Source organism: Trachypithecus francoisi, unplaced genomic scaffold (assembly GCF_009764315.1).
Source record: "Trachypithecus francoisi isolate TF-2019V2 unplaced genomic scaffold, Tfra_2.0 Lachesis_group15, whole genome shotgun sequence".
Taxonomy (NCBI): Eukaryota; Metazoa; Chordata; class Mammalia; order Primates; family Cercopithecidae; genus Trachypithecus; species Trachypithecus francoisi.
Window position 1 is genome coordinate 82,793,264 of NW_022681460.1, and position 71,929 is coordinate 82,865,192.

Here is a 71,929-nt window from a genome sequence, read left to right on the forward strand (position 1 = left end):
CCAATTTACTCTTCTGTCCAGACCAATGTATCATTTTCCATAATCATATGGAAAGTTCCCTGGACACCATTTTCCAGGTCAATCCTGAGAACCAAAAATAAAGTTGTCACATACATACGATTCCTAACCTATCATATTGCATTCTAGCTGGTGGTTTTTTTTGTTTTTGTTTTTGTTTTTAATCATTGATTGGATTATAATAAATCAGACATTGACAATATTGCCAAGATGGAGATGGGTACGTTTTCAGCCTGAGAAAGATCTGTTGGTCTCTTGCTATCTAGATTCTCATTCCTCAGGTGAGACGCAGTGGCTCACACTTAAAATCCTAGCACTTTGGGAAGCTGAGGCAGGAGGATAGTTTGAGCCCAGGAGTCTGAGACCAGCCTGGGCAACACAGTGACACCACGTGTCTACAAAAGATAAAAACATTAACCAGGCATAATGGCATGTGCCTGTAGTCCCAGCTACTCAGGAATCCGAGGTGGGAGGATCACTTGAGCCCAGAGGGTTGAGGCTGCAGTGAGCTGTGACTGTACCACTGTACTCTAGCCTGGACAACAGAGTGAAACTCTATCTCAAAAAAAAAAAAAAAAAGTTTTTCATTCCTCCCATGTCAAGGATTCCCACTGGCTTCTTCTCTTTATCCCCTGAATGACATAAAAAATTTACTACCAAATCATGTTCCTACCCTCCCTCAATTTTCCTATGGGCTTACTTTTTAGAAGGAATGGGTGTAGAATATTATCTCCTCTGTCTTGGAAAAAATATAAGCCCTGCATAAATGAAATAATTAGTTTTGTGGGTTTAAGAACTTTTAACATTATGATTATAGATAGTGTTCTCTTAGTTATCTGCTGTATCACATTCTTATCTTTATGCTTGACAATTATGAATATGGAAGGTAATAATTACTATACAACCTGTGTCTATAAATAGACATTTAAATAACCACCATTGCTAGTGACTTGTCTATAATAGCTATAATGAATAAACTCATTTGTCATCATCATTTTCTGTTGGATGAATATTGTAAAAAAAAAAAAAGACATGGCTTTGCTGACAACCTTCAACAAAAACTGATCCATTCAGTTTCTCTCTAGAGTAATAATTATGTTTTCTGTAATTATAATAATTATGTTTTCTGGTATTTCTATGTGCTGTTTTGAGGGTGTTCCAGGGAAAGGTTTCTATGTGCATCAAACAATGAATCAAAAAGTATGGGAACTTAAGCTCTGCATAGGATTGTTCTAAAATTGATGGTACTTTGAACAATATGAAACAATTATATTGCCTTGTTATCAATGGAAGATAACATGCATGGGGAATTATGAACATTACAGCTGATACATTTAAGAAATGTCTTAAGAGTGAATATGGTTAAGTCCTTATAAAAATATTTTTCAAAATATTTTCTCTAATATGTTGAGAAATATCAGTAGTTTATAAGCCTTTTAAAATTAAATGGAAAAAGTCGTATCTTTGTGAAGCTCTCAGTTTTTAGCATTGATAGTCCATCAGACTATAGGGGAATAAAATCGAAGAGTGAAAAAAAATTTTCTGAAGCATTAAAATGCACATGCACTGGGAAACATTTAGTTTCAGTGCAAGCTTTTTTATCGTGGTCAATCATTCCCACTTGAGGGTTTTGACTGCAGTTTTCCCAGCACCGAGACATAAATGTGAGACCATTCGTTTGGAGGAGTGGGGAGGTAATTAGCCTATCTCATATCAAGCCGTCTATATTTTCCATGACTGCACGAGGCATTGTAGAGAAATTCTCTGGACCAATAGAATCTCAGGAGACAAGTGGGGGAAGTCGCGTATACAGAGCAAGTTCTCTCAGAGAACTCGATCGCCCTCTAGGTTGCATTTACAAACAGTTCGCGAGGCTACTCTGAGCACTTCGCCACCAGGGAGTAAGAGGAAAGGGGCCGGATTCCTCCCAGTAGGAGGACTATCTGGACCAAAGAAAGAGGCTGGCGACAGGAAGGAAGGACAGATCAAGCGTTTGAATAGCAGCTACAGGGCAACCTAAAGTCTGTGCAGTGTTAACAGGCGCGCGTCACAAACAGTTCCCCCGTCTCCCCCTCCCCCCAAGCACCCCTCCGCCGTGTGTCACCTTCCTGTTCGGAAGTCTTATTAGGTTGCTGGGACAGAACAGGGGGCGCCTGCTCCACCCATCAGGTATCCGGTTGGAAGAAAAGCCAGTCTCAACAACTTGATTCTCTCTGTTAAATGATAAGTTTAGCCGACCATCCGTCTCCAAGTGCTGAACATTAGGGTAGGGGAGGAAGGAGCACATCAGACGTTCCCTTTCTTTTCCAACCACAAATCATAGGGTTGCATCTATTCTCTATTCCGCGTAGAGCCTTCCGACTTGAATTCCACGTTCCTCCCGGAATGCATGCCACAGAGCCTCTTTGAGAAAATGAACCCTGTGCATGTGTTTTGAATTTTTTCTGGACTGATTTGTGAGGATAATCAGTTAAGTTATATTTCTTGTGTGTCGTGCTGGGGGTGTAATAAAGCTAGGACGCTGATGACTGTAATTTTCTGAGTGATGTTGCAATGGGGAGAATAAATGGCCCAGGGTTGAACTTTGCAGCTTGCTCCCTTCCTGTATTTAAATTGCCTTGATATAAAGTGGGGTTCATAACAGAACAGGGATAGCCGCCTCTGGCTCGTGCTCTCATGTCATCCCAGAGCTTCCAGCTTATCAGAGGCATGTAGCAGGGAGGCCTACTTCAGCCATAACTGAGCTCTACCTCCAGCCTCCAGAAGTAATCCCCAACCTGCATATCCTTGGGCAACCCGAAGAATGAAAGAAGCAGCTATAAAATCCCCTTTGAAAGGTTCGTACTTACAGTACTATATTTTGCAGATGCTTCAGAGGATTTGGGGTTACTTGACATGGGGAAGGCACATAAGGTGGGGTGTAGGAGAGGGTCTCTGGTTGTAGGTTTCTTAATTTAATGTTTGAAAAAAAACATGCAAAAGTCTGTGTGCAGGTTGATGTTTCTGGACAGCCTGAGCACAATTTGCCCCCTCAACAGGGGAAGGAACCAGGTGGGAGCAGGGCTAGGGTGGGCTAGGCTAGTTGAATGGTGGGACATGACGTATGGGTAGTATTGGCAATAACAAAGTCATATTCTATGACGATTCCGTGCAAAAGGAAGCAGACATAGGCCAGTTACTGTGATTTGAAATTGCCTAAACATTGCTTTAGGTTGGCATGTCAATTTCAGGTACTAGCAAGTGCTTTATTTTATTTTATTTTTATTTTTATTTTTTGAGACGAGTCTGGCACTGTTGCCAGGCTGGAGTGCAGTGGCACGATCTCGGCTCACGGCAACCTCCTCCTCCCGGGTTCAAGCGATTCTCCTGCCTCAGCATCCCGAGTAGCTGGGACTATAGGCGCACACCACCACGCCTGGCTAATTTTTCTATTTTTAGTAGACAAGGAGTTTCTCCGTGTTAGCCAGGATGGTCTCAATCTCTTGGCCTCGTGATCACCCGCCTCGGCCTCCCAAAGTGCTGGGATTACAGGTGTGAGCTGAGCCACTGAGCCCGTCCCCAGTAAGTGCTTTTTTTTTAAGTGTGGGCACTAAGAAAACGTTCCCAGCCAGACTCCAGAAAAAGAGAATGTGTGTTTCTCTTCTCTCGGTTTGGGACTGTTGCAACAAAGCAAACCAAAAAGCAGTTGAGACTAGAGATCACTTTAGGGCAAGTGGGGGTGGTTTTGCCTGCAAAACAAACCCCTGCCCAAGACCAAGGAAAAGGCGTTTCACACGCTATTCCTGGTTTGACAGCTGGTATTTCGGGACTGTGCCAGATCCAGTAGGCAACTTTAAAATGGCAGAGCCCTTGGCAGCAAGAGGTCATGGCAGGGCAGCCACCGCAGACAGCAACAGCGAGCGCCAGGTACCTGGCCCTGCGAATAGTGGTAACTTGTAACAGCCTGCTCTGTGCCCAATCGCTGTGCTCGTGGCTTCCCGGCCAGCACTGGCTCACGTCCCCGCCGCGCCGGCGGTCAGCCTGCGGCTCCCAGACATCCCCCAGTCGCGGGGTTACTGGAAGGCACCGGCATCGCTGCTCTGCAGAGCCCGGGCCGCCGCCTCCAGCTTCCCTCCCTTCCCTGCCCTGCCTTCTGCAGCAGGGTCACCCGGCTAATCTTTCAGGATAAAGTCACAGTTTCTGTGGGACTCGAGAGAAAGAGCGAAGTGGCAAAATTAAGACAAGCCCTGGGGCAGCCTTGAGTTAAACCCAGGGAGCAGTAGGGATGATTTTAAGACCACGTATCGTGACCTGCAGGGTTTTCAGGTGGGAGAGCGGGAGAGAAGCAGGCCCCATAGAGGAATCGAGGATGCCCAGGTCACGCCAGGTCGGTCCCCGGGCAAAGCTACCTCCTCCCTTCGCTTGTTACCTCCTCACGTGTTCTTGGCATGACAGAGATTAAAAATGCAAGGAAAAAAATTACATGCGGAACGGACAAAATGTTCTCAGAGATTACTTTAGAAAAAAAAAAGTGAAATGCAGATTGTACTTTTTCCTTTAGAGCAGAGACGACTTTTATTTCCGCCCCCTCCCCTGCACATTCCTGACCTCTCCCTCCCCCCCTTCCCTCTTTCTTTCCTTCCTTCCTCCTCTTCCAAGTTCTGGGATTTTTCAGCCTTGCTTGGTTTTGGCCAAAAGCACAAAAAAGGCGTTTTCGGAAGCGACCCGACCGTGCACAAGGGCCATTTGTTTGTTTTGGGACTCGGGGCAGGAAATCTTGCCCGGCCTGAGTCACGGCGGCTCCTTCAAGGAAACGTCAGTGCTCGCCGGTCGCTCTCGCCTGCCGTGCGCCCCGCCGCCCGCTGCCCATGGGGGAGATGCAGGGCGCGCTGGCTAGGGCCCGGCTCGAGTCCCTGCTGCGGCCCCGCCACAAAAAGAGGGCCGATGCGCAGAAAAGGAGCGAGTCCTTCCTGCTGAGCGGACTGGGTAAGCGCGGTCGCCTGCCCCGCTGGGGACTTGGCTCACTTCCCCAGAGCGGCTCGGCTCCTGCCCGGCTCGCAGGCTCGTCGGCAGGGGCAGGCTTTCGTCGGAGTTCTGGGAGCCGGGGTCCCGGCGGCGGGAACGGGAGGACCTGGCAGGCAAGGTCGCGCGCTTCGCCCTGCGCCCCAGAGATAAACCCCAGAGGGTGGCGCGCACCGTCAGCTTGGGCTGGGCGGGAGGTGGGGGTCCGGCCGCAGGACGGCGCCAGGCCAGGGAAAGGGAATCTGCAGGGAGGGAGTGAGCGAAGCCACCGTGGCCGCCGCGCACCCGCCGGGAAGCGCCTCGGCGCTGCGACCCCGGCTTTCTCGGGCGGCGGAATAAATGAGAGGTGGAAAACTACCCCGGGCTCTCCGGCCCTCCCCGCGCCCTCCGTCAGCGCTTTCCCTCTCTCCTGCCCCGGGGGCCGATGGAGGCTGATAACGGCCCCGCGCCAGGCCCTCCCCGGACGGTCGTCGCGCCCCTGCCCGGGGCTCACCCTCTCAATGGGTTCAGAACCGCCCGCCGCAGGCAGCGCGGCTGCCAGCAAACCGCGAGGCGGTCGGGGCGGAGGGAGGGGCGAGGCGAAGGGCGGGGCCGCTTCTCATTGTCGCGCAGGCCCCGCCCCCGCGGCGGTGCCTCGCCTATAAGCTCGAGCGCGCGGCCCGGCGCAGCATACACCGAGCCGGTCTCCGAGCGCTAACGTCTTCCTGTCTCCCTGCGGTGGTGATGACGGTGAAAACCGAGGCAGCTAAGGGCACCCTCACTTACTCCAGGATGAGGGGCATGGTGGCCATTCTCATCGGTGAGTGCAGGAATCTGGCAGGACTTCTGCTCCAGGAGACTCAGAGTGGAAATTTTTTGAAAAGTCCGGGATCAGATTAGTGTATGTGGCTCCGGACGTTATGAAGCCGTCTAAACGTTTCTTTCTCCTCGTTAATCCACAGCTTTCATGAAGCAAAGGAGGATGGGCCTGAACGACTTTATTCAGAAGATTGCCAATAACTCCTATGCATGCAAACAGTAAGTTTGATGGGATTTGAGGAAATAAGAATAACTAGTCTGGTTTGAATTTGCCAGCAGTAAACATTCTCATCACGGCGTTTATCGGGAAGGCGAAGACTTCTTCTGGGGTGGGAATCTGTTTTCTCCTTAAATTTTAATATATTAGACACATTTTAAGCATTAAAGTTAATTTGCTGATTTGGCTTGAACTGGAGTTGTAAGATAAATGGTTCGTGTCGGCCGAATTCACGCCCTTTCTCCATGAACAACAATCCTTATTTCTGTATTTAACGGGGTTTATTATTTTCTTTAACTGAGTAATATATGGGGTATTTTCAGTTTAAACACCGAATTATCCGGGCAGAAGACGGTAGAGCCAGAAACTGACTTTTGATGTTGGTGTGCCCCCTAGTGGCGAGCTGGATTCTAAATCGTGCCCTTTATTCCTGGCAGCCCTGAAGTTCAGTCCATCTTGAAAATCTCCCAACCTCAGGAGCCTGAGCTTATGAATGCCAACCCTTCTCCTCCAGTAAGTATTTTCCATGTGCAGTGCCCCTGTGGAGAACTGTAAGGGAGTCAGTTAGTATTCCTGCATTAATGGTTTAAAACAGCATTTCTAGAATTTAGTATCAAAGCAGGAATGCTTCATTACTTTATGGCATAACAAGTGATAACAAATATTTAAGTATTCAGTCAGTATTATTTTATTTTTTCGTGGGCGTATTTTACCTCCAAAGTGGATTATTTTAAAAGGCATATTTCATAAAAAGGTTTTATCTGTCAAAAACAACATGATTGTGTGCAGTTTCCATACTCATTTGAAATGACTTGTGATGAAATGTAGTTTTGAATGTTTATAGATAGATGTATGGTCATGTGCCTCAGTCATTTGTAGATGTAACATCTTCTACATCGTTTATATTATAGATGTCTTCCTTTGAAGCAATGATATTAAAAGAAATCCTTTTCTTTTTTTCCTAGCCAAGTCCTTCTCAGCAAATCAACCTTGGCCCATCGTCCAATCCTCATGCTAAACCATCTGACTTTCACTTCTTGAAAGTGATTGGGAAGGGCAGTTTTGGAAAGGTAATTTCAAATCTGAAGATCTTTTGGTACACTTTCTTTTTTTTTTTTTTTTTTTTTGAGACGGAGTCTCGCTCTGTCACCCAGGCTGGAGTGCTGTGGCCGGATCTCAGCTCACTGCAAGCTCTGCCTCCTGGGTTCCCGCCATTCTCCTGCCTCAGCCTCCCGAGTAGCTGGGACTACAGGCGCCGCCACGTCGCCCGGCTAGTTTTTTGTAGTTTTTAGTAGAGACGGGGTTTCACCGTGTTAGCCAGGATGGTCTCGATCTCCTGACCTCGTGATCCGCCCGTCTCGGCCTCCCAAAGTGCTGGGATTACAGGCTTGAGCCACCGCGCCCGGCCCGTGGTACACTTTCTTCGTGTCCTCATTTTACATTCTCCCTGGATGAGGACAGAAAAATGATTTTTTTTAAATTGAAATTTCAGGTACTTCTAGCAAGACACAAGGCAGAAGAAGTGTTCTATGCAGTCAAAGTTTTACAGAAGAAAGCAATCCTGAAAAAGAAAGAGGTATGAGATGTGCTTGATGAGGTTGGTGTTGGAGGTAGACACTCCTTGAATAATCTTGATCTTGGAATTTTGGTGCCAAGTTGAAATATGCCACTAAATCTGAATTGTCATTTTCCTAGGAGAAGCATATTATGTCGGAGCGGAATGTTCTGCTGAAGAATGTGAAGCACCCTTTCCTGGTGGGCCTTCACTTCTCTTTCCAGACTGCTGACAAATTGTACTTTGTCCTAGACTACATTAATGGTGGAGAGGTGAGCAGAGGGAATAGAAGTCAACTCTTAGTGTCTCTGCACAGCCTGCTTTGTTTTAGTTTGAGAAGGAAGTTTTCAGAGATACTTGGTGGGGAGAATGTTACCAGAATTAGCATTTTCTTCAACCTATCAGGTTTATAGTTAATAGATTACTTGGGGCTGCTTCCTGCAGTTGTGCTTTTGCTGTATATGTCAAAACTAATTAAGTTCATTTGCAACCCAGTCTGACTTTGTTCTGTCTCTCGCAGTTGTTCTACCATCTCCAGAGGGAACGCTGCTTCCTGGAACCACGGGCTCGTTTCTATGCTGCTGAAATAGCCAGTGCCTTGGGCTACCTGCACTCACTGAACATCGTTTATAGGTAAGCCTGAGAGCTCTTTTTTTTTTTTTTTTTTTGAGACGGAGTCTTGCTCTGTCCCCCAGGCTGGAGTGCAGTGGCCAGATCTCAGCTCACTGCAAGCTCTGCCTCCCAGACCTACGCCATTCTCCTGCCTCAGCCTCCCCAGTAGCTGGGACTACAGGCGCCCGCCAGCTCACCCGGCTAGTTTTTTGTATTTTTTGAGTAGAGACGGGGTGTCACCGGGTTAGCCAGGATGGTCTCGATCTCCTGACCTCGTGATCCGCCCGTCTCGGCCTCCCAAAGTGCTGGGATTACAGGCTTGAGCCACCGCGCCCGGCCAGCCTAAGAGCTCTTAAGGCTACCTGTTTGGGTATAAAGGAGACGTAGCACTGGCTCTTTCATAGGGCCTTAAAATAATTTGTGTTTATGTGCAACTTGGTTGCCTAAAACCAGATCCCCTAGCACGTGAGCTGGCTTGACTTTGTGCCAAGGGGGAACCAGCCAAGTAGGATTGTGCCTAATCCAGAATAGATGAGAACAAGGCTCCCTTTTTTCTTCACTATACAACTACAGTGAACCTAAAATGCCTCTAATACGTTTAGCAATTATCTTTAAGAGGATATCTTAGGAAGTGAAATTAACTTGTGCAACTACTTTTCTATTCACTTTTTTACAGAGACTTAAAACCAGAGAATATTTTGCTAGATTCACAGGGACACATTGTCCTTACTGACTTCGGACTCTGCAAGGAGAACATTGAACACAACAGCACAACATCCACCTTCTGTGGCACGCCGGAGGTAGGCGCCCTCTTGGTTTGGTGCCTGGTTTAGCCCCGCCTTCCAGGAGAGAGATGTACAATCATGCCTTGAAGTACCAAGAAGAGTAAACTCCTTTCAGAAATTACTTAGTACAATTCAGTGCAAATAAAATACATTTGCTGTTTGATGTAGCAAGAGAAATCCCAAGGCTTTCTGTTGTTTACTGAAAAGTAGCTGTTTGTAAGATCTGCATCATAAAAATTTTCTAAATCTCCAAGTAAGAGATACCAAGTGCCCAGCAATTTCCTAAATGTTAGTACACATAGGTAGCCAGTCACCCTCAAGAAGTCCAGCAGTTTTATCAGGAAGGAATCTAAAGATATGTATCTTCCAAGCTGGCTCTGGATCTCTTAGCTTTTTCAAACTAAATGTGTGGTTGTGGGATTGCCTGCTTTCACACGTTCTGATCTCTTGTTTCCCTGGTCTGTCTTTCAGTATCTCGCACCTGAGGTGCTTCATAAGCAGCCTTATGACAGGACCGTGGACTGGTGGTGCCTGGGAGCCGTCTTGTATGAGATGCTGTATGGCTTGGTGAGTGGCACTTTGGAGAGCATGGAACACTGCCTGCTCCCTACAGTATTGTCTTCACACAGCCCATGCTTGGCCATTGTGTCTTGCCCTTATCAGTAGGCTTATCAATGCAGCTAAGAGGCATATTGGTCATTTTATATGTCATAAGAATAATCGCTTACCTAGTTATTTTGTGCATTTCACATTTTACTAGATAGGACCACACTTAACCTGTGTGGTGGTGAGAAGCTACCGCTTATTAACATTGCAAAGTAGACACTTAAATAGCAAGGGAAAAGAAGGCATCGAGGTCGGCAGAGTTTCTCAAATCGAGCCTAGTATTTATTGCAGTTTACATCTTTTTCTCTGCTGGTAATATATGCCATACAAAACTTCCAATTAAGTCTAAAGTAATTTTCCCCTTCTTTCAGCCTCCTTTTTATAGCCGAAACACAGCTGAAATGTATGACAACATTCTGAACAAGCCCCTCCAGTTGAAACCAAATATTACAAATTCCGCAAGACACCTCCTGGAGGGCCTCCTGCAGAAGGATAGGACAAAGCGGCTGGGAGCCAAAGATGACTTTGTGAGTGATGTTTTCCTGTTCTCCTGGGCCAGCGGGGACATGCACTAGACCTCCCTGCCCTTATTGAATGCACCTGTCTAAATTAATCTTGGGTTTCTTATCAACAGATGGAGATTAAGAGTCATGTCTTCTTCTCACTAATTAACTGGGATGATCTCATTAATAAGAAGATTACTCCCCCTTTTAACCCAAATGTGGTGAGTATCTGTCTCTTCTAAGTACAGTGAAGCCCAAAGGGCATTTCTTTTAATTCAGGATTGTCTGGGGGAGGGTTGGAAGGAATACATTGGCAGATATTTTCTCCATAAACCCATTATTTTTCCTACATAAAAAGTACATGTTTGTGTCCCAACAAGGCTCCCATAATTTTTAAGCACATTTATCAATAAAAGCATCAAAAGGCAAAAAATGAATGTTATTCTTATGTTTAAACTGTGTGTAGCCTTTTGAGATTTTGTGCTTGAAATGGGTGATTATGGAAGTTGATGTAAGACTTAAACTTGGTAGGTAAAGCCTGCTCAGGATTTCCCTGTCCTGTGTACAGTGTGAGTTCTTGACAAGCGTGTTTTTCCCTTCCCGTCACAGAGTGGGCCTAATGACCTGCGGCACTTTGACCCTGAGTTTACTGAAGAGCCTGTCCCCAATTCCATTGGCAAGTCCCCCGACAGCATCCTCGTCACAGCCAGCGTCAAGGAAGCTGCCGAGGCTTTCCTAGGCTTTTCCTACGCACCTCCCACGGACTCTTTCCTCTGAACGCTGTTAGGGCTTGGTTTTAAAGGGTTTTATGTGTGTTTCTGAATGTTTTAGTTAGCCTTTTGGTGGAGCCGCCAGCTGACAGGACATGTTACAAGAGAATTTGCACATGTCTGGAAGCTTAGCAATCTTACTGCACACTGTTCGCTGGAAGCTTTTTGAAGAGCACATCCTCCTCAGTGAGCTCATGAGGTTTGCATTTTTATTCTTCCTTCCAACGTGGTGCTATCTCTGAAACGAGCATTAGAGTGCCGCCTTAGACAGAGGCAGGAGTTGCGTTAGAAGGCGGACGCTGTTCTAAGAAAGGTCTCCTGCAGGTCTCTCTAGGCTGTGATGATGAATATTATGAAATGTGCCTTTTTTGAAGAGATTGTGTTAGCTCCAAAGCTTTTCCTATCGCAGAGTGTTGCAGTTCTTTATTTTCCCTTGTGGATATGCTGTGTGAACAGTTGTGTGAGTGTGGTATGCCTGATCACAGATGGATTTTGTTATAAGCATCAATGTGACACTTGCAGGACACTACAACGTGGGACATTGTTTGTTTCTTCCATATTTGGAAGATAAATTTATGTGTAGACTTTTTTGTAAGATATGGTTAATAATTAAAATTTATTGAAATGGTCTTGCAATGACTCATTCAGATGCTTAAAGAAAGCATTGCTGCTACAAATATTTCTATTTTTAGAAAGGGTTTTTATGGACCAATGCCCCAGTTGTCAGTCAGAGCCGCTGGTGTTTTTCATTGTTTAAAATGTCACCTGTAAAATGGGCATTATTTATGGTTGGTTTTTTTTTTTGCATTCCTGATAATTGTATGTATTGTACAAAGAAAGTCTGTACATTGGGTTATAACACTAGTATATTTAAACTGACAGGCTTATTTGTAATGTAAACCACCATTTTAATGTACTGTAATTAACATGGTTATAATATGTACAATCCTTCCCTCCTCCCATCACACAACTTTTTTTGTGTGTGATAAACTGATTTTGGTTTGCAATAAAACCTTGAAAAATATTTACATATATTGTGTCATGTATTATTTTGTATATTTTGGTTAAGGGGGCAATGATGGGTTAGTTTAAAATTGAAAACCATGAAAATCCTGCTGTAATTTCCAGCTTAGTGGTTTGTTCCCAACAGCAGTGGTTTCTGACTCCAGGGGAGTGTAGGATGGTCTTAGAGCCAACCTAGATTCCAGGCCTTTTTAGCAGCATTTTATGGTATCTGTCATTCATAAATCCATCCAAAGAAATCCTTTGCAATTTACTCATCTTGCAAGGATGGCTATGAAGTAATGCTTCCTGTATTTATTGCCTGTCCTGTGAAGTTGGACTATTTGTCCTGACATTTGGCTTGTCTTCAGTAACAGGTAATTCTTTCCAGAATATTTGAAAGCCTGCTCTGGGCTGAGCTCTATTCTGAGTGCTCAGGATATTGTAGTGGACAAAGCAGACAACTCTTTGCCCTTCCAGAGCCTGATGAAGGCTGACTTAAAGCAGTTTGTTGAAATGGAAATTGAGAAATAGTCTCTGAAGTTTAGGAGAATGCCACTCAAGAGCGTGAGATTTTTTTTTTTCCTTTTTTGAGACAAGGTCTTCCTGTCTCCCAGGCTGGAGTGCAGTGGTGTGATCTTGGTTCACTGCAGCTTCCGCCTCCCGGGTTCAAGTGATTCCCCCACCTCAGGCTCCTGAGTATCTGGGACTATAGTCATGCACCACCATGCCTGGCTGATTTTTGTATTTTAGTAGAGCTGGGGTTTTACCATGTGGGCCAGGTTGGTCTCAAACCCCTGGCCTCAAGTGATCTGCTGCCTCGCCTCCCCAAAGTGCTGGGGAGAATGTTTTAAGTAAGTGGATATGTTCCCAAAAAGCTGACTGGCTGGATATCTGGTTTCTGAGAGTACCGGGAGTTGACCCAAGTCCACAGTGGGCTCAGTAAAGTGACCCTGAAGGAGCTCATCCCTGGCTTGGACTGAAGTCTCTTGAGCCAGTGTCTACTTAGCACCCTAAGGGCCCAGCAGGCTCTGGCTCTGGGGCTGCGTGGCAGAGCCCACTCCTAGAGCTCACCCCACTGTGATGTGCTCTGCGGGAGAAAGCAAGGTGGCACCATCCTAGGAGATCTTGAGTCCAAAGTATTTGGACTTTTTCACTCTTGTAGGCCTTCCACACAAATATCTAACAAATAATCAGGGAATCCCCAAACAGTTGATGTTGCTGCTGCCTAAATTGCACAAACCCCCTCCAGGCCTGCTGCGCCCCCGCTACCCTGACCTTCCAGTTTGCGCAGGGATTTCCCCAAGGGAAAGCTGTGAGCTTTTTTCCTCTTATCCTTGCTTCTGAGTCTCACCTCACTTTATCTTAGTCCCCCTCACCTACCCCACAGGGTTTCCAAGGGCCAAACAGGTGTTCAGAGATAACTGAGTTCTTCTCCCTCATACTCTGATGAAGGAAGAAGATGAAAGGGAGTCAATAGCTTTTTGCCACAGGTCATGCTCTGCAGTTGACTTACTGCTCTACAGGCACTAGCTACGTGTTCAATTCCCTACCCGGGCCAGTTGACAAATAAGAGTCCAAAGCATGTATTTTCCTAGTAAAGATTGATGCCGGCATATTAGACTCATTGCATGTTCCCCCTCATAGAGACTCATTGCATATTCCCCCTCATTCTTATTCTCAATAAGTTATGAATTCCTCCTTGAACAAAAAGTGCTTAAATCTCATTTTCATCTGAACACAGTTCAACTGGGCTTAGGAATCTGCAGTCTAATTACAGATAACTCAGATGGGCCAGTTACGAGTTACAAAGCTTTTTTTTTTTTATCTTTTGAAGGTAGAAGTCTGGTTTATTGGATTATAGTCCATCATTTCACATAGAAGATCTGAATTGTGTTTCTCCAGAATCGAAAGGTGCCACAGGAGACCCAAACATTGTCACCCAGATGGGAGATAAGATCAAGCACAAGTGGGTGGGAAGAGAACAGGGCAAGAACAGGGAAGTCAAGAAAGAACAAGAGATCAATAAACAAATGACAAATATTTACTAAGCACTGTGCTGTCAAATAATGTGTGTACAGAGGTATCTTTTACCTAAGGGGGTGGGGCATATCCCTGCCAGCACATTCCCTGAGCCCCAGCCAGCCTGCCTTTGAGCAAGACAATTGATTGGAAAAGGGATACTTGTCTTCTCCAAAGCTCTCCAGCTGTAGACTACTCAAATATGGGTTTGGGGGAATCAAATCAGCTAAGATTCTCATAAGCTAAAATGTGACTCTAAAACCACCGCTACCAAAAAGAATAAGTCAGTCACTCCCTTACAGAATTTGCCATCCATCTGGGGAGACAGGGCACCTACCCTTAATATGTGACAGGCAGTGAACGAGGGTAAAGGGAACTTCGGAAGTCCCGAGGCTCTCTGTGGGGTTGGGTGCCTAGAGCAGGCTTCACAGACGGGAAGCTCTAAGATTCTTCCTAACCAATTCTAGGAACTCTAATAGGATACAGGCCCTGAGAACCAGATTATAACTGTAATACATAATTCTACTGAGCTCTTATTATATGTCAGACATTGTTCTAAGTTTTTTTTTTTTTTTTTGCTTGTTTGTTTTTGAGACATGATCTCTATCGTCTGGGCTGGAGAACAGTGGTATAATCATGGTTCACTGAAGCCTCAACCTCCTGGACTCAGGTGATCCTCCCACCTCAGCCTCCCAAGTAGCTGGGACTACAGGCACGTGCCACCATACCTGACTAATTTATTTTCCTTTTTAATTCTTTTTTTTTTTTTTTTTTTTTTTGAGGCAGAGTCTCGCTCTGTCGCCCGGACTGGAGTGCAGTGGCCGGATCTCAGCTCACTGCAAGCTCCACCTCCCGGGTTCACGCCATTCTCCTGCCTCAGCCTCCGAGCAGCTGGGACTACAGGCGCCGCCACCTCGCCCGGCTAGTTTTTGTATTTTTAGTAGAGATGGGGCTTCACCATGTTAGCCAGGATGGTCTCGATCTCCTGACCTCGTGATCCGCCCGTCTCGGCCTCCCAAAGTGCTGGGATTACAGGCTTGAGCCACCGCGCCCGGCCTTTTCCTTTTTAATTCTTTGCAAAGACGTGGTCTCACCATGTTGCCCAGGCTGGTCTCGAACTTCCTAAGTGCCAGGACACCAGGCGTAAGCCACCATGCCTGGCTGTTCTAAGTAGTCTGTACTCAAGGTGTTTACTCTTCATAACAACGCTGTGATGTCAAAAGTAAAGAAACTAGTACACAACGGTCATTAGCTGGTCAGTAATCTGGCCCCAAAGCCTATGCTTGTAGCCATTACTTTATCCTGCCTCAGAGGTGACAAAAGAGTATAGAAGCAAACAGCGGTGAGCTTGTTAGTGATCCATTTATTAATTCACCGGACTTACAAAGATACTTTCTAGATGTCATGCTAGGCAAAAAGAGGGGGATGGAGAAGGAGAGGGAGAGAGAGGGAAAATTTGTAATTACAGACACTATCAGTGATTGATGAAGATGAGAAACAGCTACAAAAATATACATTGCAGTGGGAGTATAACTTAGTGCACCATTTTGGAAAACTCCTTGGCAGTATCTGCTAAAGATGAAGATATGTATAACTTGTTGCCCAATAGTTCTCTTCCATGGTATAGACCCCAAAGAGTGCACATATATGCAATAAGAAATTTGCAATAGTGTTCAAAGTAATACTATTTATGACAGCCCCAAAATGGGAACCATTCAAAATGCCTACTTATAGGAAAATGAATAAAGAAATTAGAGTGGTTTCACATACTGAAATACTACACAATGAAAATGAGTGAATAATTGCTGAATACAACAAGGAATAAATCTCACAAACACAACCCAGACTGTATAATTTGATTTGTATAAAATGTAAAAGCAGGCAAACAGCATGAATTGATTTGGAAGTTAAGATGTGATTACCTTTGGGGAGGAAGGCAGAGCTCATAGTTGAGAGAGTGCAAAAGGGAGACATCCTACCAGGTGCTGTTAATTTCTTGATTTGGTCTTGAGCTTGATCTTGATTTCATCGAGCTATACACTTATGATACATGCATTTTTCTCTGTGTGTCTTATATAACAAAAATGTGCATTACAAATACATGGTATGATTAACACGGGGTGTTTGTGTACATAGGAGTGACACCTTACCCAACTTGGGGCCAGGAAATGGGAGTACATTTTTAGGTAGTTTAGGAAACAGATGCTTAGGGAGATTTGGAGAACCCAGGTAGGCTGTCTGGGAGAACTGGATCCTGAAAATGAGGCAGAAAGGCCATTGCACATTCAGGCTTGTAGTAGGGGCCGGATGGGAGGACTTGACCTAGGGCTGAATCTCAGCTCTATTGACCAGCTTGCTTGCTTGCTTGCTTTCCTTCTGTCTTTCTTTTCTTTTCTTTTCTTTTTCTTTTACTTTTTTTTTTTTTTTTTGAGATGGGATTTTTAGAAGAGGCAGGGTTTCACCATATTGGCCAGGCTGGTCTCAAACTCCTGATCTTAGGTGATCCACATACCTCGGCCTCCCAAAGTGCTGAGATTACAGGCATGAGCCACCGCGCCCAGCTGAAAATAATTTTAAGTAGGGAGATGGACCATGTCTTTCACGTTCTTGATAATCCCATAGGTGAGACGTTTAGGCTTCATCAGATACCAAAGAGAAGCATTTGAAGGTTTTCCATGTGGAAAGTGAAGTGATTCAAAGAGTGTTTTAATGGCTATCACTAAGAGAGCAAAGAAAGCTTTGAAATTAATACAAAAGAAGCCCCTTGGGAGACTTCTGACAGTCGTTCCAGTGGTGGTGGTGAGTAAGGACAGAGAAGACATGTTTCCACACTCCCACATCAATGAGACTTAGTGAGTTACTGAGAATGGCGGAAGACAGATGAATCCAAAGCACAGCACATTCCATGAATTTACTTCTTTAATGTACTTGACAACTTATTGAAGCAGTTGTCACAGCTGCAATAATAGTTTCTAGGACAAAGGCCGCCCACCAGTTTCTTCAACATCCCCAGGATATAATCAATCAGCCAGTCAATAATCAATCAATTTAATTGGCAAGGCAAGACATTATGCCCTGTAGTCAGTCTCTAACCCATCCTGCTAAGTAATTTCTCTCCTCATCCATCAGCAAGCCCCTAAAATCCAGCCTGGACAACAAGAGCAAAACTCCATCTCAAAAACAAAAAACAAAGAAAGAAAGAAAAAAAGCCTCTAAAATCCTATGTAACTTGAGCCTTGTACTAGGGGCATAGCAATGTTAACACTTTCCCTGGTGTTAATTAGAACAATATATCTATTAACAAAAACAACAAACCTGCGCGTATATTCCCTGAATCTAAACAAAAAATTGAAAAAATAAATACTACAAAAAACAAAATAGAAAATAAAAATGCAATCATCCAAATAAATTAAGCCAAATTTGAGAGAAAGTATTTAAATGTTTTTCTCATATTGCATGAAAAGTGTTAATTATTCAAACCAAAAATTAATTTATTGCTTACACCTCACTGTGGCTTACAAGTGATCTTTTCTAGTCTTTTTTTTTTCTTCTTCTTTATATTTTTGGTACTGCTGCTCCTTGTAAAGCAGGGTTAATTCATAGGCAGTGTGCCTGCAATCAGCCCTTTCCTAGTCTAACTTGGCCACTGCAAACAAATGTACATGAGAACACACTTAGTTTACATATGTTTTCTCTGCTTTCCACATGTTTTCTGTGAAATACTTTATCAGCAAGACCATGAGCAATCATTAAAAGTTTTGATTTGTTTTGAGACAGGGTCACCCAGGCTGGAGTGCAGTGGTGCAACCACAGCTACCTGCATCCTCTGCCTCCCTGGTTTAAAAAATCCTCCCACCTCAGCCTCTGGAGTAGCTAGAACTACAGGCATCCACCACCATGCCCTGCTAATTGTTTTTTATTATTTGTAGACATGGGGTCTTGCTATGTTGCCCAGGCTAATCTCAAACTCCTGGGCTCAAGTAATCCACCCACCTTGGGCTCCCAAAGTCCTGGGATTACAGGCGTGAGCCACCTCAGCTGGCCACTCCTTAAAGTTTACTCAGTGTGTGCCTATAACATTGTGTTCAGACAGATATCTTTGTGTATTTGGATGCTGTGGAAACTGTGAACTCTGATGGGCAGGGTTCTGTGTTTCTTCTTTTCTGTGCTCCTCTGTCCTCTGTCCTGTGCTCCACCTAGTAGTGTATCACAGGCGGCATGATGGCAGTGTTATAATGGCAACATGCCAAGTACAGACTGTTCCCAAGGAAATACACAAGCAGACAAGCACTTCGTGGGAAGAGTAGACCAAGGGCCATCAGCATAAGGATGCAAGTCACTTAACATATACATACATAAAATAGATGAGTGGCTGCCCATTTGTTATGACACCTAGATGATTCTAACACCATGCTGCTTACTCTTCTTGCTACTTTTGATAGACTCTTTTATTTTATTTTTTTTAGATGGAGTCTCGCTCTGGCCCATGCTTGAGTGCAATCTCAGCTCACTGCAACCTCCACCCCCCAGGTTCAAGCAATTCTCCTGCCTTAGCCTCCCGAGTAGCTGGGATTACAGCCACCCACCACCACACCGGGCTAATTTTTGTATTTTTAGTAGAGACGGGATTTCACCAGGTTGACCAGGCTGGTCTTCAACTCCTGACCTCAGGTGATCGACCCATCTCGGCCTCCCAAAGCGGTAGGATTATAGACAGGAGCCGCTGCGCCCTGGCCTGATAGTCATAGACTCTAAATGTAGCATTCCACAGGCCAAAGTCATTGCCCTCCCTAACCCTAATGAACTCATTTGATCCCAAGTGTGTTACAGTGTTGCCAGCAAAGCTCAGCACATATCTATCTGTTTCAGCAATAATTAAATCAGTTTATTTAATTAAATCAATTATTATTCCGCTCAAAATGATCTGGGGTCCAAACTGAAAACTGTGATTATATTTTCCTCTGAAAGATAATTTAAAAAGAGACATACAGAAAAGATCTGATATATGAATTAAGTCACATGCTACCTAACAATGAACACTTTGGGTTAAATTTAGAGAAAATACAATATTTCAAATCAAACATATATGACAGTTATTTTAAAATAAGGTAAATAAAACAATAATGAAATAAGGAAAAATAAAGAATGTGAATGAAATAATGTTTCCTTAAATTTTCCTTTTATTTATGTATGGATAACATGCTCACGTTTAAAATAAATAAAACAAAATATAACAGGTCAAAAGTGGGTAATAATTTTACAATCGCCCCTTTCAGCCATTCCCATCTCAATTTCTTCTGGCTGGAGATAACCAATATTGAGCTATTCTGGTATAAACTTTCAGAAATTTAGTATGCAAGTACCAGCGTGAAGGCTTCCAGTAACGTAGATGCTTCTAAATTAGAATTTAAGGGAATCACTTCTCAGGCTTTTGGCTGAGATTAAGGTAAAAATTTTAAAGGAGGGAGAAGAGGAGGGGTCTGGCTGATTTTTTTTTAAAAGTCATCCCCATTGTTCATATTTTATAGAAGTCCAAAAGCTCACTTGTGTGATTCCAGTGCTTAAAGATTTTTGGAGCAAAATTACCCTTATAATGCATGTGAGTTTTTCATTTGCTGCTGAATGCAGACCTAGGGATTTGCTTTCCTGCTTCAGGAAAACAACAACAACAACAAACAAACAAACAAAAACAAAGCAAACAACAGCAAAAAAATAAAATTCGTAGATGCGTCGAGACACGGCATTGACTTTCAAGGTTGCCCTTTGCAGCTATGTACAATTTTTGCCTTGCCCACACAGTCTTTAGAATTTAACATCTCACCTTTCAAAATGCAACTTCACCCTAGCTACAATCTTCATAAAACAGTGGAAACCATCTTGATTTTCCTGTTACTAAATAGTTCTATGCCTAAGGCATACCTGAATGTTTTCCCAAAACCTTCCTGATCGGGGTTACTTTCCTTTCCAGCCATTCCTGTGAGTCACTCTCACTATGAACTATCCTGTCCTTCCAATTTCATAGAGCCATAAAAATGCCAGAATAGGAAAGATCTCTAAGTCCATGGGTCATAAATTTAATGGCTTCAGGAGCCAGTCTTATAAATCACATCAGAATAAGATAATCAGAGCCATGGGCAATGCATTTTCTCTTAAATGCACTGATATTAAAATAATAATGAAAACCAAAAACAAAAACCACTGTCTGGCCAAGCAAAATGAGGCTGTAGCCAGAAACATCTGCAAAATTTCTAGTCTCATCTCATATGCAATTATGTAAAATTCAGTGAGCTCCCCTCCCCCGCCACCCCAGGTTTTGCATTCTTATTCTTTCCTTATCTATCAGCAACACAACAGAAAACAAAATCCCTAACATCAGGTATTGAGAACTCTTCTCCCTCCAGCTCTGCACCCATGAGGAAGGAATGGGCTTAGAAGACAGGCAGTAATTTTGCATTGGATGTCGCAAAGTCCATCCCTCCAAGATGATGGTCAGTAAAGACTGTCCCAGCTTCTAACCATATCCACACACCTGGTGGGCCCAACTTCCATCAGAATCCCCACTACCGCTTTTGGAAAGAAAGCAGACAGGCTCTTAGTCATTAACAAGGAGCATTTGATAGGCCCCTTTTAAACAGACCATTCACTCACTCACAAGGGAAAATGGATCACACATTGTTTATAATAATCTGAAGAATTTTCTGTCTTTCTGTAAAAGGACAAGACATCAGCTTGGCTAATTATCCAGAGTTACAATCAACAGGACACCAAGGAAAGGTATGGTGAGGGAGGCAGCATGGTGAATTAGGAGAACCTCTGACTTTTGAAAACTGGCTCCACTTCTTAGTCTCTTGTTTCCCAAATTGGGACTAAAAGCACTTGTTTTGTACTCTTGAGGATCTGAGGTAATTTACATGCCAGGGACTCAGAAACAATGTTTTGTAACTTAATAAGTAAGAAAGTAACAATGCTTTTAGCACTTGAACCCAGAGCTGGAGTCTGGGACTATTTGGCCCTTCTTTGTGCTTCATAACTTAAAATATTGCTTCCTGTGAATTCCTCCTGTTGGGCATCTTTAAAAGCACTGAGAATAGCCATGTGCCCTCAGACCCTGGACAGGCATACCTTTCCAGCTTCCACAGGCATATCAAGAAGGTTAAGATATTTAAGTACATAATCCCATGTCCCAGTTTTACGGCGCTTAAGACTTGAAGCCCATAGGAATCTTTTAAAACTTTTTCTAACTATCCTTTTGAGAGTTTTGTTATTTGGTAGAAATGTGTTTTTATACATATCTCAAGGTGCTCAACTGTCCCTTGGTGCCCGCAGGCAGGATTGGTTCCAGGGTCCCCGCAGATAACAAACTCCGTGAATGCTCAAGTCCCTTAGATAAAATGGCTTAGTAGGCCAGGAGCGGTGGCTCACGCCCGTAATCCCAGCACTTTGGGAGGTCAAGGCGGGTGGATCACGAGGTCAGGAGTTGGAGATCAGACTGACCAACATGGTGAAACTCTGTCTCTACTAAAAATACAAAAATTAGCTGGGTGTGGTGGCGTGTGCCTATAATCCCAGTTACTCGGGAGGCTGAGGCAAGAGAATTGCCTGAACCTGGGGGGGTGGAGATTGCAGTGAGCCGAGATTGAGCCACCATGCTCCAGTCTGGGTGACACAAGGAGACTCCGTCTCAAAAAAAAAAAAAAAAAAAGGCTTAGTATTTGTGTATAACCTATGCACACCCTCTCGTATACTTTAAGTCATCTCTAGATTATTTGCAATACATAATACAATGTAAATGCTATGTAAATAGTTGTTCTATTTTATTTTAAAGTTTGTATTATTTTTTACTGTTTTCTTTTCTTTTCTTTTTTTTTTTTTTTTTTTTGAGACAGAATCTCACTCTGTCACCCAGGCTGGAGTGCAGTGGCACAATCTTGGCTCACTGCAAGCTCTGCCTCCTGGGTTCACACCATTCTCCTGTCTCAGCCTCCCAAGTAGCTGGGACTACAGGCACCTGCCACCACGCCCAGCTAATTTTTTGTATTTTTAGTAGAGATGGGGTTTCACCGTGTTAGCCAGGATGGTCTTGAGCTCCTGACCTCATGATCTGCCCGCCTCAGCCTCCCAAAGTGCTGGGATTACAGGTGTGAGCCACTGCGCCTGGCCTTTGGGTTTTCAAAAAACATTTTCTTTCTTTCTTTCTTTCCTTTCTTTCTGTTCTTTCCTTTCTTTCTTTCTGTCTTTCTGTCTTTCTTAGATGGAGTCTTGCTCTGTCGCCCAGGCTGGAGTCCAATGGTGTAATCTTGTTTCACTGCAACCTCCACCTCCCAGGTTCAAGCAATTCTCCTGCTTCAGCCTACTGAGTAGCTGGGATTACAGGCACCTGACACCATGCCCAGCTAATTTTTGTATTTTTAGTAGAGATGGGGTTTCTATTAAAATAAAAAATAGCCTAAAAGCACATTTGATTTTTGTGGCAGGCAGGTCTCAAAACCCTGACCTCAGGTGATCTGCCTGCCTCCTCCCAAAGTGCTGGGATTACAAGCACCTTAAGATGTAAGCCAACATGTCCGGCCTCAAAAAATATTTTCAATTCACGGTTGGTTGAATTCATGGATGTGGACCCTGTGGATACAAAGGGATAACTGTATCCATTTATTTAAATTGACTTTGAAAATGTTTCACATTGGCTGGTCTTGGTGGCTCCCACCTGGAATCCCAGCACTTTGGGAGGCCAAGATGGGAGGATAGCTTGAGCTTGGGAGATTGAGACCAGCCTGGGCAACATGGTGAAATCCCATCTCTACCGAAAATGCAAAAATTAGCCAGGTTGGCAATGTGCCCCTGTGTTCCCAGCTACTCAGGAGGCTGAGGTAAGAGGATCTCTTGAGCCTCTCATGTTGAGGCTGCAGTGACCCTATCTGAATAAATAAATAAGTACATAAATAAATAACCTGCATTCACAGAACACTTCTCTCATGTTGACTCAGTTTATCTTCTTATCAGACTAGTAAAGCAAAGAGGGTAAAATATTTCTATTCAATACTTTAATACCGAGGCTCTGAAAAGGTCAAATGACTGGACACCTATGAAGACAGTGGAAGGGCCAGAGTCGGAATCCAATGTTTCTGACACCAAAGCCTTCTCTTCTTCCCAGGCCTCCTTTGAACATTGTGGCATATTTACTGAGCGTGAGCAAAACAGCCGCTGCCAGGAATATATAGGCCAGCTATTTTAGTCTCCCTTCCACAGGGATTGCTTTTTTGTTTTGTTTTGAGACAGAGTCTCACTCTGTCACCCAGGCTGGAGTGCAGTGGCCGGATCTCAGCTCACTGCAAGCTCCGCCTCCCGGGTTTATGCCATTCTCCTGTCTCAGCCTCCGGAGTAGCTGGGACTACAGGCGCCCGCCACCTCGCCCGGCTAGTTTTTTGTATTTTTAGTAGAGACGGGGTTTCACCGTGTTAGCCAGGATGGTCTCGATCTCCTGACCTCGTGATCCGCCCGTCTCGGCCTCCCAAAGTGCTGGGATTACAGGCTTGAGCCACCGCGCCCGGCCTGAATGGGCTGTTTTAAAGTAAATATTCTATTAAAATTTATTACAAATATCCTCAGAGGCAGCATCTTATATTTAATGGCATCTAAGGTCTGTGTTTAAGGGATAATAATACATACTGTACATTCCTCACAGAGCTATTGTGAGAATCAAAAAAAGGAACTTTTACATATAAGGAATTACTGTCTAACTTGTTTTATTGCCTGACTTCAGGGTAACAAGTTGTGGAATATCAACCTCAGTCTGCAGCGCCACCCAGTGGATACAATGACACATGATACTGCATTTTCTCGTTTTCAGATGCAAACATTACCTGCATTATTTACCTGTCTGATACCCACACTCGGTATACTATTTCTTTCAGGACTTTTATTTATAAAACTTTTTTATATGAAGTTTTGCTGATAAGTTTTATTTTCACAAATCATGACCAAAAAAAGGCCAAATTTTAGGGCAATAACCCATATTTTACCTGGAACGATCTATCCTACACAGACGTCCTTGTCAGAATTTTAACCTGGGTGTTTATTTTGTAAACCAGCAGTGATGTTAACACAGGAGAAAAAGCTTAGGGACTTTGTTGGAGAGCTATTTCCTTCTTTATTTCCCATAACTTGTCCTTAAAATTCAGCCTATATCTGAAACTTGTTATAGTTCACTCATTCATACACATATCATTGCTTCAATAAAAATATATTGAGTACTTCTCAATGTTAGGCACCACGCTTAGTGCTAGGGATACAATGATGGACAAAAAGGAATGTGGTCCTTGTCTTCATGAAGTTTGCAAACCAGGCAGATGGATTAAAAAATAATTAGGTGACTATACAAATGTTGGTGCCTCACTTAGCTCAGAAAATGAGAATATTTTATTTTTTGCAACTCAACAATATTAGAGTTTGTCCTGATGTATATCTGAGCATTTGGAGGCAGTGGGTTTACAATGTAAAATTTTGAAGCTCTTTTGTTTATTTTGTTTACTTTTTGAGACAGGGTCTCCTTCTTTCACCCAGACTGGAGTACAGTGGCATGGTTACAGCTTGCTGCAGCCTCCGTCTCACAGAATTAAGTGATCCTCCCACCTCAGCCACCTAGGTAGCTGGGACTACAGGTGCATGCCACCACACCAGGCTAATCTTTGAAATTTTTTGTAGAGACAAGATTTCACTATTTTGCCCAGGCTGGTCTTGAACTCCTGAGCTCAAGTGATCCTCCTACCTTGGCTTCTCAAAATGCTAGGATTCCAGGTGTGAGCCACCACAGCCAGCCTGAAACTCTTTTGTTTAAACCTGAAAACACAAAGAGGAGAGACTTTTTCCACGTTACAGCATAACCATACGAAACAGTTAAATTTAGAGTCAGAAACAACAGGGTTTGAATTCCACAGCCTCTTACTGCTCTGGTGAGCTTCAGCAAATGATTGTATCTCCCTGATACAATTATTTGTATCAGATGCAAATGTAGAAAGTGCAAGTATAAATGTAGTTTCCAAAAAATCAAACGTGCTGTTAGGCTGTTTTTTATTTTCTGTAAAACAGAAATAATATCTAACTTCAAGAGGGAAAGCCTTGACTATTTCAATGTGTGATATACAAGTGATTAATCAGTAATTTGCCTAAATGATCAAAGGCCACAATTTTAAATATATTGCTTATATTACACTGACTCCCTGAAAAGTTTAAAACGTGAGAAAAACATATAAAAGTGGACCAAAACAGAAAAAGAAACAATTAGTAGTTTTGAGAACATAGCACATTATACTATTATGTTTGGAGGCCAGTACAAGGTATTCACATTTCAGGGACAATCAGTGACTATCTAAACTCTCATTTAATAGCCAAAAGCACTGGGCTAAGGCAGATGTTATAAATCCAATTGGCTAAATAAGGTTTTTGTTTGTTTGTTTTTGTTTTTTAAGGCGGGGGTCTCACTTTGTCACCCAGGCTGGAGTGCAGTGGCATAGTCATGGCTCTCTGCAGCCTTGACCTGCCAGGCTCAAGTGACTCCCCTGCCTCAGCCCACCGAGTAACTGGGACTACAGGTGCATGCTGCCACACCTGGAAAATTTTTGTATTCTTTTTTGGAGATGGAGTTCCACCATGTTGCCCAGGCTGGTCTTGAACTCCTGGGCTCAAGTGATCCGCCTGCCTCGGCCCCCCAAAGAGCTGGGATTACAGGCATGAGCCATCATGCCTGGCCAGAAGTAAATATTAATTGGCTATCTTAGGTCTCATGACTAGTTTGCAGGACAAATGGAACTAAAACCCATGACTCTTAATCCTCTGAGTTGTGTCTTTTTAGTTAGACACCATCTAAAGGAAAGGATATTTCTGATTATCTGAGTGATATTAACAGAAGAATTTTATCAATACTGTTGGAAGTCTTGCCATGCAGTCTTTCAGATAATTCCCCTATTACATGTATGCAGAGGGAATGTATCAAATGGTGTGACAGTTTTCTGTTCTATTAAACACGTACACATTTGTAACCACAACTCAAAATATCTCAGAAGGGAGGGAAAGAATAAACAGCTAGCATTTGTGGAAACCTGCATATGTTTAGGCACTCTGGATACATTACATTATTTAATCAGGTAAGTACCATTGTCTAGGAGCTGTAGAAGGGACACTGAGGCTAGCAAGGATAACTAACTTTTCCATTGAGCTAGTGAATGGCACAGACAGGATTTGATTCAGGTCTTACTGACCCTGAAGGCCCTCATATTTCCATCACTTCCCAGGCAGAAGAATGATTGATGGAACGGAACATGCTCCTCCCAGACCTGAATATATGTCATTCTTTACAATATCCAGTCAACTGGGAGTAATACAGTTTATCTGGCATCAGAAAATTGAAGGCTGCTAATGTCAATCTCTTTATTTTTACAGAGGAAGTTAGGAAGGTTAGGATCCTTCTGAGGATATTACTAGAATCAAAGCAAGCCTGTTATTTTTATTTATTTATTTATTTATTTATTTTGAGACAGAGTCTCACTCTGTGTCCCAGGCTGGAGTGCAGTGGTGTGATCTTGGCTCACTCCAAACTCTGCCTCACGGGTTCCAGCGATTCTTCAGCCTCAGCCTTCCAAGTAGCTGGGATTACAGGTGTGCGCCACCAAGCCCAGCTAATTTTTTGTATTTTTAATAGAGATAGGGTTTCACCATGTTGGCCAGGCTGGTCTAGAACTCCTGACCTCGAGTGATCCACCCGCCTCAGCCTCCCAAAGTGCTGGGATTACAGGCATAAGCCATTGCGCCCAGCCAAAGCAGGTCTGTTAAACTAAGTGCACATTATTTTATATTGTCTGCTTTGAGGGAAACACATGTTTACTAAGCTTTTATTAATACTTATTTATTTTAAAGCTTATTGTGACCAAGGCATTTTTCTCTCTGCATCAAAGACTCCTGAGAAGGACCCACTGGGCATTTCCTTCTTGGCTCATGTTCTTATTGTTTAATATGATCTGGAAAGAATGAACATTGGAAGGCAAAGCTAATCTGGGCAAGAGGTGTCACTCGACCTGGAATTTAATTTTCCAGAGGACTTTGCAGCTGAGCTGGCATTCCTGTGTGACAGTAGAAGATTGAAAGCAGGTAATAAGGTTAATGCAAGGACCATGGCTGCAAGAACACAGGCACACTGTAAGGCAGGAATAGTGCACAGCCCTTGCATTCACACATGTGCACATCCTGAGCTCTAACAGCAACTGGGACTTGTCAAAAGGAGCTGCCACGCATCACTTCTATGCCTACTCAGCCTGTAATTCCTGAGTCTATGTGCCCTTCCAAATGAAAATCCTGTGAAATGGCCTGTAAAAGACCACCAGTCCCTGAATTTGCTAGGTGAGGCTTGGCGGGGGCCAGCTTGATTGGCCAGAGTTCTGCAATCAGGGCTGTGTTCTGGGAGAAACTTCTCACTGCACTGTGCTACGTGAAACCAGGAGCAAACCCAAGTCCTGTGCTGGGGCCAAGGTCAGAGTCAGAATCAGATAGACAGAAACAATCTTGATCCTGAACATATTGGTTAAGCTCTTTTCCTGTCTCAGTGATTTTCCACATGCTGTTCTCTGTTCCTGACCCCTTTTTACCCTATTGTATTAGTCTATTTTCACACTGCTAATAAAGACATACCAGAGACTGGGAAGAAAAAAAAGGTTTAATTGGACTTACATTTCCAAATGACTGTAGAGGCCTCACAATCATGGCAGGAGGCAAAAGGCATTTCTTACATGGCGGTGGTAAGAGAAAATAAGGAAGAAGCAAAAGGGGAAACCCCTGATAAACCCATCAGATTTTGTGAGACTTGTTCACTATCACGAGGATAGCATGTGAAAGACTGGCCCCCATGATTCAATTACCTCCCCCTAGGTCTCTCCCACAACACGTGGGAATTCTGGGAGATACAATTTGAGTTGAGATTTCAATGGGGACACAGCCAAACCGTATCATTCTGCCCTTGGCCCCTTCAAATCTCATGTCTTCGCATTTCAAAATCAATTGTGCCTTCCCAACAGTCCCCCAAAGTCTTAACTCATTTCAGCATTAACCCAAAAGTCCACAACCCAAAGTCTCCTCTGAGGCAATGCAATTCCTTTCCACTTATGAGCCTGTAAAATAAAAAACAAGCTAGTTACTTCTCAGAGATCCACTAGGCAGTGCCCCAGTAGGGACTCTGTATGGGAGCTCTGACTCCACACTTTCTTTCTGCACTCCCCTAGCAGAGGTTCTCCATGAGGGCCCTGCCCCTGCAGCAAACTTCTGCCTGGGCATTCAGGTGTTTTCATACATGTTCTGAAATCTAGGTGGAGGTTCCCAAACCTCAATTCTTGACCTCTGTGTATCAGCAGGCTTACCACCACATAGAAGTTGCCAAGGCTTGGGGCTTTCACCCTCTGAAGCCACAGCCCAATCTGTACATTAGCCCCTTTCAGCCACAGCAGGAGTGGCCGAGACACAGGACACCAAGTCCCTAGGCTGCACACAGCATGGGGACCTTGGGCTCAGCCCAGAAAACCATTTTTTCCTCCTGGGCCTCCGGGCCTGTGATGAGAGGGGCTGCCGTGAAGGTTTCTGACATGGCCTGGAGACATTTTCCCCATGGTCTTGGGGATTAACATTAGGCTCCTTGCTACTTATGCAAATTTCTGCAACTGGCTTGAATTTCTCCCCAGAAAATAAGTTTTTCTTTTCTCTCACATAATCAGGCTGCAAATTTTCCAAACTTTTATGCTTTGCTTCCCTTATAAACTGAATGCATTTAACAGCACTCATGTCACATCATGAATGCTTTACTGCTTAGAAATTTCTTCTATCAGCCGGGCGCGGTGGCTCAAGCCTGTAATCCCAGCACTTTGGGAGGCCGAGATGGGCGGATCACGAGGTCAGGAGATCGAGACCATCCTGGCTAACACGGTGAAACCCCATCTCTACTAAAAAATACAAAAAACTAGCCGGGTGAGGTGGCGGGCGCCTGTAGTCCCAGCTACTCGGGAGGCTGAGGCAGGAGAATGGCGTAAACCCGGGAAGCGGAGCTTGCAGTGAGCTGAGATCCGGCCACTGCACTCCAGCCTGGGTGACAGAGCAAGACTCCGTCTCAAAAAAAAAAAAAAAAAAGAAATTTCTTCTATCAGGTACCCTAAATCTTTTCTCTCAAGTTCAAAGTTCCACAAATTTCTAGGGCAGGGACAAAATGCTGCCAGTCTCTTTGCTAATACATAGTAAGAGTCACCTTTACTCCAGTTCCCAACAAGTTCCTCATCTCCATCTGAAACCACCTCAGCCTGGATTTTATTGTCCATATCACTGTCAGCATTTTCGGCAAAGTCATTCAACAAGTCTCTAGGAAGTCCCAAACTTTCCCACATTTTCCTGTCTTCTGAGCCCTTTGAACTGTTCCAATCTCTGCCTGTTATCCAGTTCCAAAGTCACTTCCACATTTTCAGGTATCTTTTCAGTAATGTCCTACTCTACTGGTACCAATTTACTGTATTAGTCTGTTTTCACACTGCTGATAAGACGTACCAGAGACTGGGAAGAAAAAGAGGTTTAATTGGACTTACAGTTCCACGTGGCTGGGGAGGCCTCAGAATCATGGCAGGAGGTGAAAGGCACTTCTTACATGGTGGCAGCAAGAGAAAATGAGGAAGAAGAAAAACGGAAACCCCTGATAAACCCATCAGATCTTATGACACTTATTCACTGTCATGAGAACAGCACAGGAAAGACCATCCCCCGTGATTCAATTACTTCCCACTAGGTCTCTTCCACAACATTTGCAAATTCTGGGGGATTCAATTCAAGTTGAGATTTGAATGGGGACACAGCCAAACCATATCACCTATCTAAAGTAGCTCCCTTATAAATCATTCTGTTTCTCCAACATGTTTATTTCTTTTAGCACACTACACTCTGCAATTATTCACTTATTTATTATTTATTTCATCTTAGAATATAAGCTAAATGCAAGCAGAGACCTTATTTATCTGTTCTCTCTCCAGCATCTATGTGCCTGGCATATAGTATTTGTGCATTCAAGAAATGTTTGTTGAATGCACAAATAACTAATTCACTTATACAATACATTCCAGACATTTCATTTTATTTATTTTTTTGAGACAGAGTCTCCTTGTGTCACTCAGGCTGGAGTGTGGTGGCATGATCTCGGCTCACTACAATCTCCGCCTCTTGGATTCAGCAGTTTTTGTGCCTCAGCCTCCCAAGTAGCTGGGATTACAGGCACCAGTCACCACACCTGGATAATTTTTGTATTTTTAGTAGAGACAAGGTTTCACCATGTTGGCCAGGCTGGTCTTGAACTCCTGACCTCAGGTGATCCACCCACCTCAACCTCCCAAAGTGCTGGGATTACAGGTGTGAACCACCACACCCGCCCAATTCCAGATATTTTAAAAATCATCTCTGCACTGGAAAGGAGAGATGCTAATACCTGGATCCATGTCAGCTGATCAGGTAGTCAAAACAAACAACCAAACAAAAAACATTGGTCACCTGACATTAAACCTGACATTAAAACTTAAGACTAGGGCCAGGCACAGTGGTTCACATCTGTAATCCCAGCACTTTGGGAGGCCGAGGCAAGCAGATCATTTGAGGTCAGGAGTTCAAGACAAGCCTGGCCAACATGGTGAAATCCCGTCTCTACTAAAAATATAACAATTAGCTAGACATGGTGGCAGGTGCCTATAGTCCCAGCTATTTGGGAGGCTGAGGCAGGAGAATCGCTTGAACCTAGGAGATGGAGGTTGCAGCCAGCTGAGATCGCGCCATTGCACTCCAGTCTGGGCGACAGAATAAGGCTTCATCTCAATAAATAAATAAATAAATAAAATATATTTAAAAAGAGCTACAACATGTATACAATAGAGTCAGAATTCAAAAAGATTTCTGAAAGAATGAAACCAGATGAAAACTGATAATAAAGTTTCAGATCAAACTCCAAAGAGTCAACTTCACCACTATAAAGTTGCAAAGGTTGGGCTTAACAGCACGTGCAAACATTATACCACTTAATTGATTGTAAACTCAATGTGAGTCAAGTGCAAATGTAGTTTCCAACAATCAAATGTGCTCTTAGGCTGACTGGTAGAACTACTGTGTCCAAAAGAAAAATAGCTCCATCTTTTACTAATGAAGCAATGCCAGGAGAACAAGATTTAATTTCTGGCAGGATCTTTGAAGAAAACCATTGCAGTTAACATGAGTAGAATGACAAAGGTATTGATCAAGTTCCATAAGCAAAAACTGTGGATGTGTAGCCTGAAAAAGAGGACTTTTGGGGTGGAATTTAGCTTGAGAGAGGAATGAAGAGGGTATGCAGAAACAGAGCGTGCGTTAGCTGTTCACAAATGCTACACATGAAAGAGGGATCTGCCTTATCCTGCTGTGTTATGTGGCAGGATGGAACTAAAACTGGGCAGAAATCAAAGCCATGCAGATCTTGAAGCAATTCGAGACTAAATCTGTAGCACTCCCAATGTCAAACAAAGGAGTGAGATCTTGACAGCTGGAGTGATCAGGTTATGGTTCTGTAACGACTCTTGGGGCCAGGTTATACTGGGAATTCCTGTATCAGGTAGTGGCCTGGGCAGGTAACCCCTATATTTTCTTTGAGTTCTAAATATTTTATGCTTTCAAAGGTCTCTTACAGATCTGGGGAATAAAATAAAATTTGCAAGTGTATTTGGGAGTATGTAAAAGTGCTTTACAGGCATAACTTATTTTTTTTTCTTTTGCTTTTGTCTTCTTTTTTTTTTCTTTTTGACACAGGGTCTGGCTCTGTCCTCCAAGCTGCAGTGCAGTATCCATACTCCCTCCTGCGCTGGGACTACAGCGTGCACCACCATGTGTGGCTAATTTTTGTATTATTTTGGTAGGGATGGGACTTTGCCATGCCTTGAACTGGTCTTGAACTCTTGAGCTCAAACAATCCACCTGCCTTGGCTTCTCAAAGTCCTGTGATTACAGGCATGAGCCACTGCTCCCAGCCATAACCCATTATTTTTATCTACCATTAAAATATTACTCCCTATACTTTATTACTTAAACATCGTTTTAGTTCTTTGAAATAGCTAAGAAAAAGATCTAAAATAGGATTACAATAAGAAAATGGAAAAACTTTTCAACTGACCCTTTTAAATAATTACAGTAAATGATGCCACATTCGTAGTTCACTTGCTTGGAGAGGCTACTTTCAGGGGAGACAAGAAGGCCAAACCCTGCTCTGTTGAAGATCTGACAAGACTACTGTTCATTTCAGCAGCTGATGTTTCACAGTGGAATCCTCAGGGAAATTAGAACTGAGTTCTTTGGGGAAAGCCTCATAACATCCATTTTAAACCAGAATGACAACTGCCAGACCAGCCTGGGACACATCCTGGAAATAGACATTCCCTCAGCCTTCTTCAGTCCTCCAACACCATCAAATTCCCAAGTGGGAGGGTAGGGGTCTCATTATACAGAAGAACTTTCCATCAGTGTGAATTGTGGGTTAATAAACTCTGGAATGTGTCGTGGGGGGTGGATAAGGTAAACTCCTTCCTTAGACGGGATCATTAAAATAAATAGGATAGATTCTTATTTGTCGGGGGCGATTTAAGGCAGACATGGAGGTCTGGACCACTTAGCACCCAGGACGCTCCTACTACTCACACCCATATCGGGGTTGCTCAGGAAAAAGTTACCAAAACCAAGGATCACCCTGCTGTGATCAAATAAATCACTGCTGATGCAAAGCAGCATTGATGCTGACATGAGGCAGCTGCTAGACTCAGGTGGAGATCAAGCCCTCTGCATTTTATAGCAGGTGAGTACATGGCAAGTACATCACAGTCTTTCTGGAAGCAGTTCATGCCAGCCCTTGCACAATCCTAAAACTACAGAACGAATGTGCTAAGGTACAACCAAATTCTAGCTAGAAAAAAAATACAATGAATTGGCTGGTAACTCGTAGCTGATGGGAACTGATGTGGTTTTTCTGTGTCCCCGCCCAGATCTCATCTTGAATTGTGGTTCCCATAATCCCCATGCGTTGAGGAGGGACCCTGTGTGAGGTAGTTGAAGCCTAGGGGTGGTTACCTGCAGGCTGTTCTCCTGATAGTGAGAGGGTTCTCACAAGATCTGATGGTTTTATAAGAAACTTTTCCTCCTTTTACTCTGTACTTCTTCCTGCTGCCATGTGAGGAACAGCATGTTTGCTTCCTCTTCCACCACGATTGTAGGTTTCCTGGGGCCTCCCCAGCCCTGCAGAACTGTGAGTCAATTAGACCTCTTTCCTTTACAAATTACCCAGGCTTGGGTATGTCCTTATAGCAGCGTGAGAATGGACTAATATAGGACCCACCCTCCAAATCCAAATCTTCCAAATCCCAGTTTTCTAGGAGTGAACTCCTGGGTATCTAGGATAATCTCTTAGGGTCATGGAGGGGCAGGGCTACCAGATCCTGGAAGCAGCATTATTGTTTCCAGATCCCCTGAAGAGACTGGCCATTGTCCCTCAAGCTCAGTTTTTCTGAGGCCTATTATGAATGGATTATGTCTGCTTCACACTGAAGGCCCCGGATTTTGGCTTCTTCCACTCTGTTTTCTCCCAGGAGCCCATCAGGAAATCTGGCATCCTCAGTTGTCTGTAATTCTACTCTTTAACTTGCAACAGTCTTATTTTAAGGCATTCGATTAAATGGATATAAGTCTTGTGTTTTATTTGACGTCAAACCTTTTAACTTTTTTATGGATATATGGACTGTTATTTTATTTTGCTTTCCTCCATTTCCAAAAATAGGTAGAGGTTTGATTTTGAACTTTCTATGGCTTAGAAATACAAATGTAAACAGTGTCTAAAATTGTGTTACCTCCATTGCATTTGGCACAAATTTTGAGGTCTCATAACCAGTAAAAATGTTATTAGTTTAACTTTTTCAAAAGAAGCGTATTCTTGGTCCATTATTCCTGTGAGTAATGTAGAAGCGTTTTCTAAAACTTTTTTTAAATCCAAGAATGCTGAGTCAATATGGCATTGGGTTACATTTGGTGGTGCTATTATCATTCCTGTTTTACAGCTTGGAAAAGGGAAGGTTAAATGTCCTAGAGATAAAGAGCAAATCATCTCCCAAGCCAGATGAGGCCATTGCTGTGGCTCTCAGCAGCTCTATATCACCAACAAGGGCATGCTTCCCCTTTTCCTGGCTACAAACAAACTCCTGTTATTGGTGCAGAACCTGCAGAATGTCAGCTGCTGGGCATGCCCTCTAAGCAAGAAAAGGTCTGAGCTTTAATCCGTCATCACCACAGGTTTGCTCTAATTCTAAAATGCATACTCATGCTGCTCCGCCTGTGGAGTAGCCATTCTGTATTAGGCTTCTTAATTAAAAAAAAATAAAATAAAATGCGTACTCACAAGGACAAGAAGCAGAGGGGAGGGAAAGCCTAATTTATTCACTTCCAAGAGTCATTTAACATAATCAGCCCTGAAGACAAAACATGTATTAGGTCTAGCGGCTCTGATTGTGACACCGGCAGCAACGAAAAAGAGCAAAGAAAGAAATTGTCACCTTTCAGGGAAAACTCGTGGATAATCTACAGCACGTCTTACCACCCCCTGGACTAGGGCCCCTTCCCAGCGGGGCTAGAAGTCGGCTGTTGGTGTACAGTTAAGAAATAAAGACAACTTTCATTCTTACTGTCTATGAAACACAGAGCTAGTAATCGGCTGGAGAAAAAGTCAACAAGCAAATAACATTTATTAACTCCCAGAGGAAAATCTGTCGACATTCATCTCCAGTTCAGTGTTTTGGATCTGGGTACTTTTGTTCTTTCCCCTTTATGACACAAATCAAGAATTAATTATTTGCTTAAAAGATGTATTGATTGATGATTGATTGAGACCGGGTCTCACTCTGTTACCCAGGCTGGAGTAGAGAGGCACAATCATAGCTCACTGCAGCCTCCAACTCCCAGGCTCAAGTGATCCTTCCTTCTCAGCCTCCCAAGTAGTGGTACTACAAGTGTCACCGTGCCCAGCTACTATTTCTTATTTTTTGTAAAGATGGGGTTGCACCATGTTGCCGAGGCTGGTCTTGAACTCCTAGGCTCAAACGATCCTCCTGCCTCAGCCTCCCAAAGTGCTGGGATTACAAGCACGAGCCACCATGCCTGGCCTAGAAAATTTATATCTATAGCATAAAAATACTTTAATGTGATTTTTCACTACCAGTCTTTAATTATATAGATAACTTGCAAACATATTTTTCTTGTAGAAAATTAGGATCACAAGTAAAGCTAAATTCCCTTTGATCATATCTATAATCTAGTTTCTTTTCCCTCAAAGTAACAAGTGGTTATCATTTTTTTGTTTATGTTGGCTGCTTGTAATCCCAGCACTTAGGGAGGCAGAGGGAGGAGGACTGCTTGAGCCCAGGAGTTTAAGAGCTGACTGGACAATATAAGGAGACCCTGTTCTCCAAAAAAAGGAAAAACAAAAACAAAAAAAAGTGTAATTTTTTGTTTATGCTTTCAGATATTTTTCTAAGCACTACATCTACTTATGTGGAGTCAAAAAATATATAGTATTATTTCATGTATTTTTACACATAAATATTATTATAGTATGTATACCAATTTGCTTTTTACTTCACAATATGACATGAAGTTTACTCTTTACAATTTCAGTATAGACAATCACATAGGTGTCTTAGTTTGTTTTGCACTGCTATAACAGAATACCACAGACTGGGTAATTTACAAAGAAAATTGATGCATATCCTATAGTTCTGGCAGCTGGAAAGTCCAAGAGTATGCTAAGGGCCTTCTGGGTATATTATAACATGATGGGAGGCATCGCACAGTAAGACAGAACATGCGTGTCAGCTCAGCTCCCTCTTCTTCTTTTTTTTAATTTATTTTTTTGAGATGGAGTCTTGATCTGTTGACCAGGCTGGAGTACAATGCTACAATCTCAGCTCGCTGCAATCTCTACCTCCCGGGTCCAAGTGATTCTCCTGCCTCAGTCTCCCAAGTAGCTGGGATTACAGATGCGCGCCACCACACCTCACTAATTTTTGTATTTTAGTAGAGACAGGGTTTCTCCACGTTGGCCAGACTGGTCTCAAATTCCTGACCTCAGGTGATCCACCAACCTCAACCTCCCAAAGTGCTGGGATTATAGGCGTGAGCCACTACGCCTGTCCCCCTCTTCCTCTTTTCATGAAGCCATCACTCCCATCATGGGACCCCCACCCTGATGACCTTATCTAATCCTGATTACCTCCTAAAGGCCCTACCTCTAACCAACATAGGAATATTGGAATCAAGTTTTCAGTACGTGAAATTTGCGGGACCCATGCAAACCTGGCAGTAGGGAATATGTCATAAGCTAAACTTTGATTTATAGACATTTAAGCTGTGACATTTTTCTCTATTATAAACATTGCTGCAAAGGACATCCTAGTACACTGGTGTTCCTCTGTTTCTCTGAAGTGAAGGTTAGAGAGGGAACTGCTAAGTTGTAAGGTATGAATATTCAAAATGTTAATAGCAATAATAATAGTAGTTAATAGTTACTGAGGAAATACTACCTACTAGTGATTCTAAGTGCTTTACATTTACAAACACTATCAGGAGAGTATTTTATCTTAGACCATTTTACAGATGAGAATACTGAGACACAGTGAGGGTGAGTATCTCACTCCGGGTCACACAACTAGCAGCCGACAGAGCCAGTATTTAGGCCCCAAGCAATTCTAAGATTTGACTCTTTCTCATCCACAACACTAGGGCCTATAGTCCTCATTCTCTTCTAACTCATTTGTATTTGCTACTTACAAGTGGAAATCTACTTACTTGGAGGCTAATCAATCTTATAAAATTGTATGTGCAGTTTAAAAATTTTTAGTTTGAGAAGTTGTTTTCATACTAATGATTCATCATTGCCTGGCCTTAGCAAAACAATTCATATAGCTTGGCAAAAGAAGACAAATTGTTCTATTGTCACCCGTGTGAAATAGAATGAGGTAAAAAGATGAAAACTTCAAAAACTTTTCAGAGAAGGGAACCCAAGCCCAGTTGAGCTCTGAGCAAGTCTTTTCTCACTAGAGAGCTTGATCCCCAGTCTTTAAAACCAGGTGCTTAATCTATAACATCTGTTCAAACCCGTTTTAATCAAGCTCTTCTGCTTAGCCTCTGGGCAGTCCTTGGAAAACTGAAAGAGAGAAGAATTCTCTTTGTATGGCTGTTGTGTGCGTCATTCTGCTTTATTTTATTTAACACTTTTGAAACAATCTCAAACTTAAAGAAAAGTTGCAAGTCAGTGCCAAAAATTTTTTTTCGGAATTACTTGAGAGTGACGGCATGTTGGCCCATCTCCACCAAGTCCTTTAGTGTATATTCCCTACAAACAAAGCAATTCTCCTTCATATCCATGATAGAACATCAAAATCAGAAAATTAATACCAATACATTACTGTCATCTAATCTTAAGAAGACCTCAAGCAAGTTTTGCCATTTGTCCCAATGTTTTTTGTTTGTTTGTTTTGAGACGGAGTCTTGCTCTGTCGCCCAGGTTGGAGCACAGCGGCGCCATCTTGGCTCACTGCAACCTCTGCCTTGCCAGTTCAAGCGATTCTCCTGCCTCAGCCTCCTGTGTAGCTGTGCGCCACCATGCCAGGGTAATTTTTCTATTTTTAGTAGAGACAGGATTTCACCATGTTGGTCAGGCTTGTCTCAAACTCCTGACCTTGTTATCCGCCTGTCTCAACTTCTCAAAGTGCTGGGATTACAGGCGTGAGCCACTGCACCTGGCCCAAGTCTCATGCTTTTTCTTAATTAAATTCAGATTACACCTCTTGGCAGGAATATCATATAAATGACATTGTATCTCATCATATTCTATTAGGTGACACACAATTTCAAATAGTTTCATTACTAATAATGTCATCTTTGCTCACTTATTAAGGTGGGTCTGCTAGGGTTCTCCACTATAAAGTTATTATTTTGTATTCCCTATAATTGATAAATATTGAGGGTAGAGTTTGAGATTATGTAAACGTCCCATTCCTCATCACACTTTCAATTTATTCTTTCCTCACTCCTTTATTTCAGTTTGTAATTATTGTTTTATTTAGTATGCTATAGCCTTTCATTATCATTATTTATTCTTTTATTTATTATTTTTTTGAGAGGGAGTCTGGCTCTGTCACCCAGGCTGGAGTGCAGTGGTGTGATCTCTGCTTGTTGCAACCTCTACCTCCCAGGTACGAGTGATTCTCCTGCCTCAGCCTCCTGAGTAGGTGAGACTACAGGCATGCACCACCACGCCTGGCTACTTTTTTTGTATTTTTAATAGAGATGGGGTTTCACCATGTTGCCCAGGCAGGTCTCGAATGATCCGCCCACCTTGGCCTCCCAAAGTGCTGGGATTACAGGTGTTAAGCCACCACGCCCAGCCATCATTATTTATTCTGATGCTCACACTGTCTCAAATTTGATATGTGAGAGTCCCTTCAATCTGATTTCTAGGTAGTTTCGAAAGGTCTCCATAATCTCTGAGCTTGCTTTACTTTCTAAAAAAAAAAAAAAAAGATATATTGATCTAGACCTGGAATCCACCATTTGTCCAAGGAGCACTGGTTCCTTTTAGGGGAGAGTGGTATCTAGACACTAAGATTGAGTGCTAGGGGTGCTCATTGTTTTGCTGGGTCTTAGGGTGTCACTGCTTCCAGGATGACTATCTCCTTTTCTCTCTCTCTCTCTCTCTCTCTCTCTCTCTCTATATATATATATATATATATTTAATACGGAGTCTTGCTCTGTCGCCCAGGCTGGAGTGCAGTGACGCACGGTCTCAGCTAACTGCTACCTCTGCCTCCCGGGTTTAAGCGATTCTCCTGCCTCAGCCTCCTGAGTAGCTGAGATTATTACAGGCATGTGCCACCACGCCTAGCTAATTTTTGTATTTTTAGTAGAGACAGGGTTTCGCCATGTTGGTCAGGCCGATCTCAAACTCCTGACCGCATGATCCAACTGCCTCAGCCTCCCAAAGTGCTGGGATTGCAGGCGTGAGCCACAGTGCCCAGCTCTCAGCTCTTAATTTAATTGCATTTAAAGAAAGCAATCTGTGCAATTCACAGTAGCTGGCAGCCAGGGTAACACAGGGATCTGCCAGCCTCGGCCTCCCAAAGTGCTGGAATTACAGGCGTGAGACACTGCGCCCGCCTCCTCTATATTTTATTTATCTATCTACATGAAAATTATGAATTTACACGGATGTTTCTAATTCCAACTGAATTCACTGAATTCATTCTTGTTTTCTCCCAGTCCATAATTATAACCGCTTTTCCAGCTGTGAGAAACCTGCTCTCTTTATCTCTCCGAAATTTATTCATTTGCCAACTCCCTGGATGTAACCTAGGTCCTGTTGCTCCTGCTGTCCCTGTCCCAGGACACCTTCTAAGCTCACACAGGCCCCAACACGCATGCCAAGTGGCCACTTGCTCATAGGGACACCCTGTGAGCAGACATGCTTACACCCTGGGCACATAGGCTCTGACACCCTGCTGTGCATCCCTCCCCCAACCTGTGTAGACACCTATCTTTTTATTTATTTATTATTTATTTATTTATTTTTTGAGAAGGAGTCTCGCTCTGTCGCCCAGGCTGGAGTGCAGTGGCCAGATCTCAGCTCACTGCAAGCTCCGCCCCCGGGTTTACGCCATTCTCCTGCCTCAGCCTCCCAAGTAGCTGGGTCTATAGGCGCCTGCCACCTCGCCCGGCTAGTTTTTTGTATTTTTTAGTAGAGACGGGGGTTTCACGGTATTAGCCAGGATGGTCTCGATCTCCTGACCTCATGATCCACCCGTCTCGGCCTCCCAAAGTGCTGGGATTACAGGCTTGACCCACCACGCCCGGCCAGACACCTATCTTTTTTTAACATCACCTGATAGCTTTAGACCAAATTATTGGTCTCAATAATTGGACCAGTTTGACCAAACAGAGAAGAGAAAGAGGAAGGGTGAGTGTGTCATGTTAAGAATAACTTGGTTTGTCTATTTTGATTTTTGGTTATTCTCTCTTTTTTAAATTTTTTTTTTTTTTTTTTGGTTATATGAAAAAAACTGCATTTATTTATTTATTTATTATTATTTTTTGAGACAGATTTTTGCTCTGTCACTGTGGCTGGAGTGCTGTGGTATGAACTTGGCTCACTGCAACCTCCGCATCCTGGGTTCAATTGATTCTCCTGTCTCAGCTTCCCGAGTAGCTGGGATTAACAGGCGTGTGCCACCACGCCAGACTAATTTTTGTATTCTTAGTAGAGATGGGGTTTCACCATGTTGGCCAGGCTGGTCTCAAACTACTGATCTCAGGTGATCCACCGCCTCAGCCTCCCGAAGTGTTGGCATTACAGGCATGAGCCACCAAACCCGGCCAAAAAGTTGCATTTAAATTAGCCACAGCAGCAAATGATCTCCGACAGTTTAAATTAATTCAGTTATATAAATTAATTCTTACATTTTTTGGAGTCATGAATGTTTTTATTTTTGAGGCAGCGTTTCGCTCCTGTTGCCCAGGCTGGAGCATAGTGGCACAATCTCAGCTCACTGCAACCTCCACCTCCCAGGTTCAAGTGATTCTACTGCCTCAGCCTCCCCAGTAGCTGGGATTACAGGTGCCTGCCACTACACCCAGTTAATTTTTGTATTTTTAGTAGAGATGGGGTTTTGCCATGTTGGCCAGGCTGGTCTCGAACTCCTGACCTCAGGTAATTCGCCCACCTTGGCCTCCCAAAGTGCTGGGATTACAGGCGTAAATCAAAGTGCCCAGTCCGATCTTTTAAAATAGTAATAGTAATAACAGTCCCAGGCAGTCCAAACAATCAGAATTCAGTCTATTTTTATCACTGTGGATGTTCGGAATCTTGCTTCCTAATGTCTTATCCTAAACACTTCAGTTTTCGCATGGTGGTAACTTCATCTCCCTTCACCCTGCTCAGTTCCCAGCATTTCCAGGCTTCATTCCGGTCCAAGTATTTATACGTGCCACCCCCAGCTTGTTTTCCAGAACTCTGCCTTTGCATTCCACTGCATAAATACTCTCGTGAAGCCATGAATCTCAGAACGTACAGTTGGAATGGTTTATGGAGTGTTTAAGAAATTCGGGTCACTCAGTTCCATGATTCACTAGGGAAAGTCAATAATTCACAGTTTATAAGCTGGAGAGACAGTCTATGACATACTGGTTGCCTTTTGCTCCTCACAGAGAGGCTGTTTTATTAGCTCAAACTAATATATGCCCACGATCCCCTGGTACAAAGACATCTGGTCTCTCTGGAGTGTTGCCTGCAATCACGGAGGAGAGCTGTGGTCTGGCAGTTCCCCATTCCCAACATAACATCCTTGTTATCTTGCAATGCAAAAAAAGAAAAAAGAAAACCTTCCAGAAAACCAAAAAGAACAAAAATTCCAATCAAGAGCATCATATGATCTGAGTCTGTGCCAAAACCGAGAAAAGAAATTGGAATTGTTACTATAACTGAATTAACCAGTAACTGAATTAACTGAATGTTCAGCTTGAGAGGATGTGGCATTCAGTTGAGTCAGGGCTGCTCCTCACTGTGGTCTCTCAGGTTTATAACTCTAATAGCCAGTTGCAGATGCAAAAAAATGGAATTAGCTTTTTTTGTTTTGCGGGGGGGACTGAATCTTGCTCTATTGCCCAGGCTGAGGTGCAGTGGTGTGATCTCAGCTTACTGCAAATTCTGCCTTCTGGGTTCAAGCCATTCTTCTGCCTCAGCCTCCCAAGTAGCTGGGATTACAGGCACCTGCTACCATGCCCAGCTAATTTTTGTATTTTTACTAGAGATGAGGTTTCACCATGTTGGCCAGGCTGGTCTTGAGCTCCTGGCCTCAAGTGATCTGCCCTTCTTGGTCTCCCAAAGTGCCGGGATTACAAGTGTGAGCTACCATGCCCGACCTTTTTTTTGAGACAGAATCTCACTTTGTCACCCAAGCTGGAGTGCAGTGGGGTGATCTCGACTGGAATTAATATTTTTCTTCTTCCATTATGGAGATATTTCTTTCTGCTGGAAAACATTAAGTGGGGCAGAATCACATACATTTTCAAAGAACTTGCTGACAAATTTTCTTCAAATGCAAAGTGCTTAGAGGAAGAATGATTCCAATGAAAATAACTGGAGCATACACAAGCTGTGGACATGCGGCATCTGAGCATGGCAAAGGTGTGCAGTTCTTTGCTGAATTTGCTTTAGGAGGCCCGTAGATAGGTCTGGGCAAGGATAAATGTGGGTGCTCTGTGCTGTTCAACAGAACTGCAAAGCACTGGGTAAGAGAAGACCTTTCAGAGAATGTACTTGGGAAACATTTACTTTGGTCAACAATTACTCTTTCAATGAAGGGATGAGAAAGAGTGTATTAGTTCATTTTCGTGCTGCTGATAAAGATGTACTAAGACTGGGCATTATAAAAAAAAAAGAGGTTTAATGGACTCACAGTTCTACATGGCTGGGGAGGCCTCAGAATCATAGCCAAAAGTGAAAGACAAATCTTACGTTGGTGGCAGGCAAAAGAGAGAATAAGAACCAAGTGAAAGAGGTTTCCCCTTATAAAACCATCAGACCTCGTGAGACTTGTTCACTACCAGGAGAAAAGGACAGGGCAAGCCACCCCCATGATTCAATTATCTCCCACTGGGTTCCTCCCACAACATGTGGGAATTACGGGAGCTACAATTCAGGATGAGATTTGGGTGGGGACACAGCCAAACCATATCAAAGAGTGTCCCTTTCCATGTTTTGGGGAGCAAGAAGGAGAAATGGGAAGAAGGGAGCACTGACCAGGTCAGGGCTGGATGAAGAAAATGCCAGCCTGGAGTGAGAAAAGTGCCTGGCCCTCAGAGATGTTGAGGGTAATTTTGTGCCATCAAGCGAGAACAGTCACAGGATCTTTGAGCTAAAATTACTTTTTAAATTGGCTTCTTCACCTCAAAGAGAATTCCATTAAATTTAATTCTTCCAGTGCTTCCTGATGTTGGATATGAGTTCTAAATTTATCTTCAAAGAATCAATATGTCAGTATGTTCAATTCTTTGCTTTCTACTTTTAAACTTAACTTCCTCGTAAAGGAACCTTTTTCGATGACCTGCTCCACCCTGACTCATTTCAATTACCTGCTCCACCCTGACTCATTCTGATTACCTGCTCTACCCAGACTCATTCCAATTACCTGCTCTGTCATAACCATTTTCCCCGCCAAACCACTCACCCCATCACTCTCTTTAAATTAGCCATTCGGAATTAGTTTAGCCTGTGTGGTCTAACCCTAGCCAATAGGGGAAGGACACAGCAGCAGGGACCACGTGCATCAGAGATAAGAACCCCTTCCCCTCCCTTGTCCAAGTGTGCGCTCAGCGTTGCTCCATCTGTAAGGGTGCATCCTTCTATAGAAGTATCTTGCTTTGCTGAGAATTAAAACGAAAATGTTACATTCTAGTGCTATTTATTTTTTGACACCAAAACTTTGTTTATAACACTGAGTACCTGCTCCCCTTAGGAGACCCTAAAAGACTATTTGCTGTTTCCATGTCTTCCTTCTGTGGTAGGCCAGTGCATTTTCATGATCCTCACTCTACTTGCAGCTTCTGAGAAACTTTTCTTCAATCCCTTTGACAAGTTTTTAGTATTACTGCAGTAACAAGGTAGGCAGCTAATTTCCCATGAGATTATTTAACTGTTCTAAGAGGATTTCGCTCCTTGCATTTTGATGAGACCACATAATTCGTGTAAATCCTCTTAGATTTCCCTTTTAGGCCATTGCTGTTGTACTACCAGCCAGTACAGGAGGCAGCCTTTATGTGCAGGAGATAAACAGCAAGAGATTGAAGTCGGAATGTCTCTGCCAAGATGGCTCCTGAAATGGCATTTGCCTCCTTCTGTAAACAGTGCTAGGTACTTTGTACATAGTAAGTCCACAGCAATGATTTTTAGCTTATTTGTTGAAGAATACTATCTTTAAACTGGACCAAAGGTGAAATTGAGAACTTGCTGATAAGTTTTCTTCAAATTTATCCACAATTAAACACAGGTGTGGTGAAGGAGATCATTATAGCCAGTCCCCTGATTTCATGTGTACAAGGCTGTTCGTCAAAACCTAAACATTTATAGAACCCTTGCATCTTGCCTTCAGACACAATGATGTAGCTCTGGCATATCATAAATATTCTTTAACTTTCTTTTCATTGATTAATGAAGTGCCATAGGTCAATGAATATATCATCCAAACTAAGGATTCAAGTAAACAGTTTTTGGCAAGACCAAAATAATTTTCTTCTCTGTTCCAAATGTGTTGTTTATAAGACCTAACCTTTTTTGTTTATAAATGGATCTCCTGACTTTCATATTTTCATTTCCAATGAATTTATAAAATAATAAGGTCAGATGTGATAAAATATTTCAGAAATTTAATCTACCCTGCTGCACACACAGATTGCAAGGAGTCTAATCCTACCAATTGGCAGGCAGGCAGTGACCCAGTGCAAGAGTTCAAAATGTTTGTTGCTCAGCTGAGTCTACAACAGTCTAAAATCAGCATTAGTATGCCTGGACTGGGGAGGAGCTGGATGTTGCCTTTATACAAAAAGGTGTCAGCATAGTATCCCAACTGGGACAAGGGGAAGAAAGCAAATGTTTATTGCCTGTTATATACCAGGCATTGTTATGGTGTTACATATTAAATGTCTTACATTTCAACTCACAAAAACCTTGAAGACTATGTTTTCTATTTTTATTTATTTATTTATTTATTTATTTTAGTGGTGGGCTTGCTTTGTTGCCCAGGCTGGAGTGCAGTGGCTATTCACAGGCACGATCTCACTACTGATCAGCATGGGAATTTTGACCTGCTCCATTTCTGACCTGGGCCGGTTCACCCCTCCTTAGGCAACCTGGTGGTCCCTTGCTCCCAGGAGGGTCACCAAATTGATGCTGACCTTAGTGCGGACACTGATTGGCATAGCGCAGTACAGCCCAGAACTCCCTGTCTCAAGCGATCCTCTCGCCTCACCCTCCTAAGTATCTGGGACTGCAAGCTCGCTCCACTCACCTGGCTGTTTTCTCTATTTTATAGATGAGAAAATGTAAGCTAAGAGAAGTTAAGTAACTTGCCCAAGGTCGCATAACTAATAAATACATGACTTATCCAGGATTGAAACCCAGAAATATTTAGGTTTATTGTGCTTCTCCCAAGCAGAAACAAAGTACTCCAAAGCAACCTCTTTCCCTCTTTAAATGACACTCCTATTCTAGAATTTATTGCTAAAGTGACTATTATTATTTGGACAGTTACACTGAGCAACTTAGGATAGACCTGTTTCTCTGATGCTCTACATATTAAAAAAAAAAAAAAACTCTAGCAGCTCTAAGACAGATATAAGCTATTGGAAGATGCAGAAGCGTTATATCAAAGATTAGTCATCTAGGTCTTTCTAATATCTTTTTGACTGAGTTCATTGGTATCAAATCTGGTCTCCTTTAATAAATCGCCAGACACTACAACAATATGAAGTACATCTGAAAGAGAAAAATGAAGGCAAGAGATGAGGTATTCAACAAGAAAGGCAGGTTTTAGAGACTTGTAAATTAAGAAACACAAACCAACCAAGCTATTTCTCTGAAGCAGTTGTTTAATCTTGTGACAGCAGTTGGCTGATGAATGATCTTCGTAATGTTTTTAAAAAATCAGAAATGTGCTGAGCTAGCTTTATAGGTGAACTAGATATGGTCAAACACGGTTCTAATTCTTGGCTGACTTGGGGAGATTCTACATTGGGCCAGTTGTTATAAATGAGATCACTTTACAGTATCACTTAGTGCAAATCTTCATTGTCTAAGCTCCCTAGCTTTTTCTTGGAGTTCTCCTCTCCAAACATTTTTGAAGAGTCCTCAGGTCTTGTGTGTGTCTGTGAGTCAAGCCAGGAACTTTTTGCGTCTTGCTGTGAAATGGACAATTACAATTTCCTATTAAGGCCAGACTCCTTAAAGCAAGATGCAAGTTGTGGGAAATTTCCTATTGTCTTCAGCTTTTTAAATTCTTTTTTCCTTTTTTGCCAGGCATGGTGACCCAGGCCTGTAATCCAGGCTACTCAGTAGGCTGAGGTAGGAGGATTACCTCCTGAACCCAGGAGTTTGAGGCTACAGTGAGCGCTAATTGCACCATTGCACTTGGACAAGACTGTCTCTTTTTTTTTTTTTTTTTTTTTGAGGTGGAGTCTTGCTCTGTCACCCAGGCTGAAGTGCAGTGGTGCGATCTCAGCTCACTGCAAGCTCTGCCTCCCAGCTTCATGCCATTCTTCTGCCTCAGCCTCCCCAGTAGCTGGGACTATAGGCACCTGCCACCACGCCCGGCTAATTTTTTTGTATTTTTTTTTTTTAGTAGAGACAGAGTTTCACCATGTTAGCCAGGATGGTCTCAATCTCCTGACCTCGTGATCCGCCCACCTCGGCCTCCCAAAGTGCTGGAATTACAGGCGTGAGGCACCACACCCAGCCCAAGACTGTCTCTTAAAAAATTTTTGTTTTCAACTTACATACGGTAAACTGCATAAGTCACACATACACACACACACATACTTACACGTTTCTTTTTTTTTTTTTTTTTTTTTTTTTTTGAGACGGAGTCTCGCTCTGCCGCCCAGGCTGGAGTGCAGTGGCCAGATCTCAGCTCACTGCAAGCTCCGCCTCCCGGGTTCACGCCATTCTCCTGCCTCAGCCTCCCGAGTAGCTGGGACTACAGGCGCCCGCCACCTCGCCCGGCTACTTTTTTGTATTTTTTTAGTAGAGACGGGGTTTCACCGTATTAGCCAGGATAGTCTCGATCTCCTGACCTCGTGATCCGCCGGCCTCGGCCTCCCAAAGTGCTGGGATTACAGGCTTGAGCCACCGCGCCCGGCCACTTACACGTTTCTAACAATCTGAATCTAGAGGGACCTATTGGTAGAGAGATAGACAGGAATGTATGTATGAATGTGTAAAACCACAGCAAAGATCAAGATATGTAATGTTTCAGTGCCTTTGAAGACTCGCTGGGTTCCTCCTATTCTCTGTGAGCCTGAGTTTAGGTCACCTAGACTGGATCTGCCCCGTACACTTGCCCCCTCCTACCTAATGTCCTTATTTGTATTGCTCCACATAGGGCACTCATGATTTCCAAGTTGGTCAATGAAAATCAGAATTTGTTGTGTCAAACAGCTCCTCCTTTCTTCATTCTTCTTTTTCACTGTATCAGCAATAATTGTCATTATAGTTTTAAGCAAATTTACAAAAGAAATGTTATTCACTTTAGAGTATTTAAAATATTATTTGAATTCTATACAACTTCTGATAAAGGGAGTCCTGTATAAACAGGGCACATGTATTCTGACCTTTGATGTGATCCCAGTGGGTGCCTTGTGATGAGAATTGCACTGTGAACCGAGTACAGATTGCTCTTGAGGAGCAGGGAGGTGTCTCAGGCCAGGGGCTGATGGCTCAGGCCTCGTCTCAGGATGGGACCATGGGTGAGTCACCAGAGCTCAGAGCTAGGTTCTCAGTTTCATGGACTCCTTTTCCAAATTCAAGCAACTACCTTAGGTTGAACATTTTGGTTAATTAGACTGATGTTCTGTCAAGCTACTGGCATCTCTCTATTTTTGAAACTATATTAGTCCATTCTCTCACTGCTATAAAGAACTACCAGAAATTGGGTAATTTATAAAGAAAAGAGGTTTAATTGACTTACAGTTCCATAGGCTGTACAGGAGGCATGGCTGGGGAGGCCTCAGGAAACTTACAATCATGACAGAAGGGTGAAGGGGAAGCAAGTATGTTTTCACAAGGCAGCAGGAGAGAGAGAGCAAAGGGGGAAGTGCCACACACTTTTAAACAACCAGATCTCATGAGAACTCACTCACTATCACAAAACAGCAAGGAGGAAATCCATCTCCACGATCCAATCACTTCCCACCAGACCCCTCCCCCAGCACTGGGAATTACAATTCAACGTGAGATTTGGGTAGGGACACAGAGCCAAACCATATCAATAACCTTTAGTTTTTTTTGGTTGGAATTTGGTTAATTTGGCCATTCATGACATAGTATTGCTTCAGGTAAGGATTTCTCAAACTCTGCACTGTGAACATTTGGGGTTGGATGATTGTTATAGGAGTTATCTTGTGCATTGTGGGATATTTGGCAGCATCCCTGGCCTCTATCCATTAGACTCAAGTATGTCTCCAGCTTTGACAACCAAAAATGTCTCTAAACTTGCCAAATATTCCTTGGAAGACAAAATTCCCTCCAGCTTGAGACCACTGCTTTACATGGCTAGCTTTGATCAGTTCTCCATCCATAGTTTCATTTTGGACAGTCTATATCTTTTAGTCTGAGAGGCAGAAATGAGGGCTCTCCTTTTATGCTCTCTGAACTGCTCTCTCATTATTTGCCACTTGAATTCAAGGTAGAAAACAACATTAAGTGACTACCACCAAGAAAAACATAGATCCTTTAAGTGTTTGTATCTGGATCTGTGATACATACCCAGATATCACAGATCCTTTGCCCATTTTGTTGCTATCATCACCTGAGGCTGGACAATGTATAAGGAAAAGAGGTCTATTTGGCTCAAAGAAGCATGGTACCAGCATCTGCTTCTGGTGTGGGTCTTAAGTTGCTTCCACTCATGGTGGAAGGTGAAGGGGAGCTGGTATATGCGGAGATCACATGGGGAGAGAGGAAGCAAGACAGGGAGGAGGTGCCAGGTTCTTTTCAACACCCAACTCTTATGGGAACTAATAGAGCAAGAACTCACTCACCTCTTCCCACAGAGGAAGCATTAATCTGTTCATGAAGGAACCACCCCCCAGTACTTTGGGAGGCCAAGGTGGGCGGATCATGAGGTTGGGAGATTGACACTATCCTAGCTAACACCGTGAAACCCCGTGTCTCCTAAAAAATATAAAAAATTAGCTGGGCATGGTGGTGAGTGCCTGTAGTCCCAGCTGACCGGGAGGCTGAGGCAGGAGAATTACTTGAACCCGGGATGCCAAGATTGTGCCACTGCACTTCAGCCTGGGCGACAGAGCTAGACTCTGTCTCAAAAAAATAAATAAATAAATAAATAAATAAATAAATAAAAATAAAAATAAAAAATGGAGGAGCCACCCTCATGACCCAAATGCCTCCCATTAGGCCCCACTTCAAACACTGGGGATCACATTTCAAAATGAGGTTTAGAGGGGACAAATAGCCAAACTCTAGCAACCTTATAAATGAAAAACAATAATGACTAATTATATGTGATTTCCTTTAAACACACACACACACACACACACACACACTGCTTTAACAAAAAGTAAATCAACCAAATATTTCTTCAGTTGAGAGTGATTTCCAAATGACAAATATTACTATTAGTGACAGTAATCCTTGTTTATCTTCTTGTACTTTCAGCACTCAACAAAGTGATACTGTCTTTTGAGGTCACTTTGACTTTAAACTTCGTAACACATTGAACTAAAATTTATGTGTAAGTTTTCATCTGCTCCTAAAAATACAGCACTTAGACATTTCTATTGGATTTTGAGTCCTCATAGAAGAAGTAAAAGGAGCATCAAGACCACTGCATAGTAGGAAGAACCAATTTTACAGAGAAGTTATCTCCTCTGCACAATTTGAGCTGGCAGAGGAGGCATCTCTACCCTAATAGCTTTCCTCTAGCTGCCTGAAATTAAATCTTTCCTGCTTTGTTCCTGTAGGTTAACCAGAGAACTCTTTTAAAATATAAATACGAGGCTGGGCGCGGTGGCTCACACCTGTAATCTCCGCACTTTGGGAGGCCAAGGCGGGCAGATCATGAGGTCAGGAGATCAAGACCATCCTAAGCTAACACAGTGAAACCCCATCTCTACTAAAAATACCAAAAATTAGCCGGGCATGGTGGCGGGCGCCTGTAGTCCCAGCTGCTCTGGAGGCTGAGGCAGGAGAATGGCGTGAACCCGGGAGGCGGAGCCTGCAGTGAGCCGAGATCGCACCACTGCACGCTAGCCTGGACTACAGAGCAAGACTCTTTGACAAACTTGGAGTAGTTTTACTTCAGTGCATCTAGCTTTGTGTTTCATTGGGTTTACCTTTGTATCGTAACATATTTTACCTTGACTTTTCAAGCCCAACGTGCTAAAAAAGCAAAAACAAAAAGTATGTTTGAATTGGTCTGTGGGGAAACTGTTCACAAAGATAGATAGAGCCCATTTCTCATATCAGAGTTGAGAAGCCTAATTTTCTGTCCCAATATGTATATGGAGATTCCATCATCTGAAATACATAATTTCAAAAATATTTACATAATGAAATTTAATATCTAGGTGGTTTTGTGTCATGTGTGATTTTTACAGCTTTATTAAGATATATCTCACATACCATAAAACTCCATAAAACTCATCGTTTTAAAGTGTACAATTCAAAGGTTTTCAATGTATTCACAGAGGCATGAATAAATTGATGCCACTATCACCACAATCTAATTTTAGAAAATGTTCATCATTGCAAAAAGGAACGTTGTACTCCAAAGCAGTCACCCCTCATCCCCACCCCCACAGCCTTGACAACCACTAACCTAATTTTTGTCTTCATGGATTTACTTATTCTGGGCATCTCCAGTGAATGAAATTATGCAATATGGGGGCTTCTTAATATGTTTTCAAGGTTCATAATGTTGTATAATATATCAGTACGTCATTTCTTTATGGCAAAATAATATTCCATTGTGGAATATGGTATGAAACCACATTTTTGTTTTGTTTTTTTGAGACAAGGTCTCTGTCACCCAGGCTAGAGTGCAGTGGCGTGATCTTGGCTCACCTCAGCATCTGTCTCCTGGGTTCAAGTGATTCTCCTACCTCAGCCTCCCGAGTACCTGAATTACACGCCTGCACCACCACACCCAGCTAATTTTTGTATTTTTAGTAGAGACAGGGTTTCACCATGCTGGTCAGGCTGGTCTCGAACTCCTGACCTTAGGTGACCCACCCACCTCGGCCTCCCAAAGTGCTGGGATTACAGGCGTGAGCCACCGTGCCTGCCCAGCTGTGAATTTTTAATAAATGTATGTGTCTGTTTTAAATTAAAATAAGAAGAATCAATTAATTTTGAAGTTTTAATTGTATTAAATGATCTCACCAGCAATTACTTTAAACTATTAGCTTATTTCAAACCTTTCCAATGCACTTTTACTGGGGCATGCTGATGTTTTGGAATGTAAGAAGGCTCATATGAAGCATTTGAAAGAAGCTATGTCAATTGTATTTATTATAATGTAGTACTGCTTTAAGTCTCTTGAAGGAATCTCAAGAAAATTCTTATCCACATTGAAATAAATATACATTCTACAGCTTACTCAAACTCCCCCTATCTTAAAGATTGAAAAACTAAGGAAATATGTAGAATTTGCAAAATAACTGTCTTCCATTTATAGTGATCACATATAATATAATAATATCTTAGCAAATTTTATGACTTAACATGTAAATGAGTTTTAAACAACCTTGACAGTCAATAAGATGAAGGTCATTTAAAAATATGGAAGGTAGACCCTCTATAATTTGATGAAGAGGGTTCTAAAAATCTCTCTTCTCTTGTATATATTTCACACTGACTTTCCTAAAATGGTCACCATTCATCTTTTCTTTAAAACAGCGTACCAAGGCCTGGCACAGTGGCTCACACCTGTAATTCCAGTATTTTGGGAGGTCGACGTAGGAAAATCACTGTACTTGAAGCCAGACATTCAATCAAGACTAGGCTGTGCGACACAGGGAGATCCTGTCTTGACAAAATAAATAAATTAATTAAAAAAAGTATTAAAGATTCCTGTAAAAGTAAACAATTTATCTGTAAGATATAATATGCAACACTATTATCATAATTTATAGGGAATTAATTTATCATATTAGGTAATCAGCTGAAGAACTGACTCAAAGAATGGATAAACTTTGATGAGGTAGAAGATTGGAGAGTTTAGAGTCACAGTGAAGAACCTGGGATAAGCAGATGTCAATGAGAGAATCCTCAGCAACACAGAGGGAGTAGAGGGGAAGCAAGGGCAGACAGATGGAGGAGCCATGCTGTACCCACATTTGACCCGATCTGGTCTCAAGAATGCAGTCAGTCTCTTTACAAACGAAATGAAAACTCACATTCAGTACTTTCTTTTTAATTATTTATTTTTAAATATATAAGCACTAAATGAATATATTTTCATTATAAAAAGTCAAGCGGTTCAGAGGAATTTAAAATTATTCTTAATGATTATCCCTAATCCTAATCTCTTATCAGGATAATTACTACTAGCTTGGCATTTATCATTTAGGGTGCATCACATTTATGTTTATACTTGTATCATCTGTAGTGTATTATGTTTATAGTTATATGTATATGTAGTTTTTGTTTGTTTTGTTTTGAGACAGTTGCATTTTGTCACCCAGGCTGGAGTGCAGTGGCACGATCTCGGCTCTTCCCGGGTTCAAGAGATTCTCCTGCCTCAGCCTCCTGAGTAGCTGGGATTACAGGCACCGACCACTATGCCCGGCTAATTTTTGTATTTTTAGTAGAGATGGGTTTTCATCATGTTGGCCAGGCTGGTCTCGAACTCCTGGCCTCATGTGATCCTCCTGCCTCGGCCTCTCAAATGCTGCGATGACTGGTGTGAGCCACAGTGCCCAGCCAGTGTATGTAGTCTTTTTTGTTTGTTTGTTGTATAGGGATGTTATTATGCCATATGTTCTCTTCTGTGACTCACTGTTTTACTTAACAATGTCTCTCAGTGATCTTTCCATATCAGATACTTAAACATAACCCTTTTAAAAACTGCTTTATAGTTATGGTATGTGATACAATCTTTTAAAAATCTTTTAAGCTTATGTTATTAGGCATTTTGGCTGCTTCCAATTTTTTGCTGTTACATATACTGCCACAATTTAACAATCTTAAACATGCCTCATTGTGCACATGTGCAAGTGTTTTCCTAGAATAAACACAAAAATTTAAATTTCTGGGTCATAAGGTATGAGTACTACATTTTATTTGTTTATTTATTTATTTTGAGACAGAGTTTTACTGTTGTTACCCAGGCCAGAGTGCAGTGGCACAATCTCAGCTCACTGCAACCTCCACCTCCAGGGTTCAAGCAATTCTCCTGCCTCAGCCTCCCTAGTAGCGGATATTACAGACCCCTGCCACCATGCCCAGCTAATTTTTTTTTCTTTTGTATTTTTAGTAGAGGCAGGGTTTCATCATGTTGGCCAGACTGGTCTTGAACTCCTGACCTCAGGCTTCCAAAGTGCTGGAATTAAAGGCATGAGCCACCGTGCCAGGCCAAGTACTGCATTTTAAAATTGCACTCTATAATGTTACAAAATTTTTACTACCACCAATAGTGTATGAGAACCTCCCTTTACAAGTATATTAATATAATAATTAATATTATCAAATTTTCAATTTTTTAAAGATTATGGGTGACACAGGAGTGGCATTTTATTTCATTTCATAGAACTTTTCATAAAAATTTATGTTTGATATCACTCTGATAAGTGGCAAGGTTGAGCATCTTTTATATGTTTGTTCAGAGTTTATACCACCTCTTCTGTGAATCGCCTATTCTTATTCTTGTTTTTCTCTTATTTATAGATTATGAGTTCTTTGCTGATTTTTATATTAATCCATTGCCATGCATGGTGGTTCACACCTGCAATCTCAGCACTTTGAGAGGCCAAGGTGGGAGCCCAGGAGTTGGAGACAAGCCTAGCAACATAACAAGACTCTGTGTCTACAAAAATTAGCCAGGTATGGTGGCATGCACCTGTTGTCCCAGCTGCTCCAGGGGCTGAGGTTAGGAGGATCACTTCAGCCTTGGAGGTCAAGGATACAGGGAATTATACTGCACTGCTGCACTGCAGCCTGGGTGACAGGGAGACCCTGTCTCTAAATAAATAAATAAGGTATTAATCCATTGATTGTTGTATATGTTGCAAATACTTCCTCCCAGTCTTCTAGTTGTCTTTTAACCTTATTTGCAATGACGTCAGTTACGTAAAATTTCAGAAATTTGATAAAATTGCATTTATTCACCATTTTTAAGGCATTAGCATTTTATATAATGTTTTAGAACGTCTAATTTTAACTTAAGTATATTCTCCTTTTTTTTTCTTTTAATAAGTTTGTTAAGTCTTTTGATAATTTGGAATTTTTGTAAATGGTATGAAATATAGATCTATTTTTTTCAACATGAATTGGCAAATGTCTGTTTTTAGAAAATTTATTTAATTTCATTTTGCTTAATTTTCCTTAAAGGAGAGGAAGGACTTTTTCCTCCCAATATCAGATCAATTAATCTTGAGGAAGTGCTAAGCCTGGCCTGGCTGGATCACATGTCCACCTAGGTGGCCAGAACAGCACAATGCCATGATCGGCAGCTGCCCAAAAGCTCATAGAATCAGTGTCTGGGAGAAGTCCTCAAAAGAAGGAACATTACTGTTCCCAAAGTCAGAGAGGAAAAAACACTGAGTGGGGCTGGGCACAATGGCACATGCCTGTAATCTCAGAACTTTAGGAGGCCAAGGCAGGAGGTTCCTTGAGGCTAGGAGTTCGAGACCAGCCTTGGCAAACATACCAAGACCCCATCTGTACAAGAAAAAAGAAAAAAAGCTGGTCAGATAAAAATAATAAAAGCTCGCTATAGCCCTAAATAATCTCTTTTATCTTCTTGATATCTTTCTTTCTGATCTTTTTGTTTGCTTCCATATGGATGAAGATACTAATGATTTTAATAGGAAGTACTTACAGAGCACTTCTCCGCATTGGGTTGTGCTTGCTGTTTTGCAGGAGTTCTTCTTAAACATATGTCTTTGCGTATGTTGAACCAGCCTTGCATCCCAGGGATGAAGCCCACTTGATCATGGTGGGTAAGCTTTTTGATGTGCTGCTGGATTTGGTTTGCCAGCATTTTATTGAGGATGTTTGCATCGATGTTCATCAGGGATATTGGTCTAAAATTCTCTTTTTTTGTTGTGTCTCTGCCAGGCTTTGGTATCAGGATGATGTTGGCCTCATAAAATGAATTAGAGAGGATTCCCTCTTTTTCTATTGATTGGAATAGTTTCAGAAGGAATGGTACCAGCTCCTCTTGTACCCCTGGTAGAGTTCGGCTGTGAATCCATCTGGTCTTGGACTTTTTTTGGTTGGTAGGCTATTAATTATTGCCTCAATTTCAGAGCCTGCTATTGGTCTATTCAGGGATTCAACTTTTTCCTGGTTTAGTCTTGGTAGAGTGTGAGTGTCCAGGAAATTATCCATTTCTTGTAAGTTTTCTAGTTTATTTGCATAGAGGTGTTTTTAGTATTCTCTGATGGTAGTTTGTATTTCTGTGGGGTCGGTGGTGATATTCCCTTTATCATTTTTTATTGCATCTATTTGATTCTTCTCTCTTTTCTTCTTTATTAGTCTTGCTAGCGGTCTATCAATTTTGTTGATCTTTTCAAAAAACCAACTCCTGGATTCATTGATTTTTTGGAGGGTTTTTTTGTGTCTCTATCTCCTTCAGTTCTGCTCTGATCTTAGTTATTTCTTGCCTTCTGCTAGCTTTTGAATGTATTTGCTCTTGTTTCTCTAGTTCTTTTAATTGTGATGTTAGGGTATCAATTTTAGATCTTTCCTGCTTTCTCTTGTGGGCATTTAGTGCTATAAATTTCCCTCTACACACTGCTTGAAATGTGTCCCAGAGATTCTGTTATGTTGTATCTTTGTTCTCATTGGTTTCAAAGAACATCTTTATTTCAGCCTTCATTTCGTTATGTACCCAGTAGTCAATCAGGAGCAGGTGGTTCAGTTTTGATGTAGTTGAGCAGTTTTGCTTGAGTTTCTTAGTCCTGAGTTCTAGTTTGATTGCACTGTGGTCTGAGAGACAGTTTGTTATAATTTCTGTTCTTTTACATTTGCTGAGGAGTGCTTTACTTCCAACTATGTGGTCAATTTTGGAATAAGTGTGATGTGGTGCTGAGAAGAATGTATATTCTGTTGATTCGGGGTGGAGAATTCTGTAGATGTCTGTTAGGTCCGCTTGGTACAGAGCTGAGTTCAATTCCTGGATATCCTTGTTAACTTTCTGTTTTGTTGATCTGTCTAATGTTGACAGTGGGGTGTTGAAGTCTCCCATTATTATTGTATGGGAGTCCAAGTCTCTTTGTAAGTCTCTAAGGACTTGCTTTATGAATCTGGGTGCTCCTGTATTGGGTGCATATATATTTAGGATAGTTAGCTCTTCCTGTTGAATTGATCCCTTTACCGTTGTGTAATGGCCTTCTTTGTCTCTTTTGATCTTTGATGGTTTAAAGTCTGTTTTATCAGAGACTAGGATTGCAACCCCTGCTTTTTTTTGTTCTCCATTTGCTTGGTAGATCTTCCTCCATCCCTTTATTTTGAGCCTATGTATGTCTCTGCATGTGAGATGGGTCTCCTGAATACAGCAGACTGATGGGTCTTGACTCTTTATCCAATTTGCCAGTCTGTGTGTTTTAATTGGACTGTTTAGTCCATTTACATTTAAGGTTAATATAATGTATCTCAAAATAATAAGAGCTGTTTATGACAAACCCACAGCCAATATCATACTGAATGGGCAAAAACTGGAAGCATTCCCTCTGAAAACTGGCACAAGACAGGGATGCTTTCTCTCACCACTCCTATTCAACATAGTGTTGGAAGTTCTGGCTAGGGCAATCAGGCAAGAGAAAGAACTCAAGAGTATTCAGTTAGGAAAAGAAGAAGTCAAATTGTCCTTGTTTGCAAATGACATGATTGTATATTTAGAAAACCCCATCATCTCAGCCCAAAATCTCCTTAAGCTGATAAGCAACTTCAGCAAAGTCTCAGGATACAAAATTAATGTGCAAAAATCACAAGCATTCTTATACACCAGTAACAGACAAACAGAGAGCCAAATCATGAATGAACTCCCATTCACAATTGCTTCAAAGAGACTAAAATACCTAGGAATACAACTTACAAGGGATGTAAAGAACCTCTTCAAGGAGAACTACAAACCACTGCTCAGTGAAATAAAAGAGGACACAAACAAATGGAAGAACATACCATGCTCATGGATAGGAAGAATCAATATCGTGAAAATGATCATACTCTCCAAGGTAATTTATAGAATGGAAGAAATTTTACAGAATGGGAGAAAATTTTTGCAATCTACTCATCAGACAAAGGGCTAATATCCAGAACCTACAAAGAACTCAAACAAATTTACAAGGAAAAAACAAACAACCCCATTAAAAAGTGGGCAAAGGATATGAACAGACATTTCTCAAAAGAAGACATGCATACAGCCAACAGACACATGAAAAAATGCTTGTCATCACTGGCCATCAGAGAAATGCTAATCAAAAGCACAGTGAGATACCATCTCATACCAGTTAGAATGGCAATCATTAAAAAGTCAGGAAACAACAGGTGCCAGAGAGGATGTGGAGAAATAGGAACACTTTTACACTGTTGGTGGGATTGTAAACTGGTTCAACCATTGTGGAAAACAGTATGGTGATTCCTCAAGGATCTAGAACTAGAAATACCATATGACCCAGCCATCCCATTACTGGGTATATGCCCAAAGGATTATAAATCATGTGCTATAAAGACACATGCACACGTATGTTTATTGCGGCACTATTCACAATAGCAAAGACTTGGAATCAATCCAAGTGTCCATCAGTGACAGACTGGATTAAGAAAATGTGGCATATATACACCATGGAATACTATGCAGCCATAAAAAAGGATGAGTTTATGTCCTTTGTAGGGATATGGATGCAGCTGGAAACCATCATTCTCAGCAAACTATCACAAGAACAGAAAACCAAACACTGCATGTTCTCACTCATAGGTGGGAATTGAACAATGAAATCACTTGGACTCTGGAAGGGGAACATCACACACCACAGCCTATTATGGGGAGGGGGGAGGAGGAGGGATGGCATTGGGTGTTATACCTGATGTAAATGATGAGTTGATGGGTGCTGACGAATTGATGGGTACAGCACACCAACATGGCACAAGTATACATATGTAACAAACCTGCACGTTGTGCACATGTACCCTAGAACTTAAAGTATAATAAAAATAAATAAATAAATAAAAAGAAAACATACAAAAAAAGAAAACAAACAAACAAAAAAGATATGTCTTTGATGAAGAAAACTTCATCAAGCATTTTCAATACAGTTCAGATGTGAGAGAGAAGCTTGGGTTTAAAATTTTTTAAGTTCAATCATCTATTTTTCTAGTTAAAAATAATGTACCAATCTAATATACATGAGAGATGTTAACCAGAAAACTTGAAGGGCACGAGCCCACTCTTGGAGATTTTCATTGAAGAAAGTGAACAAGTTAAAAAAATTCACTTGATTATTAATTTGCCAAACATATTATTAGTGATAAACAAACATTGGCACTCAGTTTAAAAGTTTAGCAAAATGATGTTTCCAAAACCTGTGTAATGAAACAGAAAAAAGCTTAATGACAACATGCTAAAATTGTTAAAATTCTTGAGTTTGAATTCTGATTCTGTCACCTTGCAGCTGTGAGATTTTTGACTAAGTTTCTTAATGTTCCTCATTTCCTCAACAGTAAAATAGGGGTAATAACAGTTCCTACCTCACAGAGGTGCTATAGGAATCTATAGCGCTTAGCCCTGCATCCAGCACGCTGTCAGCCGTTGTTATTACCACTACCATCATCATCTGTGAGTACAGCAAGCAAAACACTGCATGGAAAAAATATCAGAAGGAAATGAACCCATTGGAGACTAGCCAAAGAAGTACTCCTAAAATCATAGCAAAAAAAAAATCCAGAATTTTACAATAACGCATGGAAGAAATTTACAGTTTGAAAATATAAATATCAGTTTAATAGTGAAGCTAAGTCTTAAATGTAATGCCTTTTTTATTAAAGCCTTAAATTTAAGCCCGAAAGTTAGCGACATCTGCTGGAAGAAAGGTGAATTATTCAACTTATGTACTAAGCACCTGTCCTCATTCATTCAATACTTTATTGAGTAGGAATTTGATATCAAATGCTTTCCTAGATTCTGTGGACAAACAGATTAATTCCCACGCTCAAGGAATTTAGTCTTTCAGCTCAGGTATAAGCCACCTGTGCTTAAGAAGAAAAAAAGTGGAACCTTTCAATTCTGTTAAAAAAATATTAGATCTGTCGGCTGGATACAGTGGCTAACACCTGTAATTCCAGCACTCTGGGAGGCTGAGGCGGGTGGATTATGAGGTCAGGAGTTCGAGACCAGCCTGGCCAACATGGTGAAATCCATTTCTACTAAAAATACAAGTATTAGCCAGGCATGGTGGCAGGCGCCTATAATCCCAGCCACTCGGGAGACTGAGGCAGGAGAATTGCTTGAAACCAGAAAGTGAAGGTTGCAGTGAGCCAAGATCATGCCACTGCACTCCAGCCTGGGCAACAAGAGTGAAACTCCGTCTCAAAAAAAAAAAAAAAGGCCGGGCGCTGTGGCTCAAGCCTGTAATCCCAGCACTTTGGGAGGCCGAGACGGGCGGATCACGAGGTCAGGAGATCGAGACCATCCTGGCTAATACGGTGACACCCCGTCTCTACTAAAAAAATACAAAAAACTAGCCGGGCGCGTTGGCGGGTGCCTGTAGTCCCAGCTACTCGGGAGGCTGAGGCAGGAGAATGGCGGGAACCCGGGAGGCGGAGCTTGCAGTGAGCTGAGATCCGGCCACTGCACTCCAGCCTGGGCGACAGAGCAAGACTCCGTCTCAAAAAAAAAAAAAAAAAATTAGATCTACAACCAAGGATAACTCTTAAGTAGCAACACAAAGCTGATATGTGATCAAATGCTAAAATAAAAACTATCAATAGTAGAGCCATAAGAGTTTAGGGAGAGACAGGATATAGCAACTAAGGGAGCACCTAGAAAGTCATTCAAAGGTGTGATTCCAGAAATTCTTTTAATGACCAGGGGGAGCTCTGAATGTTTTTGAGCAAAGAAGTGATGATAGAACTAGTAGTCATGTCTCGCTTAACCAAAGGACTATGTTTTGAAAAATGCATCATTAAGTGATTTCATAGTTGTCTGAACATTGTAGAGCACACTTACACAGGCTGACGGTATGGCCCATTACACACCTGGATTATATGGTATAGCCTGCTCCTCCTAGGCTACAAACCTGTACAGCGTGTTACTGTACTGAATACTGTAGGCAATGGTAACACAATGGTAAGTATCTGTGTGTCTACATACATCTAAACATAGAAAAAGTACAGCAAAAATGCAGAAGAAAAGATAAAAATAATGGTACATTGTACAGGACCCGTACATAAATGGAGCTGGCAGGACTGGAAGTTGCTCTGGGTGAATCAAAGAGTGAGTGGTGAGGGAAGCTGAAGGTCTAGGACATTACTGTGCACTAATGTAGACATTATACAGACTGTACACTTAGGCTATACTACATTTATAAAATATATTTTTCTTTTTTTTTTTTTTTTTTTTGAGACGGAGTCTCACTCTGTCGCCCGGGCTGGAGTGCAGTGGCCGGATCTCAGCTCACTACAAGCTCCGCCTCCCGGGTTCCTGCCATTCTCCTGCCTCAGCCTCCCGAGTAGCTGGGACTACAGGCGCCCGCTACCTCGCCCGGCTAGTTTTTTGTATTTTTTTAGTAGAGACGGGGTTTCACCGTGTTAGCCAGGATGGTCTCGATCTCCCGACCTTGTGATCCGCCCGTCTCGGCCTCCCAAAGTGCTGGGATTACAGGCTTGAGCCACCGCGCCCGGCCTCTTTTTTTTTGAGACAGAGTCTCGTTCTGTTGCCCAGGCCACAGTGCAGTGGCGCTGTCTCACTATCTCAGCTTACTGCAAACTCCACCTCCTGGGTTCAAGTGATTCTTGTGCCTCAGTCTCCCAAGTAGCTGGATTACAGATGTGCACCACCACACTCGGCTAATTTTTGCATTTTTATTATTTATTTATTTATTTATTTTGAGATGGAGTCTTGCACTGTCACCTGGGTTGGAGTGCAATGGCACAATCTCAGTTCACTGCAACCTCTGCCTCCCGGGTTCAAGCAATTCTCCTGCCTCAGCCTCCTGAGTAACTGGGATTACAGGAGCTCGCCACCAAGCCCAGCTAATTTTTTTTGTATTTTTAGTAGCGGTGGGGTTTCACTATGTTGGCCAGGCTAGTCTCGAACTCCTGACCTTGTGACCCACCTTGGCCTCCCAAAGTGCTGGGATTACAGGCATGAGTCACTGCGTCTGGCCAATTTTTGTATTTTTAGTAGAGCGGTGGGGTTTCACTATGTTGGCCAGGCTGGTCTCAAACTCTTGACGTGAGGTTATCCGCCGGCTTTGGCCTCCCAAAATCCTGGGATTACAGGTATGAGCCACTGCACCTGGCCAGAATATATTTTTCTTTCTTCAATTATTTATTATTATTATTTCTTCAGTAATAAGTTAATGTTAGTTTACTTGTTTTTATTTTACAAAATTTTTAGACTCTTTTGTAGGTAACACAGCATAAAACACAAACACATTGTATAGTAGTATAAAAATAGTTTCTTTCTTTGTATTCTTACTCTATAAGCTTTTTCTATTTTGAAATTGTTTTATTTTTATTTTTTACTCTTTAAACATTTTATTAAGCACTAAGACATGAACACACACAATAGCTTAGAGCGTAGGCCTAGACAGGGTCAGTAGCATTGATGTCACTGTCTTTCATCTCTGCATCTTGTCCCACTGGAAGGTCTTCAGGAGTAATAACATGTATGGAGCTATCATTTCTTTTTTCTGCTTTTTTTTTTTTTTTTTTTTGGAGACAGAGTCTTGCTCTGTTGCCCAGGCTGGAGTACAATGGCGCAATCTTGGCTCACTGCAACCTCCACCTCCTGGGTTCAAGCAATTCTCCTGCCTCAGCCTCCCAAGTACCTGGGATTATAGGCGTGTGTCACCATACCCAGCTAAATTTTTATATTTTTAGTAGAGACGGGGTTTCACTATGTTGGCCAGACTGGTCTCCAACTCCTGACCTCAGGTGATCCACCCACCTCGGCCTCCCAAAGTGCTAGGATTACAGGCGTGAGCCACCGCGCCCCGCCTGCAGCTGCCATTTGTTATGATACCAGTGTCTTATTCTATAATACCTCCTAAAGGATCTGCCTGAAGCTGTTTTATAGTTAACTTTTTTTTAAGTAGGAGTACCTTCTAAAATAACAATTAAAAGTATAGTATAATAAATACATAAACCAGTAACATAGTCATTTGTTATCCTTATCAATCATTGTGTACTGCATGTACGTAATTGTGGGTACTATATTTCTATATGACTGACAGCTCAGTAGGTTTTTTTGTTTGTTTGTTTGTTTGTTTGTTTGTTTTGAGACGGAGTCTGTCTCTGTTGCCCAGGCTAGAGTGCAGTGGCGCGATCTCAGCTCACTGCAAGCTCCGCTCCCAGGTTCACACCATTCTCCTGCCTCAGTCTCCCAAGTAGCTGGGACCACAGGCACCTGCCACCATACCCGGCTAATTTTTTGGATTTTTAGTAGAGATGGGGTTTCACTATACTAGCCAGGATGGTCTTGATCTCCTGATCTCATGTTCTGCCCACCTCGTCCTCCCAAAGTGCTGGGATTACAAGCGTGAGCCATCACGCCCGGCCTCAGTAGGCATGTTTATATGGGCATAACCACAAATATGTGAGTAATGTGTTGTGCTACAATGTCACTAGGTAATAGGAATTGTTCAGCTCCATTATAATCTTAGGGAACCACTGTTGCATATGAGGTCTGTGATTACTGAAACAATGCAATATGGCACATGATGGTATTCTAGGACAATTAGCCTTCCGGCAATCTATAGGATGGATTAGTTTGGGGATAGACTAGAGAAGAGAGACTGATTGGGATGCTGTAATTATAAACAGCTGGGATGATAATGACCTGGACATAACTGACTCCAAAGTAGTCAGGATCAAAAGTCAACTTGGCAAAAGATATTCTATCAGACTTCTTCGTGACATCCACATGAAGATAACAATACATGTTTCTGTAAAATGGACAAATGAGTATGTGTGCCCACAACTAACATTTTCTCCTGCTCTCTGGCAATCTCAGTCACTTCTTTGTGGGATGTTATCAAATCACACTTTTAAATATTTTATTTCTACCTATTGAAAAATTGTCCTTCTAAATATGAAATGAGTTCAAGATATCACAAATATTTGACAAATAACAAGCACTTGTATCTAGTTCCAATCTCATATAGAAGAGAGGTTCAGAACAGAATTTTGATCCCTGTTATGGATTGAATATTTTTTCCCCTCAAAATTCACATGTTGAAATCTAATCCCCAGTATGATGGTACTTGGAGGTGGGACTTTGAGAGATAATTAGGTCACAAGGGTGGAGCCCTCATAAATGGGATTAGTGCCTTATAAGGAAAGGCCAATGACCTACCTTTTTTCTTTCCATAATTTGATGATATAGAAAGTCAGTGTCTGCAACCGGGAAGAAGACCCTCACTAGAACCTGCACCTGCTGGCACTCTGATCTTGAGCTTCCAGCCACCAGAACTGTGAGAAAGAAACATCTGCTGTTTATAGGTCATTCAGTGGATGGCATTTTGTTATAGTAGCTTGAGTGGCTAAGACAACACCCTTGCCACAACTGCAATGGACTCATTTACTCAGTCTGCAGAAACATGAACTGAAATGCTCAAGGAATGTAGTTGTTCTAATTGGTTCAACTGCTTAAATACAAGCCAAACCTTTTACTTTTTAAACTTATATCATTAATAATTTTCCAAAAGATACTTTTTCTAAATACAGTTTTTTGCCCTTGTTATAAAGAAAAGTATACTTTTCTCTTCCCTCAATTTGTTAACTAGCAGTACCTCAGGTTATAATAGAGTTGGCCATATAAACTATTGTGATGGTTAATTTTAGGTGTTTACTTGACTGGATTAAAGAATGCCTAGAAACTTGCTAAAGTATTTTTATTGGTGTGTCTGTGAGGGAGTTTCCAGAGTAGATTAGCAAGTGAGTCTGAGTGCACTAGGTGGGGAAGTTCCACCTTCCATGTGGGCCGACGCCATCCAATCTGCTGGGGGCCCAGAAAGAACAAAACAGGGAAAGGTGAGTATGTCCATCCATTCCATCTGCTGCTAAAGTTGGGATACAGTCTCCTTTTCTCCTCTCCTTGGACAACAGCTCCAGTTTCCCTAGCCTTTGGATTCCAGGACTTATACCAGTGACCCCCATGATGCTCACTGCAACTTCTGCCTCCTGGGTTCGAGCGATTCTCCTGTCTCAGCCTCCTAAGAAGCTGGAATTACAGGTGTGCACCACCCTGCCTGGCTAATTTTTGAATTTTTAGTTGATAAGGGGTTTTACCATGTTGGCCAGGCTGGTCTCAAACTCCTGACCTGAAGTGATCCACCCGTCTGGGCCTCCCAAAGTGTTGGGATTACAGGCGTGAGCCACTGTGCCTGGCCATACATCTATCTATATCATCAGTCTCCATCTATAACTATATGTCTACATCCTATTGGTTCTGTCCCTCTTGGAGAATCCTAAGACACCTATAGTTCAAACTGGGACAATTTTGAGAGTGAAAGGAGGTGGGACAAATGTTAGACAGGATGAATTGCAAGAGTCCTCAGACCAGTGGGCAACTGTAATCGTCCCTTGGGGCTCCTCTGATTACATTCACTATAAAGTGCCATATGGGCATCACATCCCCCATTGGTTTCATTTCTCCTTCAGTTCGATTTGGCCCACTGTTCTTCTAACTGCTTTCCTCTGGCTTTGAGGATTTGCTGTAATACACAACTTCCAGAGCTTAGAAATCTCAAACTGGCCCCTTGACCGTGTACAAATCATCAAATCTATGTCAACTATAGAAGGGGAATCTGTTCCTTGCTCTGCTGCCTCAAAACAAAAACAAAAACAAAAAAACAAAAAAAAACATGGGAATCTAATGAGATAACGATAGCATGAAAGTGTTTGAAACCATAAAGCGTTCTACAAAGAAAGAGATGCTGGTAAGGGCAGTAGAGAAAACGTGAGGGTGGGTATGGTTTTCTTGAGCCGCTGTTTTGGTGAGGCAGTTCAGCCTGTTTGCAGAGTGATAGGAGGGAGCTTCTCCGCATTGTTCAAGCCGGTGGTGCTCTAAGGATAGTGTGTTAATTATACACTTCCAATTTGCTAGAGGCAGAGGCATATTCAGGCTCAGTTCACAGAGTGTGTTGTAAGGATGCATTGAGAAGTGAGGTAGATGGGAGGCCTATGAGCAGCTGCACAGCCAGGTCTCCCAGAGAAAGAAGCCATCATGGAGCACACAACAGAGCTCTAGATGTCTGCCAGCCTCTCTGGAGCCAGATGCAACCCCAGGAGACATCCCTGTGGAAGCCGGTGTCAGCTGCTTCCTTCCCCAGCATTTTGCTTCAGCCCTCACTCCTCAGCCACTTCTACTGCTCCTGTGGTTAGTGACCGCCTCTGCCTCCTCCACTACGCATGAGTCTTGTTTGTTCATAGATTCTATGCCTCTTGGTCTCTGCTTAAAGCAATTCTTTGTGTGCTCAACTTCTGTGTCACTGTGACATTTCTAAATGTCTCTCATTCAGGCGCCTCAAAGGAAGGGCTCAAAGGAAGGGTGGGTTATGTCGCCATCTATTATAGAATACTCCTTCTTGGCTAGAGCTCTGGTACCAAGTACTTTTGGAGATTATTGGCTAGATATAGATAGCTGACTCCTGGTATGTCAGTCATACAAAACAAAAAAGGGTTATTTATGTGTTAAAAATCTTCAGCTATTTGCTTTAAGGGTGGTCTTGTACAATGGAACTCTAAGCAGTACTATCTCATGTTAAATTAATTCATTTTCCTTTAAGACTCTAGTTATATTACTTTATCTCATTTGTTTTAAACTTATAAGCTTTTCATATTTTTAGGTCTTAGCAATTTCGTACTCTCAACCTGCTTTATAGCACCTCACATGATCAGTGTGTCATCTTTGAATATGACCATCCTTTCTTTATACAAAAATCTAATTATAAATTATTTTCTACTATGCCAAACATTTTATTTATATTCATCTCTCATTTAATTTTCACAACCTAAGTAGAAGGTAGGTATGATTAACTAAATATTGCAGATGAAGAAAGTGAGTCTTACGAAAATTAAATAACTAAGATTCTAGAATTAGGATTTCAAATCAATTCTGATTCCACAACTCATAACATTTCTTTTCTTATCATGGTAACTTTCAGGTTTTATACTACAGTCTCTTTTTTTTTTTTTGAGATGGAGTTTCCTTCTTGTTGCCCAGACTGAAGTGCAGTGGTGCCATCTAGGCTCACCGCAACCTCCGCTTTCTGGGTTCAAGTGATTCTCCTGCCTCAACCTCCCGAGTAGCTGAGATTACAGGCATGTGCCACCATGCCAGGCTAACTTTTTGTATTTTTAGTAGAGACGGAGTTTCTCCATACTGGTCAGGCTGGTCTCGAACTCCCAATTTCAGGTAATCTGCCTGCCTCGGCCCCTCAAAGTGCTGGAATTACAGGCATGATCCGATCCACTGTGCCCGGCCTCCAGTCTCTTTTATTTGTATATATATATTTTTTTCTCTCGTGTCTCCTGAGATCTGTGTTTTGTTTTGTTTTGTTTCGTATTATGGTGTCAGAATATATGCAGTGCTGTAATTCTATATAAAAAGTTTCTGAGGTCGGGCACATGTGGCTCAGACCTATAATCCCAGTACTTTGAGAGACTGGAGCCAGAGGATCACTTGAGGCCTCAAGTTTGAGACCAGCCTGGACAACATAGCATATAAATAACAACAACAGCAACATAACCTGAGATCTTGTCTCAGGTTAATACTGTGATAGTTAATCTATATGATTTTGGCATTTCACTTTTATTTCTCAATTACAATTTTAGGGCAACAATATAAATTAATTATCTATTTTATCTCCTCCTGTACCACAACCTTTAGCCTATTTCCTCTTTACCCTACAGGGACAGCTGGGTAAATACTTCCAGGGAAAATTCTGTTTGAATTCCGCTGGTGGCATGCACATAGCCATTTCCAGATCTGAAGGCGCCAGCGCCTTTCCTAGTACTCCACTGTCCACAGGGCCACAAGTCTCAACTGCTGGATGTCGTCCAAGTCCTCGTCATTGCAGCTGTGATGGCTACACTGCCAGGCCTGGCTCGGAGGCACAAAGAAGGTTTTTTCTTTGACCACAGAAAGGTCATCCCAACACTGAATTTTATCACTTCTTGGAGATTTGCTAATACAGGAGTCAAAATAGCGAAGGTTTAAGGTGAGAGGTGTGCTCTCCAGTTAACAGGTATCGGTGATCATTCTTCTGAATCTCCAGAAATCGGACTCAGACGCTCCTCTCATTGGGGCTCCCCACAGGCGACTGCATTTGCTGCGCGGCGCGGCCAGGCGGGTCCTTAGCGCCGGCACCGTCGCCCTCGGCATCCCAGAGTGTTCAGCGCAGCCACCGTTCTTCTCTCCCACCTGCTCCGTGCAGAAGGGAAGAGGAGTCAGTCGAGTTGGAAGTCCAGTCAGCCCTTGGCCACCAAGCAGGAAAAGAACAGCACTGAGAAGCGAGGAGGGGGCAGCTCCATGTCCGAAGGAGCCCATCACGTTCCAACACCTAAGACCCTGGGCGACCAAAAGGAAGCAAACCCCAGGATGCTGCCACCACCCGGAAAACCACCACAGCTGCAAGAGGGAAACCAAGGGGCTGGCCCAGAACACTGGGAAGGAGGAAGAGGGAGCATCTCACGGGAGTCCTCATGGGAGGAACCGCTTCCTTCTGGGCCCGGACAGCTTTGCTCACCCCCATTGCCTCTGTCCTTCCCCAGGCCATGGTCACCTGCACCGCCCAGCTGCGTCCTCACCACCGCGGCAGGGCCCCTGTGGGCCCAGTGACAGCAGTGTTCCTCTGGTTCCAGTTCCCAGCCACCTCTCCCAGCCACGCACACACTTGCCCTCCTGGACAAGGCTAACAACCCACTTCACGCTGCTGCACCTGCTGTGGCACCGGCTGTGGCCCCACTCCCTTGTTGGTGGGGATGTTGCTCTCTGGGTTTTTGCTTTGGGGGCTCCTTCTCGGCTCCTTCATTGTTTCCTCTGGCTTCCCATAGAGGGGACTGGGAGGGCTCCCCAGCTTTAAAAGAGGCCCAAGCCCCATCTCATTCTGGCATGTCCCACTCCTCTGTCCTGGAGGCAGCACTTGTGGTCAATGGAGGGGGGTGCATGGCTCCCAGAATGCCTCCAGACCACCTGTGTCTTTGTCACCATGTAGGGCTCACATCCATCTTTCCTCTTCCCCAACCTTTCCTAGTTCCTGCACCAAGTTGGGCAGCCCCCTTTGTAATACAGGCAAGCAGGTGGGTTTGAGACCCCTACCCCATCTTTCCAGGGACCACAGCCACCTTGCCCTCAGCCCGGGCTGAGTATACATTGCAGTGATGGAGATGTAGAGTCACGGATTGTCCAGGTGAGGCCCAGGTTCCCTCACCCAACCCTACCTGTTTCCACCACTCAGCCTATTTCCCCCTCCTCAGACAGGAAACTAATAACAAGGAGCTTGCCCTGCCGGCTCCCAACCCTCCTGCTCTTCCCTACCCCATAGGGTTCTATTTCCATCTTTTCCTCTGTTCACAAACTACCACTGGACAGTTATGTTGTCTCTTGTTCAATGTTCCATTCTTCAACATCCATCGTTGCTGCTGCTCCCAGCACCAAATGTTCATCCTCTGCCTCCTGCTCTGCACCCATTCCCCTCCCTCAGGATGGCCTCCATGAGACAGGGGGTCGGGGACGTGGCAGGCTGGCTGGGTTACTGACTATCCCAGTCCCAGTGAAGGTAGGGCCCTGTCTCTAGGATGCTGCAGCAGAGTGAGGAGGGACGCTCAAATTGACCATAAAGGGTGGAGGGGCCATCTTCTCCCCGTTTGGTTGGGGAATGGGTAGTTATTATTTGTCGCAGCCCGTGGCTCTGCCTCTAGCCTCCTACTTGCGGTTACTTAAATTAAAAAAGAAAATCCTTTTCTAAGAAAAAAAAAAAAGAAATCTAATTCAAACTGGCCTGAATGGGACAAAAATGAGAATAAAAAGAATTTTTGCTCATGTAAGAAAGAAGCCATCAGATAGCTTTGCATCAGAGGCTGAAAGAATGTTCTAAAGTCAGTCTCTCTCTGACACTGAGCTCTGCTTCTGGCAGTGTGGGCTTCCCTCTTTTTTTTTTTTTTTTTTTTGAGACAGGTCTTGCCCTGTCACCCTGGCTGGAGTGCAGTGCAGTGGCATGATCTTGGTTCACTGAAGCCTCCTCCTCATAGGTTCAAGCAATTCTCCTGCCTCAGCCTCCCAAATAGCTGGGATTACAGGCACACACCACCATGCCTGGCTAATTTTTGTATTTTTAGTAGAGACGGGGTTTCAACATTTTGGCCAGGTTGATCTCGAACTCCTGACCTCAGGTGATCCACCCGCCTCGGCCTCCCAAAGTGCTGGGATTACAGGCGTGAGTCACTGCCCCCGGCTTGGGCTTCACCCTTAAGCATAGTATCTCCATGTGTGATGAGATTCAGGCTCAGATGTTCTTGGCTGTGGGTCCAGAGAAAGGAGAGAACTTCTCTTCTCCAAAACTGAAACAAAAGTCTGGTTTCGATCGGTCTGAATCACTTGCCTACCAATGAGCAAACTGCTGCAGTTAGATGTTTGGGCTGTTTTGATGGGCGGATTCTGGCACTTCTCTATGCCTCTCTTCTTGTTTTGGAGCATGTTTTTTTTTTTGAGACGGAGTCTCGCTCTGCCGCCCAGGCTGGAGTGCACTGGCCGGATCTCAGCTCACTGCAAGCTCCGCCTCCCGGGTTTACGCCATTCTCCTGCCTCAGCCTCCCAAGTAGCTGGGACTACAGGAGCCCGCCACGTCGCCCGGCTAGTTTTTTGTATTTTTTAGTAGAGACGGGGTTTCACCGTGTTAGCCAGGATGGTCTCGATCTCCTGACCTCGTGATCCGCCCGCCTCGGCCTCCCAAAGTGCTGGGATTACAGGCTTGAGCCACCGCGCCCGGCCTGGAGCATGTTTTAAAGGAGAGAAATGTGCCAAAGAAAACCAGGGGCTTTCTGAAAAGAGGGGAAAACTTCTGCAGCTTTTTCTATTTGAGACTTTAAGTTATCTCTCAGGGTGGACACATGGCCTTTGTACAAAAGGTTACCACGGCCCCCACATGGGAAGAAATCTTGAGGGGAAATCATGACCTGGCTCACATGTAGGACCTGGAGATTTGTGGCTAAGCATTGGCAGCGCCTCTGGACATCAGGATGCGTTGAGGGACAGTGGCTGAGCTGGGGATTTTATGTTGAAGTCCGTAATGGGTTGAATTGTGTCCCTCTGTCTTAGTCCGTTTTCTGCTGCTGGAACAGCGTACCACAGACTGAGTAAATTGTAAAGAAAGAAGTTTACTCGGTTCACAGTCCTAGAAGCTGGGAAGTCGACAGCATGGCACTGCCTTTTGGCAAGGGTCACCCCATGGTGGAGGGGTGGAAGGCAGAAGCAAGCACAGGAGAGACAGAGGGGAAACTCAGCAGATATCATTTTATCAGGAGCTCCCTCCCGCCCATCAAAACAGCCCAAATATGTAACTGCACAATTCACTAACTCACTCTTTTGATAGCAGCATTACTGCATTCAGGAGGTATATTAGTCCGTTCTCACGCTGCTATGAGGAACTGCCTGAGACTGGGTAATTTATAAAGGAAAGAGGTCTAATTGACTCACAGTTCAGTATGGTTTGGGGAGGCCTCAGGAAACTTACAGTCATGGCAGGAAGTGAAAGGGAAGCAAGGCACCTTTTCACAAGGTGGCAGGAAGGAGAAGTGCTGAGTGAGTGGGGAAGAGCCCCTGACTATCATCAGATCTGGTGAGAACTTACTCACTATCACGGGAACAGCATGGGGGAAACCACCCCTATGATTCAGTTACCTCTACCTGGTCTCTCCCTTGACATGTGGGGATTATGGGGATTATAATTCAAGATGAGATTTGGGTGGCGACACAAAGCCTCACCATATCATGAGAACAGGGCCCTCCTTCTTAAATGTCCCATGTCTTAATACTGTCACAATGAAAATTAAGCTACCAACCATAAACTTTAGGAGGCATATTTAAACCATAGCACCCTTCCCCAGAATTCACATGTTCAAATCCTAACCCCTCAGTAGCCCAGAATGTGACCTCATTTAGAAATAGGGCGGTTGCAGATGTCACTAGTTGAAGTCATACTGGAGTAGGGGGGACCTCTAACCCAATCTAACTGGTATTCTTATAAAAAGAGAAATGTGGAATGAGATATGCACATAGGAAGACTGCCATGTGAATACTGTAATTATTCAGTCATAAACCAGGGAGCTACCAGGCCTGTAACAGATCCTTCCCTAGAGCATGCGGAAGGAGCATGGCCCTGCTAACACCTTAATTTCTGACTCCTGACCTCCAAAATGATGAGACAATAAATTTCCATTGCTCTGCGCCATGCAGTTTGTGGTAATTTGTCATGGCAGTCCCAAAAAACTAATACAGAGTCTAGAGTTGGTATGTGACTGTGACCTGTGAGAGACCGAGATTTAGCATCAGTAGGCATCATTGCATTGGGAGATAAAAGTCCTGTGATTAAGTGCAAGATTGGCTAGGCATAGTGGCTCACACTTGTAATCTTAGCACTCTGGGAAGCAGAGGCCAAGGCAGGAGGATCTTTTGAGGCCAGGAGTTCAGGACAAGCCTGGACAACATAGTGAGACCCCCAACTCTACAAAAAAAAAAAAAAAGAATTAGCTAGGCATG

General features: G+C 42.9%; 1 protein-coding gene and 1 long non-coding RNA gene across 4 annotated transcripts; one reads left to right on the forward strand and one right to left on the reverse strand.

Moving 5' to 3' along the window:
* Positions 1 to 2,616: 2,616 nt before the first annotated feature.
* On the forward strand, positions 2,617 to 11,897 carry LOC117097504 (serine/threonine-protein kinase Sgk1). Of its 3 annotated transcripts, none has more exons than XM_033235404.1 (12): positions 2,617 to 2,855; positions 5,961 to 6,036; positions 6,472 to 6,547; positions 7,000 to 7,104; positions 7,527 to 7,610; positions 7,730 to 7,861; positions 8,110 to 8,222; positions 8,878 to 9,001; positions 9,458 to 9,553; positions 9,964 to 10,119; positions 10,227 to 10,316; positions 10,705 to 11,897. In XM_033235404.1, exons 1-12 carry the CDS (start codon positions 2,822 to 2,824, stop codon positions 10,870 to 10,872), a joined length of 1,254 nt encoding a protein of 417 aa, XP_033091295.1. In that variant the 5' UTR covers positions 2,617 to 2,821; the 3' UTR covers positions 10,873 to 11,897. The 3 variants fall into 3 exon arrangements, with proteins under 3 accessions (XP_033091295.1, XP_033091293.1, XP_033091294.1); XM_033235402.1 differs by lacking the exon at positions 2,617 to 2,855 and adding an exon at positions 4,536 to 4,983; XM_033235403.1 differs by lacking the exon at positions 2,617 to 2,855 and adding an exon at positions 5,665 to 5,818 and having other exon boundaries at positions 10,705 to 11,893.
* Positions 6,996 to 7,518, reverse strand: LOC117097505. Its single transcript, XR_004442971.1, has 2 exons — positions 7,451 to 7,518; positions 6,996 to 7,139 (listed from the first exon to the last, which is right to left on the reverse strand). It is a non-coding gene; the product is annotated as an uncharacterized LOC117097505 (long non-coding RNA).
* Positions 11,898 to 71,929: the final 60,032 nt, after the last annotated feature.

What these genes read in the sequence shown, in the direction of transcription:
- LOC117097504 (XM_033235402.1), top strand. Translation starts at nt 4,866, where the DNA reads ATGGGGGAGATGCAGGGCGCGCTGGCTAGGGCCCGGCTCGAGTCCCTG. An exon ending in ATGCCAACCCTTCTCCTCCA is followed by an intron (nt 6,548 to 6,999) that starts GTAAGTATTTTC and finishes TTTTTTTCCTAG; the next exon opens with CCAAGTCCTTCTCAGCAAAT. An exon ending in CAATCCTGAAAAAGAAAGAG is followed by an intron (nt 7,611 to 7,729) that starts GTATGAGATGTG and finishes TCATTTTCCTAG; the next exon opens with GAGAAGCATATTATGTCGGA.